The sequence below is a fragment of the Protopterus annectens genome, chromosome 6.part1 (genome assembly GCF_019279795.1).
Source record: "Protopterus annectens isolate FY-2018-M chromosome 6.part1, PAN1.0, whole genome shotgun sequence".
In the NCBI taxonomy this organism is placed as follows: Eukaryota; Metazoa; Chordata; order Ceratodontiformes; family Protopteridae; genus Protopterus; species Protopterus annectens.
Genome location: NC_056738.1, coordinates 16,196,308 through 16,268,396, shown reverse-complemented (window position 1 = coordinate 16,268,396; position 72,089 = coordinate 16,196,308). Strand labels below are relative to the sequence as shown.

Here is a 72,089-nt window from a genome sequence, read left to right as displayed (position 1 = left end):
AAAACGACAAAGGATTCAGTTCCCAATAAAATGTATTATCTTGTCTTAGCGCCTCGGCCATTACAGCCTTCTAAGAGTACAAATTTTCCAAAAACATTCCCCTCTTTATACATCTAAGTAAAATAAGCAATCCATTAAATAATTAAGCATACATTTTTTAAAATGTTAAAGCAAACTTCTCCAATTAACTTCTCTGTTCAAGCCTCCTGGTGTCAGTGCATCAAACTTCAATATAAATACAGTTTCAAGTAAAACATTCTTGATTAATCTTTCATCCCCTTTCTTAATACTTCTACCAAAACAGTAGCTTGCAATAAATTAGCATCACCACTGTTTTTCCTTAAAATAGGATGCAAAAAGACTTTCCAATCTCCCCTTATGTCTCTAGTGTGTTCCTGCAACCTAAATTTCCTTTGTTTCCCCAATATAAACAAGGTTGCAGGGACACGAGACAGTAGATTACACCCACTGTATCACATGTAAAATAACTGTGGTTTAAACATTTTTCCATTAACCTTAGGATAGCTTAGTTTAATAAGAGAACATACACCACAATTATTGCATGGTATAGTGTCATGAGATAATAATGAAATAATAAAGTCCTTTACAAGTTTGTCCTCTAAATATTCTATCTCTCTTATAAGCCACATATAGTGAATCAGAAACAATTCTATGTAGCAGTAGATATTTATGTAAAACTTTCCAACAGTGCTTCATTAATTCCCAAATCTTAATACTTAGTCTTATACGTCATTACAAAAATTTTATTTTTTTTAACTTTAACCATAGAATTAACACTTAAATCTATTTTTATTAATCTCATGTTCATTCAAATTATGCTGCATTAATTTATCAATTGACTCAAATTCTCATTATATCCTCTCTGTAAAAACAGATGATTAATTACAAAGCCTAGACAATCTATGATTATATGATCCCCCCCATATATTGCCTAACACTTGCAGGTACTATGATCCCTGGAACAAGACAAACACCCTTCACCAGACAGAGGTCTTAATATACTGATATTAGATACTCAACAACAACTGGTGGGACCCACCACAAGGCTGTCAAAAATCCACTAACCCAAATAAACTCAACAGAAAATATTCCAAATACTATTAGTTCACAGCATCCCAGACAGCCATGTAAATAGCTGCATGAAGGCTGCCGCAGAGCCACAGATCCCTGGGGTGAATTTCCTATTTCCAATCAAGACTTTCTAGAGTGCTAATGAGAACCTTTGTTGGACATAGGTAGCTAATCTATCCCCCAGCATGTTCAGTTTACTGTGGTGACAAGGTTTAGATTGGATTTAAGTGGAGCATGTCCAACAGCTCTGGGTTTGACACCATTTAAGTAGAAACTTATGAACCTCCAATGAGTGCAGGCAGAGTATTCCCTTGCTTGAATAATAATTTACTGGGAAAGGGTTTCAAAAAGGACTGGTTAAAGAAAAGTCTGAACCCACCTTGGGGAGAAAGGATGGATTAGTAACGGCATTTGTCCCTAGTCTTTTTTGGTGATGGGTTTATAGAAGGCCAGGATAATATCACTGACTAATGAGGAATGGGTTTCCTGCCTGGCAACTAACAAGTGAAGAAACCAAGCAGTCAGTCAACCCCTGTGGGTGAGATAGGACTGTGTCTAGGATCCAATCCAAGGAGAGGTTAACAGAGATGAAGAAGGGGAAACACAAGGCCAGAACTGGGCAATGGGGATCACTTTGCTTCCCAACTGAATAGCTTGGATGCATCTGCTCATTCTCCGTCCGCAAACCATGGCTTGCTCCCCGATAGATAAGGCAGCATCATGCGGTTGTTGGAACTACTGCCCAACGCCAGATTCTCATGGCTTCGTAGGATTTGGTCCTTCCCTGTTTATGTACCAGACAACAGACATGTCATCCGAATGGATAGCAATTGTTCCTGCTAGGTGTTGATTAGAATCCAGAGCCTGTCAGGAAAGACTGGATATCCAGAGCCACTGTAGCAGTCTCATGTAATCTGGCTAGGGAAACAATAGGGATGGCTGCGACCATAAATCCCAGAGCTTGAAGAGCTTCCCTTGCAGACACCTTTGACAGAGGCCACCCACCAGGACTCGAGCACGCAAGGCCCAGGAAATCCCTGTTCAGGGTATTTTCTTTTCAGTCTTCGGATGCTCCCATCAAAGAACCCCATGGGGCATGTGATAAAAGTTGCTTCCTAACTTGCCACCCTAAAGCCCATTTCCAATTGATCCGTTGCTGTCTCAGACACTGTCGGCGCAGAGATAAGGGGTCACTCTTGCAAATTTGGGAAATATGAGCCTCTGAACCAAGGGAGGAGAATACATAGGGGTCACTGGGGTAATAGACTCAAAGCTCGGAGTGGGATGGGCTCTAGGAAAATTTGTAATTCCCCTGGCGGTCAGCAGCTGATCCAAAGAGGCGCACCACATCCAATTCTGATAGGCTCCTAGTGGACCATACCGATACCCCTGAGGGGGGAATCAGACCGGTCCAAAAAGGGGCTGAAGGCTCGTCTGGCAAAAGGATCCTCTGACGGGGAGTACTGGATCTGTGGTGTATTTAAAAACAGCAAATAATTCCAAATTTGGAAACCGGCAACAGGGGAACAATTGGAGCAGAGAACGGGCTCGGAGCAGAGGTCTCTGGGGTGGAGGTAAATAACAGCTCCAAAGCTGTCGGACAGACATCGGAACAGAGATGGGGGATGTCCGTACACAGGTAAAGACAAGCAAACTGGTTGGAACCGAAGTTGTAGTGGGTGCCCAGACAGGCGATGTGACCTCTGTATGAAGCACTGGAGCCAAACTCTTGAGCCAATGAGCCAAGGTGGTCAGAACCAAGGAGGCAATATGGTGCTTGGTAGAAGTCTTGTGCTTATGACTTTTGCCCCCATCACTGGCTGAAAAGGGGTTTGAACAAGGACATTTCTTGGCCACAGGAGGGGATGAGATTTCAGATGCGGAAATAGCCTCCAAAAAAGGCGAAGGAAGCAGGCCCTTAAGGATTAACTTTAGTCTTTCTTTCAGCGTCTGCTGACTGAAGCTGGCACAAATATCACAAGGTTTTGCCGATAAGTGCAGAACCCCCAAATACACATTATTCATGTAAATCACTATTCGGGAGTTTACCACCACAAGAGCAGCAGTGTTTAAATCCCATAGTCCCTTTCTTTTCCGACATAACAGAAGCACAAGCTAAAGTAGAAGTTAGAGGAAATGCAAACAATTGTATTGGTATTGATCTCTTGTGGTATTCCCAACAATGGTACGAAAATACCTGTGGGTAAAGCAGTGTGTGAAATTAGAGAAATTATATACTGATAAAATTTGAAAAAATATGTCATTTAGCTGGAGAGCTCGGTGAAACGCTGCTATATGGCTGTGCGGCAAACGAGATCTGAAGTAACTGAGTGACGGGCACTGTGGGTAACAGCTTAGCTCGAGAGTTTTTGGTGCACGCAAGCTTGGTATAAGGCCGACTCAGTTCTGAGGGTTCGGAACAAAAATCAGTGATGAATAGAAAGATTAAGTGCAGCTGTGTACACTTACCATAAATGTAGATGTTTGAAGGTGTTCACTGTTGCAGTCATTACATTTGGGTAATCTGCTGTTGCAGTCATTACATTTGGGTAATCTGCTGGCAGGTTGCCCTCTGATAAAGTCTTGGGTCCTGCGTTGGTTGCTGTCCATTCTTCCATGACATCAGGGGTATACAACACGCAGCAGACGCCATTACATCAGTTTTTCTTGCACCAGATGTCAGGTGCCCCCCAAATGGGGAGCAAAATAAAATTAAAAACAGAAATATACCTCCAACCAAAAGCAAATACACCAAAAAGGCTTTTAAGCATAGTAAAAGAAAGGAGAGATATAGTAAGAGAAAAACAGGGGGCTGGAGGGAGGGTAACCAGGACTGCAACAGTGAACACTAACATCTACATTTATGGTAAGTGTATACAACTGCACTAAGTTCATGTTTCACTGTTGCAGTCAATACATTTGGGTAGATCCCAAAGCTATGGTAGGGAGGATGGATTTATACAGCATTAGAACCAGCTATAAGGTCCTGCAAAAACAGCAGGGGCAAAGCCAGCTCTGGATTTAGAGAAAATTGGTTAAGTGATAATGCTTGAAAGTGTATCAACTCCAGGTAGCAGCTTCTAGAATATCCCTGGTAGGAACACCTCTGAGAAAGGCTGCAGAAGTAGATGCAGCCCTAGTGTAATGAGATCTGATCCCCTGGGGGATAGGACTACCATGGTGCTTATAGCAGAAATTAATGCAATGACTTATCCATTTAGAAACGGTTTGTTTTGAAATAGCCTTCCCCTCTGCCCTTGCAGCAAATGCAACCAGCAGTTGAGATTTTCGAGATTTAGTCCTGTCCAAGTAAAATCTAAGCTGTTTGTGCACATCCAATGAATGCAGAATCCGCTCTCCCTTGTCCTGTGGATTGGGAAAGAAAGTTTGCAAATGAATGAACTGATTAAGAGCCACACATACCACCTTGGTCATGAATGATGGATTGGTCCTGAGTCCCTGTCCACACGAATAATGATGAAAAGCTCCACTGCCATAAGTGCCTGTAATTCAGATATCCTTCTAGCGGAAGTGATTGCTAAAAGGAAGGCTGTTTTCCAAGAATTAAATTATGTCTGCAGTAGTAGCTGGCTCGAAAGGAGGTAGAGTGAGTTTCTCAAATACAAAGTTAAGGTCCGAGGCAGGGTTTGGAGCTCTCCTGGGTGGTCAAGTGTTTGGCCCCTCGGAGGTACTGCTTGAGCAGAGATGAGAGCTGAAATGGCTGAGACGTGGATTTTAAATGGAGAAAAAAAAAGACAGGCCCTTGTGAAGCATCTCAAGTTAAGTATTGCAAAATCTGAGTTAAATTGGGTGGTGCTGTGCTCATCTGCTCATCCCTTGAGATGACTCCAGGCACACAAACTTTTCCATTTGTCAGCATAAGATTTTCTAGTACTAGGTCTTCTAGTCTCCAAAATGACATCCATCACAGGTTTGCTGAGGGATGCTAAGGGGGAATTAAGTGATTAACCAAGCTGCAAGTTTCAATGTTGGGAGCTGAGGGTGCAGAATTTGGTTCTCCTGCTAAGACAGTAAGGCAGTTGCCATGGAGAAATTTGTGACACTGCGCAGGAGTGGGTACCAGTGTTGGCGTGGCCATTTTTGGTTTGTCCGGTTTGACTTTTAGCAGAACTTTGGAGAAAAGAGGCAGAGGGGGAAAGGCGTAGACTGATAGGGCATCCACTTTCCAGGCTTTTTTGAGGAGTTCTTGTGCAAATTTTGTCCAACTGGTAGTTCTGCGGGGAGGCAAATAGATCTATGCCTGGGCTTCCCCATCTGCTTGTCAACATGTTGAAAATCTGTGGTTCCAAGTTTCCATTCGTGTGGTTCCATGAGATTTCTGCTTAGTTCGGCTGCCAGAATACTCAGTTTTCCTGGCAGGAATTGAGCTTGTAGTTGCACTTGGTAGCTCAAGGCCGTGTTCCACCATGTCATGGCTAGTCTGCACAGGGGATAGGAATGTGTACCCCCCTGCTTGTTTATGTACCACATAACCGTGGTGGTGTCGTCTTTACCATTAGTTGTCCAAGATGAATGTAGTCCTTGAAGCCTGTCCGAGCATTCTGTACAGCTAACATTTCTTTGATATGTAGGTGCATTTGATTTGGGCTCCATTTGCCCTGAATGCACTTCCCTGTCAGATGAGCCCCCATGCATAGTCTGATGCATCTGTAGTTAGGGTTTGGGCAGCAGGGGTAGTGTGAATGGCAGTCCCTTGTTTTGGTGGCAGGCCTCTGCCAACCATAGGAACTCTAAACGCAGACAAGGTATGACAGGAATCATTGTTTCCAGGTTGACAATGTTGACTCCATAAAGTACCACTGAAGTTTCCTCATATGCAGGAGGCTATGAACCCCAAGGCTTGCAGTATTTGTCTTGCAGAGAGCAGGTTTTTGTGGCCACCTGTTTGAAGTAAGTTACCAAATGAATTTGCTTTCCTGGCGTGAGGAAAGCCATCTGGGAAGTTGTATTCAAGCTTGCACCCAGGAATGTAATTTGAGGGTACCAGTTGCGATTTCCTTTCGCTTATGGTTTACCCTAGACAAGTTAGAACCCTTTTTACAAACGCCAGATGTTTTACAAGTATGGCTTGGTTTTCTGCCTGAATTAGGCAACATATTTGAATATTTTTTTGCCTCCAAAATGCAATTACTGGAGCCATGCACTTTGCGAATACCCTGGGTGCAGCAGACAAGCCAACGGGCAGTGCAGAGGACTGATGATGCAAGTAGGCCTGCTTTGAAGCGCAGGTATCTTCTGTAAGACTCCATGATTGGGATATGCAGGTAAGCTTTTAAATAGAGTTGCCAACCAGGCATCCTTGCCTAGCCTAGTACAGGAAGTAACTGAAGTCAGCATCTTGAATTATGGAATGTCCAGAAAGGTGATTAGAGTAGACAGGTCCAGAATTGGATGCCATGATTTGTCTTTGCTGGGTACCAGGAAAAGTCTGGAATACAAACATGGTCCCTTTTCCTCTTCTGGCACCGGTTGAATAGTCCCCATGTTTAAGAGGGAAAGTGTTTCTGATCCTCTGCCCACTGACTTGGGGGCAGGTCTGGCTACCCATTTGGCGTTGGCAACGTGTGGAAATGAAACCTGTATCCCTGGGACACTATTTAAAACCCATCTGTCCTGGGTAATGAGTTGCCAGTTTTTTGCATGAAGAGCAATCTTTCCCTCCAAAGGGGCAGCTGAAAGTGCTTGGCAATTTTAGAGAAAAGTCATAGAGAGACTGTTTACCCTAGAGGGTTGATTTATTTCCCCGATTTGGAAGTGGAAGCACCCCATTGCTTAGTTTCGAGAGTCACTTGGGACTGAAACCTGGTGCTTTTGGTGTCTGGATTTGGCTTGAGTGGATCCGGAAGGAGTTGGAAAGGACCAATTCTTAGTAGGCCAGTGCCTACTGAACCTTGGAGGTTGCACTTGTAAGAAATCTTTCACAGTTTGCATAAATTTAGCTTTATCTTCCATCTTTTTAGAACTTCAGCCTTATTGCCAAACAGGCGGTCCTGATTTAAAGGAGCATTCAACAAATTTGCTTCAACATGATCAGGTAGAGATTGCTCCTTAAGCCAAGCATGCCTTCTGAGCACAGGCCCAGTAACAGCAGCCCTGCAAGAGGCCTCAAAACTGCATTGCAAAGTAGGTTTTCCAACTTTTCAGCTGAATGCAATAAATCCTGTAAATCTTTATTTTCCACAGTCAGAAATCATTTTCTGTTTAAGCAGTCCCATGATATGCTATTGATATTTTAGCATATGAAATTGACAGTTTAAAGCCCTGACTGCCAAGGCTGGATAAACCTTTTTACCACATCTATCCAGCACCCTGGAGTCCATCACAGAATGGGGTAGGATAAGCCTTAATGTCTTGGGCCCCTGAGAAATGGTTTCTGGGTCTGCAACAGGATTTTTGAAAGGGAACTTGCTCCAGAACCCTATAGCATGTCAGGTTTACTAGGAGCCGAAGGCAGGGAATCAGGGGCCATAGTGGATTCTGAAAACACATCAATGTTTAGTACAGGAGGCAGAGCCAAAGGCCTATGCTGAGGAAGGAAATCCCTAAGCCTCTTTTTGGATTCAGAAAATTCCTGACTTTCCCCAGTGGAAATGCTCCCTTAAGGTACGTCAAGTTTCCCCAAAAGAAAAGTCCTCAGGGGGGAAGCAGAGGGAATATAATCCTCCGCATCAGAATCCTCATAAGTAGGTATGGACAAATCAAGGTCATTTGAAGAGTCAGAAGAAAAAATCCTGATCAGAAGATTCAGTCAATCTCAGCCCTAGGCCTCTTAGAAGGGGGGGGGGGGTGACTACCTCTGATTACAGTAATTAGATCTGCAGCCATTTTGATAATTTGTTTTTTAGGCATAGGGGAGTGAACATGTGGCCTGGGCGTCGTCTTTTTTTAGACAGACCAAGGATTTAGGCCTTAGTACTGAAGGTGGAGTGTTTAATATGCAAGTCTGTATGCCTGAATACACCCTCAGAAGCCAGTGCCTGCACAGCAGCTCCAGACCCATCCAAGGTAGACATCTGCAGGTTCCATAGGTGAAGCATCTCGTGGCATACCGGAGTCAGAATGGGTTTCAGCAGAGGCCTGCGAATCTGTAGTAGCTTGTGGTCAGGGCCTAAACAGGTGATGTAGTAAGAATGAAAATCTGAGGTATCTTTCCCCACAGGCAAGACAATTTTTCTGACATGGCTAGAGCTAGAAAAAAAGGATCGCCAACAGGGTACTTATTTTTTGAAGACTTCAGGTCCGATTTCAGGAGTCTGCCAAGTGGCACTTGCAAACTGCTTCGGACACCGCACGGCAATAAAAAAACTGATGTAATGGTGTCAGGCTGGCTGAGGGCTACCTGCAGGCAGATAACCCAAACGTGATAACTGCAACAGTGAAGCACGAAGAACATCTAAAAGTTTTTAAACACCTGTTCAGCAGAAGGCCCCAAAAAGCAGCCCCTTTCACATGCCCACAGAAGTGCAGGCCCCACTGCCAGGTAAGTCTTCTGATCACTGAACCCCTTACCTGTAGTGAATGATACAACAGCACAAGTTTCACTATGGAACTAGAGCATTCTGGGAAATTACTGCTGTCTGATTACCATAAATACAGATGTTGAATATTCACTGTTACAGTAACATGGCATTTTCCTGCAGAAACTCTAGGTTGGCCCAAACACTAGAGACTTTTGTGGATGCTTGACATCAGGAATTCTGGCACTGTTTTCATGCCTTTCCTGCCCCCATCTCCTGTTCCAAATACAAGCACTCGAGTGTCCTCTACCACCCATGCCAGCCAAAGTAATACTCTGCAAGACCTCAAGACTGCTCAAACAAATGGCACAACCACAAAAAACCACAAAAATGCAAACTGCAAACACTACAAAAGATGGGCACTAGCAACCAAGCCTGCAAACACAGAAGTTAATCTTAATCCCATCAAGCAGCCTAGATACTTCACTCATCATGGCAGCATAACGGTACTCGCCTACAAACTGAAAAGGGAAGTCAGCCCAATTTACTCCACCACTGCTGTCAGTACCTGAACTAGTAAAACAATATATTAACACTAACTTAAGATGGGTTGCCAACTGGCTCACGGACAGAACCCACACAGTAAAGGTAGCAGACTCCAAATCAGACTACTGGGCAGTTACAAGTGGAATCACACAGGGATTATGTCATGGGTCCTCTCCTGTTTGGTATCTACTTCTCTGAAGTTCAGGCCAACACCAAGGGACTCTGGTTAACCAAATTTGCGGAGGACTGTAAACTGGGAGGTACTGATTCTCCAGCTGATGTAGACATCCTACAAAGGCCTCAGACAGACTGGTTCCAGAACCATGGTCTTAAGCTCAATGCTAAAAAGTGCATAGTCATCCACTTCGGGAAAAACACTGCCCACGAACTACCACAACGGTAACCCACTCAACTCCCAAGGACTGGGAATATTCTTGGGCTAGGCTTGTATTGGCCAGAGGGCCATTAGCCCACTACTAACTTATGAATTTTTTATAAATTTGGGACAATCAAACCTACATATGTAAAGCTCAGATGAAAGCTCTGAACATTCGTGATGAAACCGTTGTCAAAAATCCTTTCTAGCCTCTGAGAGAGAAAGGGAGAAAAATTCACTGATAATCTGTTGCCTACCACCACATTAGAGAGCTCAAGCGCATGTGGAAACACCTCTGGCTCTCCTTCAAGACAAGCACTAACACTGCACTGACATACAACCAAAACCCTACTGAAACACACCCTCAACTCATTGTAGCAGTGCGCTCCTACAGGCGTTTCTGCAGTTGCCTCCTACTGCACACCTCTAGGCATCAAAATACTTTTTCATATTTGCATTAATACCATACTACATACAAGGTATCAGAATATTTTATTTTGAAGCATACATGCTGGCAAACACAGATGCATTAATATTTGACCTCTGTCTGTACTTGTTAGAACGGTAAGGTGATTGCTTCAGTTTTTTAAAGGCTCAACCCACACCCACTGGGAGATAAAGGTACACACTCAAAGGAGCTGTGCTGGAGGGAATGAGTTCACCTAACCGGTACCATTTTGCAACCAGAGTCCGTGCAGTGTCACAAACCATGCACACCTTGGTTTCTTCCTGTGTAATTATCTTTTACCCCATGGGTCTTTAAGAGTCGCCAGAAGGCCCAGTTGACATCAAGGTATATGTCTTTTGCCCTAGCACAAAGCTTTTTATACTCCTGTCTTTCAAACTGGTGACTGATCTGTGACCTTATCTGAAAACCTCTCCAGAGCTTTCAGGCCACTGTACGACTGCTGAAATTCCATGGCATCATTCACATGCGTCTCAGCTTTCAAAACTAGTTGCATATGTTTTTCCATCTTGAGGTGACATTACTTCATACGCCCTACTGCCATAGAAAAGGGGCTGTGGAGGCTGCCCTCCCAAGGGAGGAAGCTTTTGGTGCTCCAAAAGGCCTCTTTCTATTCTTGGTCTTCAAATCAGCAGCACTCTGCAAATGGAAACTGGTGTGATACCCAAATACTGTAGCAGTGATCCCTATGAGCACATGATGCAACTGAAATGACTAGCAAGGACGGCATGCACAGTCAAAACCATCTGCATACAACCATAACGACCAGCAAAATACGATGGTAAGCACAAAAAGTTCAAACTCCTTTATTGGTTATAAAACATGTTCCAAAATAATAACCAGACCGGTTTCGGCCTCACAGCCTATATCAATAGTTAAGCAAAAAAAAAAAAAAAATTCAGTGTCGCACAATGACTAACATCTAGATCTCTCAGAACATGCATGACAGAACACAAGTGATATTAGGAACAAGAGGGATACCAATCAATGCCCTGTATAGACCACCATGAAACATTCTAAATGCACAATTTAGGTTCATAGTCAGACAAAATTGTGGGGGATCGTAGCCATCAACAGGATTGGCATTCCATTTTGAAAAAGGAACAATATTGTATTACCAACCTTGGGGCATTATTTCCGCCAAGCCTGAATGATCTATAAAATGTTTCTGGTTTGGATTTTGATCCATGTACCTCTCCATATTAGGACATTATTCAGGTTGAGAGAACATATTTTTTGTAGATTTAAATGTCATTGATGTTTAAATTGTTTACAAAAATATATTTTTTTCATAATTTGTTTTTTTTTTCACAATTTATAACTTTGTCTTTTGGTTTTGGTGATTAAGTTTACATAGGTGTTGTATTACAACTGGCCAATATTGACCTTTGATTAACTTTATTCATTAATTTTGCTAGTGCTACATACAATTACTGTGTTTGTGTCCGTTTTTTTGAATTTTTTTGAATTAGCCCAAAATGATCGGATCAGCCTACTAAAATTGTTTAATATGTTTGGTGAACATATAATACTTATATATTTCATTTTTTTATAATAGGCTATATTTGTACTATTGATTATATATTAACTAAATTTTGTTAACCATTCATTATTCAGATTTTAATTTCAAACATGTTATTTATATGATTATACTATTATATTATCAATTTATGCAGGGTCTATTTTGTTTTTGGTATCTTCATTCTGGCCACCAGGTTGGGCTATACCATTACTTCTTAGTTAAGGAGGAACTACTATAAATATAGCAAACCTGTGAGACACTGAAATTTTTTTTTTGCTTAACCATTGATAAAAGTTGTGAGGCCGAAACCGGTCTGGTTATTATTTTGGAACATGTTTTATAACCAATAAAGGATTGTGAACCTTTTGTGCTTACCATTGTACTTTGCTGGTCGTTATGGTTGTATCCCTATGAGCACACCATAAATAGCAGTGATTACATACCAAGTCAAGCCCATTTACACATGTAGGAATTACTAATGAAAAATAAATGGAGCCAATGAAACAAACGTATGCATCGCTAGGAAAATGCTAGAATAGTGCCCCTATTGCATTTATGTACAGCTGTATTTTACCTTACTGTGGCCTTTCAGGCTTACATTCTGATCAATGGAGTGCAGTGTTTAAGGGAAACATGCTACAAATCTCTTCAGAAACATGAAAGCTAAAGTTCAAACTAAAAACTTACCTGAGGGAAGGCTTTAATGGAAGTTTTCCAGGTCCTGCATACGCAACAGGTCTCTTCAATCTGAAAAAAGAAGCAACTATTCATACATTTCTAAAAAAGACAAACATCTCTCCTTTTTAATTCTTGAAAAATTGAAAAACCAACCTTACCTATGCTTAATGCCCTTCCTTTCAGGTCTGAATTCTAGACTTATCGAATGCTGTGCCTGCGCTACCTGAAGTAGCTACCACTCAAAAGCGCTCCAAAAGGTGATGAACTCTTCCTAGACTTTCTTCGATACTTCAGTTTTCATAGGCAGCTATAACTAAGTCTTGGGTTGGTAACTGACTACCAGGACATGCTTCCTCCCTTGTATGGATGCTGTAGCTGCTGCCTGGTCTGTCCATCATACTGAACAAGCTGAAGAGTCTAAGTTCACCTTGATTTGATCCACATTTTCTAATGAAGTGCAACTGTAACACTGTCCTTGTAAGCTCACACTCACAGATATGTACATTAAACTTTCTCCAAGATGCATTACAAATACTCACCCTGAAAAATATTCTGCATTACACTATAAAAAATAAATCCAATCTATTATCTAAGTCATCTACTATTCCTTCCAGAGAATCCTTGGTTTTGCCGAAGTGTAAACTTGGCAGATTTGCAAGTTTCCAGTTTTGCCATATAACCAAGTAAAATGGAAATTTAGTTTAAGTGATAAAGTTTGATATGCAGCAACAATGATATAAACAATCCCAACCTGCCACAATTTGGGTACTAGGCTTTAAGAAAACTTGCTAGTGTAAAAAAGTACAGATTCATGAGTAATGTGCTGAAAGAACTGTGGCTTTTAACAAAGCCACATGAAACTCGCACTAAATAGATACACACTAGAAAGCAAACAAATTCAAAAATTACAATTCTGCAACAGTACAAAAACAACTTTGCACAGCAACATACAATGTTGCATTTTAAAGTGCTGCATTTTCATTTAGCAGCTTTGCAAATCCAAAAAATGTACAGGTATGCCCAAAGATAACAGGTGATAGTTTACCAAGCATTCTGCTATAAGTTGAAGGCATGGCACCATGAATATCTTGGGCTACCGCATGCTTACACCAGAGGTTCCTAGTGATCCTGAACTGTCAAGTGGTAAACCACAAAAACTTCTCTAGTACCTCATATGGGTGTAAATCAATTCAATTTATAAAAGCTAGCAGCTCCCATAATATGAGAAGCTAATAGCTATAACACTCGTTTGTACAAACATCAAGTTACCTAAATGGGTAGTAAAATTTAGTTTTTCACGGTTCTAGCATACCAGCTGAATACAGAATCAGTATTTCATTAGCAGTTGATTTAAAGTACAAGAATCGTGACAACAGTACAAGGAACCGTATTGACTAGTGCAGTAATGAACTTTGGGATTTCCTACCTTTGAAGGAAGGAGGCTGACAATAGAGACCTTCAGCACAGCGGACACCACCCCATCCAAAATCGGCACATTACTTCCTTGCCCTTAGGCTGAAGTCACTCCTTACTGCCTGTGAGGAGCACAACCTGTCCAGCACTATCACTTGACAGCGAGCAAGGGGGACACAGCTGGGTCAGGGAAGGGACCCAAAAGGGAGGCAAAGGGTATACACCCTAACCACAGAAACCATGGAGGAACTGCAAGAATGAGGACATCTACATCTATGGTTAACTGGATATACAACTGTACTATGCTAGTGACAAAAGTGCAGTAATGACCTTTGTGAAGATTTCCAGAGCTACATGGAAAGGATGGCTGGACAGATAGAAGACTGCAGGAGAAGAGTGTGCAAAATTGCAGAGGTAGAATTCTACCGTGGCCCTAGAAACTACAGCCAGATTGCAATGGTAAAAAAAAGAGAAAGGTGCACAGAGGTAGGTGGCTGCCTTTTTGAGAGAGGCACCTCAAGTAGCTGCTGTTCTGCCCTAAAGCTGTAACACATGGTTCACATGCTGTACCAAAAAATGTTATTTGAAATCTACATCAAAAGTGTTCGCCAATGGTTTTTCTTTCTTATTCTGTGTAAATATCACATCTGTTCAAATTTGGTTTATGCCAATTTCCTAAGTACACCCAGTGAAGGGCATCCTCCTCTGTTCTGAGGGTTAGGAAATAAGAAAAGGTCTGAATTTGGCAGTCTAGGAAATGGACACTATCCTGAAAAAACTATTACTGGAGACGCAGTAAAAGCTCTGCAGCAACGGCAAAGCAAAAGTTCAAAATGAGCATGAATTGGTCAACATATGCAAGATTATTTTCAGGGTCAGAGGAAATCGGCTAAGGGAAAGATCCCCTTTCCATCTGCAGGCAATTCCTGGAGCAGGATGTTGGGACACAGGTCTGTACTCATTCCCTGGAGATTTTCAACTACCTTAAAATGATGCGGAATGCTGGTGGGTACAAATACCAAGTGGTTGGTACAAATACCAAGTGGTTGGTACAAGTTGACTGCAATCTTAGGTTTTGTCTGGAGCCAAATCTTTGGTGTCAGTAATGGAGTCTCTGGCAGGTCGATGCAACAGTAATCCAGTCTCCTGGGATCGCCACATGACCAGTAATGAATACTGCCCCCTTGAAAACATATGCCTGCCAGTGTGGCACTGCAGTCATCCAAATGGGCACTCAGCCCAAGCAGACTGCAGATGACAACATGCCCCAGAGTGTCACTGGATGCTTAAGCAGCATGTACAGTCTGAGGAACCTCTTCTCTAGAAGATCAAGCCTATCAGATTCTAGTCTCAGGTCTCAAACTACCTTCACTTTTGGATGCTTCCTCAGACCGCTACTCGAGCCAAATACATGACATGGTGTGAAGACCAAAGTTAGTTTCTGAAGAACTGGGGACAGTAGGGCACAGTATGTTCTGGGCTTAAGCAAAGTAGAGATGGGAGGATTTACTTTCCTCTCTACTCACATTCAAATTAAGCAAGACCACAGGAAAGTTCCTATGAGTTGCCTAAACTTTTGTTGCTCTGCCTTTGGCATTTAGACCAACGAGAATGCTGACACTGTTTTGACTCAAACAGCAAGAATAAATTGAGCACCAGCTTTGAGAACCTTAATTTCTGAGGACAGATGGGAGGCCATCCACTAGGCCAGGAGAAAAAGTGTCCCAAGTCTCTGGTATTCAGGCTGGTCTCAGGCTTTCAAAAGGCAGGAAATCTTGACTGCAACAGTGAAGCATGATCAATACTGTGCTATACTAATGCAGAATCATTCTGCAACTTGTACCCAAAAATGTCCATCATGCAGCCTTCCATTCTGGAATAATTTCAGTAACTGTCTTTCCACAACCAAGTGCAAGTTAAATCTGATCCTAGACTTCAGAATGCTTTCAACTGCAGTCTCTCACTGGCTTCTTGCACTCTAGAATCTGCTGACTAACCCCACTTTGGATTAAGCAAATCCCAATCTGTAGTTCTTGCCACACCTTCCCCGCAGCAGTACGGCATATTTTACAGTAGACTTTCATACCGTCAGATTCTGAATTTAACACTCGTCTGACATACTGATACTCTCACGAGCCTTTCACAAAGATAAATCCTACACTATTCTCTGGAAAATGCTTCTTCAGCTGTTTATACAGGTACCTGCCTCCAGGAATCTCAGGAGTGACAGCTAACAAAAACTACAGAAAACCAAGTCTTGGCATGCTGACTGCAGACAGTGTCAGAAAGGAAGCTCAGGCAAAAAAGATCAGATACAAATATCAAATGAAATAGGATACACAGATGTAATTTAAATTCTGTAAACCCACTCTGGGTATCATACTTGCAAGTTGGCTTCTACAAAGCAGAACAAGTGAACAGATTTTGGTCAGGAACTAGTCAATTCTTTTGATAGAACATTTTTGCCCAGGGCTGAAACTTCCGCTTACTAAGAAGATATTCCTTTGAAATATAAATCCAGAAAAAAATTGGTTCTCCCAAAACTGCCACGTAGATGCACTAATGGGTTGCCAACATGCTGATCTGCACCAGCAGAAAATATGTAGGAAACCACTTGAAATTAAGGGCAAAATTTCCTCATTGCCTGAGCATTAAAGTACATCTTCCAAAGTTCCCTGCTGAAAAGCTTGAGGGAAGAGCTTGTTCCCATTTAACTTCCGTAGAAACTTACCTCCACCTTCTGGACTCCAAATCCAGAACTTCTACATATCCCATTGCTAGCCTGCACAGGGAATATAATACACATGCTGTCCAGTACATTGTAGAGGACTGTAGCGCTATTAGCACTTTTGAAGTACTAACAGTGTACTCCCATAATGTCTGAATGACTTATTGGCCAACACAAGACTAGAATACCAAAATCAGCATTACTTTACACTGCGGTTGCCCGCAACTGGGGTGCTTACTGGTCTGGGTTTTGAGCCATGTCTAAAGCATGTCTGCAGTCACAAAGGGCATCCCTAAGCTGGCTGACAGCATAGCTCCAAAATTTCCATCTCCAAAATGAGGAACACTGCCTCTCAATGTGGAACAAATAGGCAAAACACTTGTTTATGGCTTACTAAAATGTGATTTTTATAGGTCTTTGAATGAAATATGATTTAGTTCTATTTACTATTGATATCAGTTAAAATACTGCCAACACCGAGACCCTTTTAATGTTGAACTTCAAAGAACATGAACTTCTTAAGACCCTAAATGAAGAACTTCCATCAAAATAAGGTACACTTCAGAGGTACTGGCTGAGTGAATAACCAAAAGAATTCCCTCTAGAGAGAACAGTTGTCAGGCCACTGTTATGTGCATAGTCTTACCCATTTAGCCGAAGTGCAAAATCTAGAACAGTTTACTACAATAGCCTTCATGCCAGAACACAACTTTTAATACTAAAGGAAACTCCAGGGGTGTTGAATATGACAACCAAGGCAGCTACAACTCAAATTAGTGGTCCTGAAAAGGGTGAACACTGCACGTAGAACAAGTAACCGGTAGTGTTTCAGCCCATGGAACCTTAATTTTAAGGCACAAGATGACCACATCAGTAATCTGTACACCAATCTGGCAGTGTGTTTGGCCTGCTCTGAGTTGCTGCTAAGTCTTCGCTGATGTGCAGATCCTTCAGGCTCAATGAATTTAATTTCTGTATGAGGATTTCCAAAGTAGGCTTTGAAGGGCCCAAAATCCTAGTTGCCTTCCACACAGTCTAAAACATGGCACTCCCAACTACAGCCACAAAACAGGTCACGTGCCAAGTGAATGGAGGGTGTAAGTCATACCTCATTGTAGGGGTGGACAATCAGACCCCAGAACTAGAGACGCATCGTGCAAAGCAATGGAAATAAAGAATGACAACCTAGACACCGAACTCATCCCAGTCTGGTTTTAAGGGAAGTCTTGTCTACTCATCCTGATAGACTGGGTCAACCAAGGTTATGATGGGAAAATGGGGCATACTGCCTACCTTGACCTGGCGAAAATTACCCAATTTCAATTAAACTCAGAGCTAAAATCCCTACATAAATTGCTGGACCAACTCACAGGATTTAGTCCGGATCAGGGAGACCACCTCCAAATGGTCACCAGAGCCCCCCCTAGGGCTCCGTGATGGGTCTGCTCCTGTCTGGCATCTTACATCACAGAAGTAAAAGCCAATGTCAAAAGGCCTCTAGCTTACAAACTTTGCAAAGGACTAAACTGGGGACTTAAGAGATTCTACAAGACTACCCAACAGAATGACTGCTGCCAAAGCAGAAGATTAAAATTCAACGCATAAGAATGAGTTAAAATGCCCTTTGTGAAAAAATTCACCCAAACCAATTAATAACACCCTTAGAATAATTAGTTGGGCATCACGGAACATGTGCAGACAGTAACCTGTGTTTGACCCAACATGTAGCCAACAGTAAGAAAATCATTCTATGTTGCCAATGCATAAGGGTATGGCATCCAGGTTCTAGTACCACTCTTAGCATGGCAGTGCCCCTTTTAGCATGTACCTAACCAGGCTCTGATGGCTCTTACCTGCAAAATGAACAGCATCAGAAATACTGAACCCAAGGAAATGAAATTAAGCTGTGACCAACGAACATGCTGAAGACACTCAAAGGATCCCAGCTTTCCAACTGAACCTTCAAAAGTTGTGACCTAAAGCATCAGCCTTGCAAGACAGGAACTGTGGGTTCAAGCCCCATCCTGGGTGATGTAATCTTGATTCACAGAAATGTTGGCATTATTAGTGCAAGTGTTTACCTCTGATGCAAGGTGCAGGCTTGATTCACATCTGGAGAAAACGGCTTAAGCTTCAACTGGCCCACAAAGGCAGCTAGCCTTGTACTTGCCTATGAACCTGTAGACTAGACCATATCAGAGCAGACAATCTTTAGGCCAGTGAGGGACCAGCATCTCCCTAATCTTAGCACAACTCTATCCTGAAGTTTATATATAAAGTGGAGGCATGTCTACCTGCCATCCTTGAATTAGCTAAACAGGTCTGTTCTAAACGGTCTTGAAATAAAAAATACTGTGGAACGGTTACTCTTACTACATTGAAATGGACTGCATCTACTCAATTTGTCAAAGCCATCCTTTTAAGCCCCCATGGTTGGTGCCAGAGTGCACAATTTGACCAGCTGCTTTAAAAGTAGCAAGTTGTCTGGCACATCCCACTTGTGGGCAAGTCCAATATACCTGCCTTATTTGGGAGGATCAGACTTCTGCTTAATGGACTGCCAAGATGATTGGGGTAATAACTCCAGAATCAGGAAACATGACAAATGCCCATCTGCACAGGATGTACAAGCTTATCCTGCTCTTGATAATCTGTTGTGCTAACTGGATATTGAGTTCCTGGCTACCAGGCCTGTCAACGAGATACTGCCATTCATGCTTTTTACTCGTTTTGATCGCTTGAATCAGAATTCCCGAATGGCCTTGTATAAATCTACATCGCATTTACGGCTTTTTTTTGTTAAGGTAGGCTATATGCATGGCCTACTTCTTTGCACCAAGGGTTTCATCTCATTCCTCCCACAACCAATTTGGTTTCTGGGAATGCAGAGGCTGGAACTACCTCCAAGGCAGCCATATGGAAAGCATCCACCTCAGCCTCCAACTTGGAATACCATAATCTACTTTCTACAGCAAAGAGTAGATTCTATTGGCGCCCCCTTCTGTGATTAATGTTAGTACCCTGGGGTACCACCACAGACTGCCCCCAAACCTAATCTTGGATATCCTGTTTTCATCCATGCACGCTTTTATTTTCTGCACTCTAAATTACATACCTTTATACTACAAAATATAAAGTGTGCTACTCTGCAACATCCAAGGAAACCACAGCACGATGCACTCACAGCATTTGTACAATACACCAGACCCTGCAAAAATATGCACTTGCATCAGGTAGCAGACAATGTGCAGTTTTGCAAAACCTTTCCAAAGGGCCTCTGAAGCTTGAAAAGCATCTCTGCATAAAGCTAAACATATGGTCAGCAAGAGACAGAATTTGGTGACCCAGCCATGCTCAAGTTTAAGATCCCTATAACGTACACATTCTTACAAGTATATTAGAAATTTTGTGGCGAGTACAAAATAGGGTTTTGAATAGATAATGGTATTTTAGGCCAAGGCAGTAGAAACCTCTGTATGGCAGGCCCCGTTAGAATCATACAATCATTGTGGCAAGTGCTAGACGCATTTATAACTCAGAATACAAGCATGAAAATCCTTTTCTAACCCCTCAGGCTTTAAGCCCCTCATTACAAAATGAAAGACCAGTACCCCCATCACACAGTAGGCATTCCACAAACCAGTGTGCCCATGTCTGGCCTAGGCATTCCACAAACCAGTGTGCCCATGTCTGGCCTAAAATGGGATGACCACATTTTTTCCAGATTGTGATAAGGAATATACAGGCACACTTGTATCCTCTTAACAAAGACTCCAAGAACAGTAGCTATACATTTTAAAATCTCTAGTTGACATTCAACTTAAGTGCTGCAGTATATGGTACAGACAATGAATATATGGCTGATTTCTTCAGTCAAACCATGCTACCTACAATCACATTAAGCATAGCCAACTTTTCAGAAAAATACAGGCCCGATGTCGACGGCAAAGCTTCCCCTACTGATGCCCATTCAGCATCTAATCAGATCGCAGATGACAAATTGCCATCTTATGAAGAGACCATCGAAATTACTTTTAACATTCCGAATGTCCAACTGGGCAAAGGAACCAATACCTCAAGCCCTAATTCACACATACATCACCTGTAAACTATACCACCAGGGCCACCGCTAGCAGAAATTGCAATACCAAATACCCTTTCAAGTTTTGGAAATGTTTGCAATCTTATCTTTGGAATAAAAGGCCTATTAAAACACAAGGAATAGGGAACACTGACACTTTACATAATGTAAAACTGAAAAAGATTGCTTTAAGCATTCATGTCACTACCCAACTTTTGGGTAAAAGGGTGGCAAATGAATGGACTTTAAGGCTGTGCCAATACACCTTTGGTGTAATAGGTCCTTGGACTAGTACCCATGGCTCACAAGGGGATGAAATGCTCAAGCTACTGTGGCGGCTACTGTGGAAGCTACCAAGGGGATGAAATGCTCAAGCTACTGTGGCGGCTACCAAGGGGATGAAATGCTCAAGCTACCGTGGTGGCTACTGTGGAAGCCACCAAGAATATTTCACTGAACAGGAATCAGAGTGGTGTTAAATCATATTTCAATGGGGCCAGTATCAGTTACTGCAGTAGAGCCAGGTGAAACCAGTTTACATCTACAAAACCACCTTCAACTCTTGCTCTAGAGTTGGAGAGCGCCTTTAACACAGTCAGTTAAACTAGTACAGATACAAGGCATGCCTTAAAAAAGGCTGTAGAGTAAGTCAGGCCTAGCCATCAAGTAACTCCCACCACCTCCATGTACATTTTTCTGGTGCTTGGTTTCCCAACTTCCTGCAAACAGCTAAATCCCAGAACTCTGTAGGATAGCTTCAACAAAATGACCACATACACTTTGGATAAGTATGGCAAGGCACATCTTGATTTCAGTGGTATAAATACCAAATGAGCATAGTTGCTTTATGCCCTGTAACATTCATGGCTTAAGTTTGGGACAGAAATCTGAAGCAGAAAACTCTAAAGTTCGCAGCTCATACTCTGACTGGAATCACTGAATGGACTCATTTCTCTTAATGCCACAAAACCACATTCCCTCAATTTCTCCTAGTGCCACGAAACCACATTCCATCAGAAGTTCACATAAGAGTAACTTTAGTCCAAGGGAATTGGCATGAATATAGACTAGTATATGGCACTTTCCCCATCCCATACATTTATAACATGCACAGCTAATAGATTCACAGCCCATCAGGGGGAGGAACAGGCGATTAAGCACTTGGTACTTCTGGCGCCAAACTGTTCCACAATAAACCTCAAGTGGTTTACATACATGAATCGATATGCCAACCAAATATCTACAGGTTAAAACATCAGGGTGCAACCAGGATTCACTCCTGCAGATCTGGGCAACCTCAACTGCTCCATGCTTAAACTGCAACCCCTTATGATCCTCAGGAAACATTGAACTTTAGCCAGCTGTTAACAGGTCAGCCAGAAATTCAAGTAGAACCAGTCTACCTCCCATAAAATGCAGATAGAGGACTGGTCCTGGCATGCTGACCCACCTTATGTCTTGCCTACTTTTCAAAGGCCTCTTTCAAAGTAAACAGACCAGCAATAAAGTTAATGTGCTCACAGCATACTTGAGTCACAGCTCAGGGCAAGCATGGAAAACTATGGACTTTAGGAACCCACTGCCTGACCAGCCAAACCTACCCACTTAAAAAGGGAAGTCTTCCACCACTAATCGGTCCCAATGTGGTAGCCAAGGTGACTCCCAAGCTAGCTGTGCGGGCAACATAGTTCCAGGCATTAGACCTCCAGTTATGAAGGGTGAGGGGTTAAATGCCTGACCATGCAGTCTCCCATGCTTAAAAGCCTCCGTCTTGAATGGAGAACCCGTTCTCATCTCAGTACCATACAGACCATTAGACAAATCACTTCTGCCCCAAAGCTGGGCATAAAGTCCCAAAAAGAACAGCAGAGGCCGAGTCCAAATAAATAACACCATCACCACAAACGGTACAAATGAACACATGCATGTTGCTGCAATCGGATCAAACCTGGACAGGTGAAACTACTTTGGGCCACATGCAACAGTCCACCACAGACTTGCTTCATTCACAGTTAAGGGAATGCAGCTCCTTCAGAACAGCAGGATGGTGAACAGTGCCATCTTTTATCAAACCACAAGGTAAACATTTTTTGGCAAAGAAACGAACGAATAAAGCTGTGCAATTTAATCCTTCCAGACACTATACAAGCAAGAGTTACAGTTGTCAGCACCACAAATTTAAAAGATGCAGACACATTAATGATAGAGACCAGTCTGCACTGGACCAAACAAGCACATCTTACAGATCTTCCAATGCCAAGGATGTGTCATGCAACCCCATCAGAAGCCTACAGAAAACTGGAATACTTGCAGTGTTACTGGCCACAAACTGCTGAACTTGCTGGAAGCCAGCAAAAACACTGAAGTTTTCATGAAATTCCATGCACTGTTAAAAACTTAAGGAAAACAATTTACACTTGGGCTGTTTTTATCCATCAGCTCTGGAATCACCATCAGAAAGTGGTACAGGTAACTCCAGCAAGTGGTACAGGTAACTCCAGGAATAAGGAGTCACTATCAAGGGTTCAAACACAATTTACTCAACATGGGGCACAGTCAGTTCAGGCTTATAATCTGCCTAGTAAAAAAAGAAAACAGGGAACCACCACCAAATCCACTATTGATGGTAAGGAAGCTCTCTGGCATGTCATTCACTTTCAGAAAAGCTTGCAGAAGATGGTTGCTCAAAACTACTTTTAAAACATCAACTCCACTATAATTGCAAAGTTAGATTAGCCCAGACAATTTTAATTCTGTAGAACATACTACCAGGATAACTCAACTCTTCAATTTCCAATTCAGTGGCTGTAACTGGCTTGTGCGCAATGCACAGAGATTAACACTGTTAAATTAAGACTTCATGGCAACACCAGTACAAGATATTAAAACAGCCAATCTTGCATAAATCTGCTTGAACTCCAATACGATAAAGCAGAATATACAACATGCTACTGATTTCCATACTAAACCAAATAATTTCAACTGCATGCTCAGGTTTTACCCATTCTTCTGAATTGAACCAGTTTAAACAAAACCCCACGTTTCAACCTAATGAAGCACATCCTGGAAACAGATTGTCACCTTAACCTGACCGCCTTCAATCAAGTACAGCCTTCTGACAAAAACAAGTCACATCAGGCAAAAAACTGGAACAGAATGACCTTAACCTCAGTAATTCTTCCCCACATCTCTTCACTATCACTGGCAAGCATGATTACAAACTTATTACTTGCACTTGAACTCATCTTACCTAAGTTTGCAAGACTGATTGGAACCTGTCCAATGCCTCTGGGCGGCCATGACTAGTACACGTCAGCACTCTGCAGAGCATTCAAACAATGCCACCTATCCATGAGGTAGAGTGACAAGTTAAGGAAACTACTGCCTATACAGCACAGTATAAACACCAGAAATACAAGCTCTTACAAGTAATGAATGCTTATACTCAGAGCTAAACATAGAAGCCCATCAGTAAAGTGAAAACTGCATAGGAAGTACACCTCTGATTTTTAAAAAGCTTTTAAAAGGTACACTGCCACCTTGTAGTCAAATCCTAGTTTAACTAGAGTTCTGCCCACAACTCAGTCTCAACCTTGGGTTGTTCCACCAACAGTAATTTTCTGCAGGTCCCACCTCTGCCCAACAAAATACAAAACTTCCAACTAGCTAGGCAAGCTTGAGGGATGGCATTTTATGGGGTGGGCTCAAACCCCGGAAGTCTTAAGACTATCCAGGGCATCGCAAAGATGGACAAAATTGCCAACCTTGTGGTGGTGCGACACCACAGTTATTCACAAAGCATATCGCTGGGCAACCAGCACGCTAGACAGATGCAGACAGCACCACAAATGATCACACAGTTGCACCTTGCCAGAACATAGTTGAGATTTTAACCAGCAAAGAGCACCTGTGGGGAAATTAACCATCAGTAATACTCGCTGCATGAAAAACGACTCCACAGTGTTAAAGACTCCACAGATATTAAAAAGTTAAAAAGTTCTTCGTTTTTATTCCTGGTACCACTACCACAAAATTTACATGGGCATTATACCTGATGCAATGAAAAAATAAAGACATAACTATAACAGATAAGACGTCAGGAATGTACATCTAACAGACACTATTTGCATTAAATAGCTGCACTTTTTGCATCTGTAGCTAGAGGAAAACAGTCCTGAACAAGAAAGATCTCCTGTTTAAGCTGCAGTTATTTTTCTGACTATGGTCATCGTTCCTCCTGTGGCAGATAAAACAGTTCCTCTAATGCATTTGGACGACTGTCTCAAAGTAACCTGCAGCTTTCCTGACAACTCCTCGCTCATTCTCTCCTGCTAAGAACTGTAGCCTGTTGAATATAGGATAAGACAATTATTACACTCTGGTGATGGTTTAGAATATTATGCAGCATCATGAAGTGCTAAGTTAGCTACCTACCTTTTCCAACACTAAAACCTTCGGTTTCCAGATCCAAAACCACCGCCACTACCTCCTCCACCACCACCTCCGCCTCCTCCACTGCCACCTAAAGCAAAAAATGCAATGAACGACATTTTACAAAGAATAACACACCTAAACAGCCATGAATGGTCTTATAAAGAGCTGTAATGGCAATCTAATATAATGCTGTATATAATTTTCCGAGAAACTAAGCAGCAATTTGAGAATATGAATGTCTAAAATTTCGTGTCAGCACACACCATGCATTTTTACACATACAACCACCAGACTGATGCAGAACAGAACCCCAAATATTGGCCACTGAAGTTTCAAATATGCTTACCAAGACTTCCTTCAATAAAGCTAGACCTGACATTACTCACATGAAAGTCACACGTTTCAAGTTAAAAAGGCCTCAAAAACAATTCAGATACAGGGACTTAACTGCCCCTTCCGCTAACGCACAAACGACTCTGATAAAACTACTAAGTGTACCCATCTCCCACTAAAAACTTTAAACCAGAAAGGACATTTTAAGATCATTCAGCCTTCTTGCTTAAGTGCCAACTTTCCTATCAAACTTGAATACCACTAGGAGGCCCGCAACTGACCTTTCTGGCACAGTTCTGGGAAGGTGGCACAACGGATCCCTTCAACAGAAGCCCAAATCTCTCATAGCTAAGTTCACTTGCTATGACTAAACAGTGCAGCAATAGGTTGCATACCCTATGCAAAGGGAATTAGAGTTCACTCACAAAGCAGCAACTGCAGCAAATTTAGATACACCAAGCCCTGATCTAGATTAGGTTGGATACCAAGACATGTGCCAGTGACTAGTTTGAAAATTTAAGCCCTCTAACATTCAGATTATCCAAAAAAGTAGTGTGCACTATACTTTTAACCAGAGTAGAAATGTTTACTAATAAAAAAATTAAGACTTACCATAGGGGCTAACAGACGTCCTACCACTGTAGCTGCCACCTTTCATAGGACCATAATTTGACTGTTGCTGTCCACTGTAGTTTCCAAAGTCATTGTAACTGCCTCCACCGCCACCTCCACTGCTGCCATAGTTGCCTTCAAAGAAAAGCCAATATTAGTGACTAGTACAAACAAATTTAAGATACCCAAACACTGACAAGCTAGCAAATCAAAAAAATCAGACCCAATACTAAACCTACAACTGCACTGTGGTACACTGCAGTACAACTTTTTGAAATAGCAAAAAACAGAAACAGGAGCAACTACGGTGTTTCTGCATGCCTAGATGGCATGGAAAATTTAGCACTACCTGAACCACATTCAGCAGTACAGATGACTAGCTGTCAATTTCCAAATGTCAACATCCTACAAAAGGGTCTTAAAAATGATTAAGGCCATGACTGGCACCAAAGTCAATGCAAAAAATGCATTATCCTGCCTTTCTGTAACAGCAATGCCCCTACCACATCAATAGCATCACCAAAGTACAGTGATGAGAGACTGGCACAGATGTTGACAGCAACCTTACCTTTGATCATGTCTCCAAAGTGGTAAGGGCATTATATACTGCATTATATACTGCTCATATAATTAAAGGACACTGCCTTCAGAAAATGAATGAATGGGTAAACCATAAATTCATCCCAGGGGTTCCACCTGTGTCCTTGGACAGGAGCAACAGGTACTGATCATGGAAATAAGGGTAGAACTTGGCTAGTCTTGTAAGGGCCCTAGGACCATTAGCCTAGTAACTTCATATAATCCTAAACTGCCATTTGTATGCATGTGTGGTGCTCAGGCTAGACATGACCAAGGAATGTTAGTCACAGTTCTGAAAGAAAGCATGACATGTTCAAACCCTCCAGTTCCAGAGGAGATGCCCTGCACAGAAACAGGGCCAAACAACTATCAGTGTGGCAAACCCAATGGTTTAAGTACACTACCAGTTTGAAATCTGGCACAAACCACATATAGATTAGCAGCCCCAACAGACCACCCGGGCAAAGCAGACTTAGAAAGGGGTGATCTCATGCTGAAAAACAAAAGTTAACTGATAAAACCTTATAAGTGCAACACCCAATGCATCCATGCAGTGTCAGGCACAGTACCACATGCAGTACATATGAAAAAAGTTTGTTTAAAAATATTAGAAGCGTGTAACTGGAATTTTAGCCCGAGCGGTTTTGTTTTAGTGCGTTTTTGGAAGTTCAGTAGTACAGTACCACACGCATCAAACCTGGAGTCGTGCTAAGCTCAAGACACTGCTCAATTTTCATTTAGCATTTACCCAAACTCTAGTCCTTGTGAACAGACTACACCAAGCAATATGTATAAGGAAATTAACTCTGGCCAGGAAAGCCAGTCCACATGGTTACGGAGTGGGGATAATTCAACAGTTGCATATAAACAGGGAAAGCGGCTGCGATACAATTAAATGGCAAGTCATATGCACTAGATTCAACTCTGTCCTAGTTAATAGCATACTCCACTATATGCCCCCACCCCCAAGCATGGTTACTTGATGCCTTGCCACATTGACTAACTGGTTGCAAAGTCAGAAAGTTAAAATACTAGCAATTACAAACTTACCACCACCATAGCCGCCACCACCACTGCCTTCACTGTAGCCTTCATAGCCGCCACCTTGGCCACCAGATCCTCCTCCATAGCCGCCTCCAGAGCTGCCACCTCCATAGCCGCCGCCTCCAGAGCTGCCACCTCCATAGCCGCCGCCTCCAGAGCTGCCACCTCCATAGCCGCCACCGCCTCCAGAGCTGCCGCCTCCATAGCCGCCGCCGCCTCCAGAGCTGCCACCTCCATAGCCACCGCCTCCAGAGCTGCCACCTCCATAGCCGCCGCCGCCTCCAGAGCTGCCACCTCCATAGCCACCACTGGAGCTGCCACCTCCATAGCCACCGCCACTGCCGGAGCTGCCACCTCCATAGCCGCTGCCTCCAGAGTTGCCACCTCCATAGCCGCCACCAGAGCTGCCACCATAACCTCCAGAGCCTCCGCCGTAGGGACCTCCAGACCCACCTCCACCATAGCCACCAGAGCCTCTGCCATAGCCGCCAGAGCCTCCGCCATAGCCACCACCAGAGCCGCCTCCATAGCCACGACTACCAAAACCACCTCCTAAAAGGGAAATCACAGTTATATACATCCTCATCTAAAATGCCCGCTGCACACAATACTTCTTACTATAATACACTTACTATACAACTGAAAAAGTGTGAATATATTGCAGAGTACACAATTTTAACCAATTACAACTATGTATTGACTAAAAGGCCAGTTTACAGCTATAAACCTGCTGAGCAAAGACCATGCTTCTAGCACTCCTACTTTATAGCATACAGTACCCAAAACAGCACATACATTTGCGATTGAATATGAAACATGACTAAATCATGTAAAACCCTAACTACATTAGAATCAGTCTTGTTTTACATTATCAACGTTCTATAAACCAAGACGGATACATGTTCATAGGTTCATACTAGGCTATCTGCCCAAGGGCATTTATAAGCCTAGCCCATAGTTATGTGGCTTTCGCCACCCCTTTAGTTTGAATAAAAACTATGCCTATCATTTTTCTGTGCCTCTGTCAAGCAGTGACACTGAAGTAATCCCTGGGGTATATCTGCGATCTCCCATCCATTGGTCAAGATTCCTCTTGAACAAGGCCAGCGAGGTGCTCTGCCTCACATGTACCGGGATTTTGTTCCACAGCATAGGGAGTCTCTGGGTGATGAATCTGTCCCTCCAGCACGTTCTATTTATAACCGTGTCAAGGTTTAAGTCTCCCGCCCTTGTGGTTCTGAGGGATCTAAATTTTTTGAGGTGAAGCATATTCATCAAATCTGGGTTTGACATGGCCTTATATGTCAGGCACAGGTCACCTCTGAGCAAGCGGTATGAGACTGAATAAAGCTGGAGTGCTTTCAGTCGGGCAGCATAAGACATATTTTTGAGACCCTTTATCCTTTTGGTGAGGAACTTTTGGGGCCTTTCAAGCTGCATCAGGTGTCTGGTCAGATACATTGCGAACGGGGCATTGTACTCAATCATAGGTCTAATGAGTGATGAGTACAAGGGGACGATGACCTCCCTTGATCTAGATGTGAATCCCTTCATGATCAGGTGGGCGATATAGAAGGTTTTCCTAACTACTTTAGCAACATGAGTGTCAAACGCAAGACTACTGTCAACTTGGGTCCCCAGATCCCTGATGACTTTTTCTGTGCTCAGTGGATTGTCACCTATATGGTAGCTAGGGGTAACCTTGTTTTTCCCGAAGGGTATGACTATGCATTTTTGGCGTTTAACTTCAGGCCATGGCTCTGGCACCAGTTATCCGTTTCTGTGAGCCCGGTCTGGAGGATCTGTGTGTCAGATGTGTTCTCCACTCTGGCACCCAGTATGCAGCCATCTCCAAACTCTGTCAGCCATAACCCTCCTGTGTTTGCTTGTACTTCAGAAAAGTAGATGCCAAACAAGAGTGGACCAGGACTGAGCCCTGTGGGACACCACTTGTGACAGGCTTTGAGTCTGACATGGCTCCAGCAACTCTGACCCTGTGGGTTCTGTCGCTAGCCAGTTTGCAACCCATCTTGTGATGTATGGGTTTACATTCAAGCTGATGAGTTTTTCGATGATACCTGAGTGGGGTATTGTGTGAAGGCCTTTGCCAGGTCGAGGTAGGCTGTATGGACAGCCTTTCCTCATCAATGGCCTTGGTGACGGTCTCGAAAAAGTCAACCAAGTTTAAGAGGCAGGATCTGCCTTTGACAAAGCCAAACTGGGTTGGATCCAAAGTCTGTAAGTTCCCTATGTCTTTATTTATGAGTTCCATTATGATCCTCTCCATGGCTTTGCAGATAAGGCTTGTCAAGCTAATGGGGCGGTAATTTCCAGGGTCTGTGGAGGCACCGCCCTTATGAAGTGGGACCACAGTATCCTGAGGTGAGGCTAAGATTAAAACAGCTGTCCTAACTGTGGGGTTAATTCCTCGTTGAGTTCATGAAGCACACAGCCGGGGACACCATCCGGTCCCATGGATGCTCCGTCTTTTGCCCTAGGGAGGGCACTTCTCACCTGGGCGTTGGCTATGTTTGGGGGGCTACAATCCTCTGGAATAGATATCTCTCCTTTTGGGGTGGGGGAGAAGTTTGCACTGAACCTGTCAGCCAGTATGTTAGCAATGTGTGTAGGTTCAGTAATTTTCACATCATTTTGAACTAATTCTGAGCATATCTGGGAGTTTCCTCCTAGGTTTCTAACATAGCTAAAGAAGGCCTTATGATTGTCTTTAGAGTCCTTGGCGATTTTTCTCTCAAAATTTGCCTTGGATGATTTTATGAGAGCTCTTATTTTACTTATAATGATCAAAGGTGTCTTACCTTTCAAGGATTTTGCTCTATCTTGTAGTAGCTTCCTCCTTTTGTTGTAGAGCTTGTTTATGGCTGGGGTCCACCAGACTGGACGCTTGCCTTTGGTACAGAGAGTCTTAGTTTTGTTTGGGATTGCCTGATCCATGCAGTCCTGTAGGTGCTGGTAGAAGGCATTTGTAAGTGATTCAGCGGTTTGAGTAATGTTTACCACTGGCTCAGGGGCCTTAAAGGAGACCACACTAGTTTTAGAAGTGTGAAATGAAGTTTTTCACTGTCGTCTTTTTAGTTTCAGGTGGGCGGGATGAGGACCTCCAGCGAGATTAGTTTATGATCTGATCTCACCAGTGAGGGGTATACTTCGGTGTTGAACATTTTGATCCCATGTTCGTGATGATGAGATCAAGTATGTTTTCACCTCTTGTGGGGATGGTGACTAGTTGTTCCATGGCATTTGAGTTTATGAACTCCAGGAATCTTTGGGTTAGAGTGTTCGGGCTTGAGTAGTGTTCCCAGTCTATATTAGGGTAGTTGAAGTCACCTAGTATGATGGTGTTTGAGATGCATTTATCCCTCCAATGTTTTCAGGAAGGCCATGTGAGGTTCCTGAGTTTGAGAGGGTGGCCTGTAACATGCTACAAATTGCAGAGCAGTCTTGCCTATGGTTAATTGCACCTGGATGGACTCAGATGCATCGAACCTTGAGGTGTGGGTGTCCTTTATGAATATGGACACCCCTCCTTTCTTGGTGTTGTCCGGATTTTGGGGCCGGAACGTATGATATGAGGTGAAACCTGTTAGTGCTGGGGTGCTCTCAGGAGCTTTGAACCAGGTTTCTGTCACAGCACAGACATCGATGTTCTCCATATTGAGAAGGGCATCTTGAGATTGAGACTTCTGGCATTGAGCAGCATTACCCTTAGTTTTTTCCTTTTGGTGTTCTAGGGTGGTAGGTTTAGAATTTGAGCCTTGCCTAAAAAGGCACGATGGGGGTGGCAAGAGCCTTTGCCAATATCTGGAAGCCCAGGGTGACAGGTGCAAGCGTCCAGCATGTCATCCCAGGCAGACAGACATTGGATCCTTTGAATGACACCAGAATTTAAGCCAATTATTAAAGCTGATCATCTTATCACTGTATTGTGGCATCATTCTAGGTGAAGGTAGGATACTGCTCAAGGTCAGGGTCATACCTGCCTGGGCTACATAATCAGAGAGCTCCTCGGCGCCCCTTTCATGTAGTCCAAGTCAGGTCGTTGACACCAGCGTGGACAATGATTGAGAGACCTGAGTGCTTGCATTATGTGGCGGATTCTAGCGCCCGACAGGCAGCTTACTGTGACCTTCTCCTTACTCAGTCTGGTGAGCGGACGCCAGTGTGTCTGACTATGGAATCACCAATGACAAGTGTGTCTGGCATTTTGTTTGGCCTTAAGGGCTGTGACTGTTTGACACTCTGACTGTGTGGTCTATGTGTTGCATGTGTTGGGTCGTGAGGTGGTAGTTGTTTGGGTGTCTGCTTTGGTGGCCTCTGCTGTTTTGGTAAATTTTTGACCAGAGCCTCCAGTATGTCTTTGTGTGAGTATGTGTATGATTTGAAGTTGTGATGGTACCATGTGTGACTGGGTATGTATTGTGTGTGGTTGCCTTCTCCTCCTGTCTGGTCTTGCCAGTCCTATGTTGAGAGAGCTCAGCCTCCAGTTATAGTTGCATCTCATGTATTTGTGTTTTGTGGGAGAAGGAGAGGATTGTCTGTGTACATGAGGCAATTGTAACATTGCCTCAATATTCCCAGGTTCACCAGTTGAGCTGGAGAGGACACTAGCAACTGATGCCGCCACATACTAGAAGTAGTAGATAAAGAACTTTCAAAGGACTCCGGGGGAAGTGGGTTTTGGGCTGGTGGGGTACTATCTATAATAAGAGTGCTTTATCAAGGTGCAAGTACTGTAGGAGTAAGTGCTAGGCTTTACAGATAGAGAATAGTCTACTTGGGAATCAAGTAGAGATGAACTTTTCAGTTATAGGATATGCTGGTTAGATCAGCAGTACAGTTTAGCGTGTTTTATAGCAGGGGGCTGAAGGGAGCTAGGAATTGGCCCAAAACGACCAATGGACCACCAGTCTCTGGCTGAAACCCCACCAACAGTGCTTCCCACTGGCAAGCAAAGAAACCTCCCTCCTTCCCAATAAGGCAATGGATCAGTAACAGGAACTAAAAACAAAGCCCAGGGATCAGCAACTCTGAAACTGGACTACTCTAGTTCAGCAAAGTGGGAAAACAAGAGATTTTTTTGTTTTATTACAGAGATAAGGAAAAAAAAACAGACAGTAAATGCTATAAATGCTGTAAATCGCTAGCGACTTTAGTGTGTAGCCTACAGAAACAATTTGCAACAATTAGTAACTTAAAGTGCAATAAACAGTGTAAAATGCAGAAATCACTTAAAGTAGCAGTAAAACAGTCTAAATGCAGTCGCTAGCTTAATAACAGTGGGAAAGCCACAAAAATACTTATATCTGGTAGAAAGTCACTCTTTTAGCTCTCTGCTGCTTGGATCACTCTGCAGGCCACCACGAGGATCTGTGCAGAGTTGGTACAAGCTGGAAAACACGTGTTTAGCGTGTTTTATAGCAGGGGCTGAACTAGGAATTGGCCCAAAACGACCAATAGACTACTAGTTTCTGGCTGAAACTTCACCAATTCGGACAAAAAGGCTGCTCAGTGCTTCCCACTCCCACTGGTAAGCAAAGAAACTTCCCTCCTTCCTAATAAGGCAATGGATCAGTAACAGGAACTAAAAACAAAGCCCAGGGATCAGCAACTCTGATACAACTTGTTTCACATAGCTACATGGCACAAATCAAGCAGGCAGTACACAAACCTTCTAGTATCAATGATACCCCCTCCCCGACACCCGAAGCAGATCATAATGCATCACTAAATGGACAGCTTCTGTTTGAGAGCAATTCATGTTCTGGTTGCACACACAAGACCTCAATGATCTAGCAGGTGGTGCAAAGGCCAAAGCTCTGAGCTGAGATTCCTGTGGTACAAGGTTGGGTTCAGTCAGCCCTAATTTGATACCATGTGACCTTTCACTGCTCAGCCTGCCCTTAAAGGAATTCCACCCTACAACTAAGTTTCCTGATCCATATTTTTAACACCTCAAAAAACACTAGTGCTTTATTTGTAATTTTAGCCTGTTTTCCACAACATGGCTACCAATGATGAAAGGGGTTGATGCATCGTGATCATATTTTCCTCAACTTTCTCTTTCCTGTAATACTCTGTAGGACTCATGCCAGACATAAGGAAATAACGCTGAATTCCCATCCCATTGACTCAATGGGGTATTGTTACTTTTACCTTCTGTAAAAGGACTGCTTCTAATCACCCTCAATGTTTGGCTCAGACCTGGTTTTACACACTATAGAAGTAATCAGACTACAGGCATAACTGCAGGCCTATTTATTCAGTGCTTTTGCAGTAAGAGGAACATCGAGCCACCCCCTCACACTACTGCAACTGTCACTGCACCGAGACCATTGCCAAATAAATTCCTCTTAGACCAAAAAAGAACCTTGAACAAAGGCCTGCAATTTACTTCTCTGGTTGTAGCTGGACAATTTTAGTGTAAAACAAAACAAGGTCCAAGCCAAACAATGGTAGAGACAGAAAACCTGCAGTCCTTTTACAGAAGTTAGTGACCCAAAAATCCCATTACCAATGGCATGGGAATTCAAAGTTATTCCCTTATGTCTGGCATGAGTCATACAAAGCATTATGGGAAAGAAAGGATTTCATGAAAACCATGGTAGTGTCCAGTGACTACTACAGACCCGGTGGTTGGGAGTCAAGAATAGGCAAAGATCGCTCAGCCACACTTGTGTTCTTCCCCACTTGACACCTGGTCTTCCCCACTAGAGCCACTATTCAAGAATGGTCCAGAACACCAAACTCCAGTAAGGCGCATACATGACAGAACAGAAATTTGTCAGACTAAGAGCTTGCAGAACAGCAAGTCAGCCTAAATTTGCTTCCGTCTGTCCACTCCCTCTAGCAGACAAATATTGTAGCTGAAAAACGTGTGCGGATCTCCAACCCCATTTTGTTTTAAATTGATTAAGACTAAAGATAGACAATCCAAAACATGGAATACTTGTAAATGTTTGATGCAATGGTGTGACCAGAAGTGGACTGAGGATCTAATGCCAAGACGAACAAGCAAAACTAAAATCATTTGTCAAACCTTCAAAACTAGGCAAAAGAATGCAAAAGAAAACTATGCAGCAAATCATATGATAACAAGTTGATCCAAACTCTCAGCAAGGACATGCAAGCCAGGTCAAACCTTAGTCCTCAAAGTCCAGTAATACATTCCTCCTGATTTTGTGGCTTGGGAGTAGTACTTGCAAATCTTCCAATATTTCCAAGCTGCATAAAGCAGCCACAGGCTTGGGGGAACTATGGATCAACAGCTGAAGTGAAAGGGCTCAGAAGAGACCACCACACACTTGACAGAAAAGCCCAGTAGATAACTATGGGCTCAGTGCTGCAAATATGCAGGAACCTGTTAAATTATAGCAAGGGCAATGAACAGGTCAAAAAGTCAGGGATGCAAAGTCATGACAATGCTAGTGGTGTCAGCAGCACAAGGAAAGCCCAGCAACAAATCTCACAAAAGTTTCCAATTGTACAGAGTCAAACCCTTTAATCCATTACACAGCTTTAAGTGTCACCCTCATACCTAAACTTTACATAGCAGTGGCAAGTCTCTCAAACCACTACTACTACTTTCGGCTTTTCCCGGTTAGGGGTCGCCACAGCGGATCATCTGTCCGTTCACGATTGGCAGTGGAGTTGCCAGCCCAGCGCCCAACCTTCCACAGAAGGCACGCGCACACACACCTAGGGCCAATTTAGAGTGTCCAATCCACCTACTGCATGTCTTTGGGATGTGGGAGGAAACCGGAGCACCCGGAGGAAACCCATGTGACCACAGGGAGGACATGCAGACTCCGCACAGAAGACACCCCAGCCGAGAATCGAACCGGAGAACCTCTTGCTGTGAGGTGACGATGCTAAAAGCTGCACCACTGTGGCCGCCTGAAAATCTGGAGCAAAAGCCTAAAGTTTAAGTGTGTGCAAGTTTTTCAGTTATCTGTAATGAAACAGCCAGTATGATTAGGCAATACCCAATAAAGGACAAGAAAACAACCATATGTGGATTCAAGTTACCAGACTACAGACCTGGTATACCACCCCCCAATGTTTTCAAACTTGTTTGATTTTATACAAGAATCAAGTACCAACCCCCTTGATGTAGCTACTGCCTTGCCAACCAGGCTCTACAAGGACACAGATGGGGCAGCAATGCAGATGTCAATTTCATACTTTCAGGGTCAATGTTGGCAAAACTGATGTACTAAACAGCTTAGCAATCTGTGCTCATTGCTTCATGTTACCACCAAGTGCCAGAACAAACATTAGCCAAAACTTACCATCACCATATCCATTATATCCGCCATCACTGCCACCATAGTCACCTCTGCTGCCACCATATCCTCCTATAATCGAATCATTTTCTTGTTAATACTGTAACTACTAGTGAAATTTAATTTCAATTTACAAACACTGCTTTTATGTGCCAACTAAAATACCGAAAATAAACCACTACAATATAAAGGGGAAGACATTACCTCTTCCTCCAAAGTTTCCTCCTCCACCACGACCAAAGTTTCCTCCACCACTGCCTCCACTTCCATAACCTCCACCACGCTCCATGGATGCGCCTGAACTGCCACCACGACCTTAATGGGGTAAATTAGATTAGTAGCCATCAAAACATTGTTAGAAAATTATCTAGGTATAAGCAATGCTGAAAAAAAACATTCTTGGGAGACACTACTCATGAAACCTGAAACAGAATGGGGTGTAGTTTTTATTTCATTAGAACTACCCCAAATACTAAAAATATCAGTGCATTTACTTTTCAACTCAGGCTTAAAAGGCAAAATTTACTGATATGGTGCTACACATTAACCCAGAAATTACACAATTTCACTTACCACCTCTTTGTGAAGCAGTCTGCATCTCCTGCTTTGAAAGTGCTTTCTTAACTTCACAATTATGGTCGTTTATGGTGTGATACTTTTGAACTGAAAAAATGTAGATATTAAAAAATTGCTACTGGGCCCCTCATTCCTGAAAAGTATACAAATAAATCTTTTTTTATCCCAAGTCTTGAACCTGGAAAAAAGCTTACAGTCTAAGAACGCAGAGATTAAATCTTAGAATGCTGTCAGATTTAATTATTAAATCTTAAAATGCAGTCACACATTGTAGTACCCCCATTTGTTAAAAGTTGACATTAATTAGGTTATAACTACCTACCAACAATTTTATCAACAGTGTCATGGTCCTCAAAGGTAACAAAGGCAAATCCTCTTTTCTTCCCACTCTGACGATCTTCCATGACTTCAATGGATTCTATCTTGCCAAATTCTTGAAAGTACTCCCTCAAGTGATATTCCTCTGTGTCTTCTTTGATACCACCAACAAATATTTTTTTTACGGTCAGGTGTGCACCAGGCTTTGCAGAATCCTGCAGGATAAGCACACAGTAAACATCTTCATCTTTAACTTTCTCATTTTTTTAAATAGTGGAGCCGTTTGATTACTCACCTCCCTGGAAACCGCCCTTTTTGGTTCAACTACTCTGCCATCAACTTTGTGCGGCCGAGCAGCCATTGCAGCATCTACTTCAGGTACAGTAGAGTAAGTCACAAACCCAAACCCTCTGGATCTTTTTGTATGTGGGTCTCTCATTACCTAAAAGTGAAAATATATCAGAACAAGCAATTTTTAACTTTACAACAATCAAGTTCACCCTCATGGCTAAGTTAGGTTACATACTACACTTTCATTGTGGCAGTAGCTTTGTTGCCTGTAACCTCTACACACGCATGATCCACTAAGTGGACAGCAAAAAAGTTTGGGCAACTAGTTACGCAAAAATATACACACAGACTGACGTACAATAAAATCCTATCCATAGCACAAATACAACTGGTATAACAGAAAAGGTCTACACAAATTTAGTGCATGCACACACCAACTATGCCTTTTTATGAAAAATACACGACTAACTACTTAGACATGCATGAAGCAAAGTCCAGGAGCAGTCTACTGCACAAGAATACACCATTTCGGCAACAAGTAATCACCCACAAATATGCAGCCTTTATCCACACTGACACATGGGGTTGCTTAGGTTCGTGTGGGTGGGGCTGCATATATTCCTCCAACGTGATGTTCCCAAATACTTCACCTGGTCACAACTAAGGCCAGCTGCAAAGTCCTTAATATCCAAGTGTCAGAACTACGCAGACAAATTGTACAGCACCGATTTGGGGATAAAGAGCAGGATTTTGACATGGATGCTCATTTCACCCTGCCTTAAGACAGCTTGCTCTGCTGAAAATGAAATGGGACATAAGCGCAGTCACAAGTCTGCCCCCCCCCCTAAGAATTAACTGCTGTTGCATTGCACGATCACATCTGCGTAGTGTAATTTTGGGTCAATCATAAATATGTAAAATGGAGTCCAACTTAACTTTGTGAAAATGGCTACTACACAAGTAGAAACTAGACACACTGCTACAAAATTTTAAGCTCTTCAGTTTTCTGAAATGCAGTGTGCGCCCATCAATACTGAAATGTAGCTAAAGACATCCAGGGAGCACCAAAATCTGCACATACTTGCTACTGTTACCAAGCTACAGTGCAACAGTTTTACCATTAAGCACAGTTGTACTAACTTTAGTAGCCAAAGGAGTGCTTGACCAAGAACTACAGTCAAAAAGCTGACTTGAAACGTGCGGCAGTGTGGGCCATGAAACCAGTTTTTTAGCAACTAAATTTAGACTTGCCAGAAACCAATGTGTTGGGGGTGGGTAAGCACATAAGGGAACCATAACCTCTGGGTTGGTGAAATGGTTTAAATTTCTCAAATACATGGTACAGTGTGATTCTCACCTTTAAATGGGAAATTTACTAGGCTTAAAACTGCCCACAGGGGCAGCTAGCACAGTACTTAGTTTTTTAGACAAACCAATGTCCACCAGTGAAATTATACTTCAGCCACAACCTCTCCATAACACTAGCATTAGATTACACGTTGACACTACAAGCAATAGGGAGTGACAAAAGTAGCTCCCTTGAGCATAAGGGCGGCCACTTACGCTGGAAAGTTTACAAGTCGATTCCACAAATATTGTATTGGCCCTTGTCTGAGAAAAGCTCGCACTCCATCTTAAATTCTTGGCATAGGCTTGGGTCAAAAAAACAGGAAATTTCCAGTTCACAGTTACAGCTGGGGTTGTACAAAGATGCAGACATGGTAGATACAAAGTATAAAATCTGAAATTATTAAATATACCATGTCACTGGTGAAAAAGGACCAAAGGGGTGTGGATGTGGGTTCTGTTCAGACGACCTATTAGCAGAGAGGTTCCCAACAACATGGTTAATCTCTCCCGACTTCCCCCATGCCCCCCCCAAAGATATCACTAGCCTAAAGCAATCAAATTTTAATCTGTCCATGAGTCTTCAGACTAGCCAAAAATGGGCGGTGTACTGGGTTGGCTTCACCAGGTGCGCAGTAGCAAGCAGTGCCCCAACCCTGCCCCAGCTGGTTGGCATCTTGCAGTACTTCAGAATAACCAAGTGACTTCATCAGCATAAATACTCATTTTGATGAGGCCTATGCATGAGGAATGGAGTCAGAACAGTACAGCAAAGCCTGATGCATTGCAATTAATTGCATTACATCAACTATACAAGTCATCCTGACTATAAATATTTACCTTTTCCCTTTGCAGGGGGCATGCCCCCTACACTCCCTTGTGGTGGCATCCCCCACACTATTTAAAAATACCACTCCAAGAATAGACAAGGGGTGCATGGGGCATCCCCCTGCAAAGGGAAAAAGTAACTATATTCACTGGGATATGGTTAAAAAGGCAGTTTAGAATTCCTTGCAGATTATATTAAGAAAACCCGTGGAAATCACATTTCAAAACAAGGTCTTGATATTACAGGAACATACAGTAGTGAGCTGCTTATCTACATTCATTAAATGCATGGTGTCACGGGCCAATATACATAGCATCCCAATCGTGCTCAATTTCCACACCACTTCCCAGAAATTTGGCTCGTCAATCACCCTGACCACCCCTACTCCTGCGCAAACTGCCAGTGAACCAGCACACTGCAATATCGCCCCAAAATAGACATTTAATCAAAGAAATTGCATACGAACAGTGACACCAATATTTAAATCATATAACAGAAATAAAAGCTTTTGAACTAAACCTAGCAAATTTCCTTGCTGTTAATCGCAAAAGCACAAACAAAACCGCAGCACATTTAGCCTTCATTACTTTATACTTGTATACTACCTACCTCAGAACACTAGTCTCATTACAACACATCGAATATCCATTTGCCTCCATCTTATCCCATCTTGACTTATCTGCCACCCTATAGGCTCACAAGTTACTAGGCTACAAGCCCTCTCTGGCCATTTTAAGTATAACCAAATTTATCAACCTAAAGAACCCCCCCCCCCCCCATCTAGTGCCTATTCAGTTTACCCATTGTGCCACTGCACATTCTGCACGCAAGTTCAGAAAAAAGCCTACACAGCAACACTGAATGTGGTTTTTTTACTATGATAGTCAAGAGTAATATCCATGAGTAGTCTAGGGAGTTCCACAGTATCAAACCGCATACATACAATTAATGGAATACACAGAATACAATACAGCACGAGGAAACTGATTAAAGTGACAACATATTAGAAGCAGACATACCACGCAAAAAAAAGACATCCCACCCCAAGAATAGGATATAAGCTCTTGATGCGCATGGCAAATGCAGGGGATTATGTAGTTTTAGGAGTTAGAAATTGCGTATGAGCTAGTCGATAGTTTTGACATCTTAACACAATGCAGACCAAACATTAGCTCTATACAACAGGTTGGTTTGGTTGTGATTTAGGGGAGATTGCGATGTTAATCAAAATAAACGAGCTACAAAGCAGTCAAGGTAGAACTAATTAAATAGGATAAATTGATGCGGTTTCCTAAAAATGCTGTACCATGCAGTTATATTGTCAAATGGTGAGCCTATACCCAAAGGAACGTGCTAAACCATCTCAGTATTGTCATTACCTCGATGCCTTGCTGACCACTCAGTTTGAGATCCTTGCATTAAACATTACTACTTGTAGCAAGTGATAGGACTGCCAACTCTCAACTAAAAAAATTAAGGACCCATTTCCGTTGATTTAGAGCCATTTGATGCAATGCATTGAAGCCCCTTATCCACCCAGCTTTGAAATTAGCACTCAGAGGTCTGAAAATATGGCCAAATTAAACTAGTGATCCCAAAGGCCTATCCAAAAGGACGCCGTGGCTACCCCAGGTTACAATTTTCCAATAAATACACGGATCACAAAACTAACCCGATCATATATCCACTGTATTGGGAGGGGGCACGTATCAGTACCTGACGCGCACTTGTTGCCTTGAAAACCCTTAAATTATTAAGTCGTCTAGCAACTAGTCAATTATAGCCAACCTGTACCATAGCACAGTAAAACTGAAGCACTAATCAAGACAGCCACCATAGGAAAGTAGCAATACAGAGATTAATTTTTTTTTTACAGCTACATGGATACTACATAACTCATGGAGATTGGCGGTGGAACCACTGATCCGTACAGACTACCTGCTAATCACGGGACTTGGCTCCAGAGAAGAAATGCAGAAATACAAGTAAATAACCATGTAAAAACGTGTGCATTACCACTGTCGCTTCTTGGGCGGCAGCAAAATTACTGATCAGACTTTGAATTTGTCTGCTAGAAAACACAGAGAACCGTGTTTAGCGTTTTACTAGGGACCGCTATGTGTACGGGCCACACGCCGTAAAACGACTATTGTACTTAAACCTTGGAATATTTTACACAATTCATCTGAACATGTTCTCCAAGCCACATTTAGACGTATATCTTAAACAACTGAAGGGCCTTTTGCCACGTGGTGCGCAAGACTACACCTAGCAGCGTAAAGTACAGAAAAAACTAGGGCAAATATAACAAGCAAAATGAAAAACACTTACCACGCAGTCGGTTAATTTCCCCCATTGCTCAAAATGCTCCCTCAACGTGTCGTCTGTGGTTTCAAACGAGAGCCCGCCAATAAACAGCTTCCGCAACTGCTCTGGTTCTTTGGAGTCGTTCTGAAAAACGTTAAGCAAATAAAAACTCATGCCATTTTCCATAATCGAATAGTCATTTCAAAAACAGCACACAATGGCGTACCAAAGTCTTTCAAGGCACCGGGCTAATACAATCGCAAAAACTCCACAAACCGTGAAGTACACCCTACCACATACACAAAAAGTAATCAAACGGACTCTAATTGATAGAGACACAAAATGCCAAAAAAAGAAATTACCGAAGAGGTCTCCGAGCGCCATTTTAGAACAAAGATTAAAAGCAAGCCTCCATGTTGGGAGCGTGCCTGCTACTTTCGCTATTAGCGCATTAGACCAGGCAAAGTCAAGAATTAGTTTACAGTGTAACCATTAATATTAGACAAATCTCTACCAAGGGATTCCAACAATTCAATACGTATTCTAAAATATGTAACTTAGTATAACCAGTTTTTTTATGCGCATATTTTTAAACAAATACCCAACTAAACTACAGGAGACTATAATTAGGTTAGCCAAAGAAATATCGGAAAAACAGTACGAATATTACTAAATATGCATCACATTCACGTTATAACTTCAAGACAAAAGACTTACGTCCATTGTGCTCGGGATCTCCTACTCAATGTTCAGGAAGAAAGGCAAAGGGGCTTCTGTAGGCCACGTGACCCTTATAATAGGGCCTGTAGGCGCTTCCTTCCTTCCAAAAATGTATACGTAGTAAGGAAGGATGGGCAACGAGCGGAAGTGGGTATTGTTTAAGTTAGCGTTTAATTTTTTTCTATTATTCGTTATATCATGTTACTTGTGTTTTTTTAAGTATGTGTGTTGTGACAGTAAAGATGTGAAGTATTTATTATTCATAAAAGTTCACTTGTTTTTGTCAGTTGTTATGTCTCTAATTTTTACCTCATGTTTATACGTCACCCCTTCTTTTTGTGTGTGTAGTTAGATGTACACACGCTCTCTGGTAAAGCAAAAAGGATTATCGTCAGTGATACGGGACGTTAGTTAGCTATTGTATTTTACTTATTGTTGCTGTTTTATCAGAAAACTCTGATTGTGTGAACATCTCATTTCAGTATTAGCTCAAGGAGATAAAGTTTATTTATTTTAATTTTGTTTACCGGGATGGTCCGACTTGACGAGGTCCGTTTACAGCGGAGGCCCGGGGAGAAAAGCTCCAGTTACATTAGAACAACACATTACAGAAATAAACATATAATACAATGCGTAGGAAGTAATATCTTTTAAACTTGTAGTTTCTAGAAAGAAGTCATAAAGAAATTAAAAACGGTAGACAATTGTAAAAAATATTTACATATGTACATTTAGTTTGCAAAGAGCAACAGTCAGATTTTAACCGGTACATATTTTCCATGGATAATATTTTGAGGAAACATATTTATTGGGGCATGAAAAGAGAGACAGGAGATGGTTGTAGAGTGGTGGTAGCTGCAGAAATCACAGATGGGGGGAGATCATTCGAAGTTTTAGCTATAGTGTGTGAAAAGTTCCAGGGGAAAACAAAACTGCATCCCAACTGCCCAAAATTTAGCAGAACTTTTCTAGATTTTTCTCATTTTTAGTCTGTTCATCATAAAAATGTGTTGGTTTGTGGTAAGTTGTTGAAGAGTGAAGCCTCTACTGACAGACTTGTAGACATATCTCTCAGTGCAAGAAATCTGGGCAAAGAGTGACAAAAGGGGGATAAAGGCCCAAGTATAGGGACATAGGTTCATAGCTAGGTACTAGGCTATCTGCCCTAGGGCCCATACAAGCCTAGAAAAAAACAAAACTATAGAGCCAGCATACTGTGACCTGAAAACCTTTTATTAATAATTACGCATGAAAACAAATAATCAGACCGGTTTCGGACGGATGATATCACAGCCTTCCTCAGTGTACTAGCCTAGCCAAAAAATGTACTCTGGCTTTCGCCACCCAAGAAAATTATTTTCCTGTGCCTCTGTCGAGCAGAGCCATAGAAGTGATCCCCGGGGTGAATTTCCCATCCAATCATCAAGATTTTTCTTGAAGAGTGATAATGAGGAGCTCTGTTTGACATAGATAGGTAGTCTGTTCCAGAGTATGGGAAGTCTTTGGGACAGGAATCTATCCCTCCAGCATGTTCTGTTTATTGTGCTGACAAGGTTTAGGTCCCTAGAGCGTGTAGCTCGGAGGGATTGGGATTTCTTTAAATGGAGCATGTCCAACAGCTCTGGGTTTGACATAGCTTTGTATGTTAGGCATAGATCGCCCCTGACTAGGCGATATGTGATGGAGTAAAGCTGTAGTTTTTTGAGACGGTCTGCATAGGGCATCTGTTTGAGGCCAGTAATCCTCTTTGTGAGATATTTCTGTAGTCTTTCCAGTTGTTGTAGATGTCTTGTGAGGTACGTACCAAAAGGGGCGTTGTACTCTATAATGGGTCTAATGAGTGATGAGTAGAACAAGGACCTCTTTTTTTCTGGATGAGAATCCTTTTGTGAAGAGATGAGCCATGTAGAAGGATTTCCTGACCACTGTGGTGATGTGATTATCAAAGGAGAGACTACTGTCCACCTGTGTCCCAAGGTCTCATCACATTTTCGGCATTAAGTAGACTACCAGCTATGTGGTAGTTCATGGGTACAGAGTTTTTACCAAAGAGGATGACAATACACTTTTTGGCATTGAGCTTCAGGCGATGGCTTTGACACCAGGTATCTGTCTCAGTGAGGCCCTTTTGTAGTTTGTCCACATCGTTAGGCGTTTCGATTATGGCTCCTAGTTTGCAGTCATCTGCAAACTTTGTTAGCCAAAGACCTTCTGTGTTGGCCTGCACTTCAGAGAAGTAGATACCAAACAGGGGAGGACCCAGGACTGAACTCTGTGGTACTCCACTTGTCACTGGTCTGATGCCGGATTTGGAATCCGCTACTTTCACAGTGTGGGTTCTGTCTGTGAGCCAGTTGGCAACCCATCTTGTGACATAGAGATTTATACCTAGCTTAGTGAGCTTATCTATAATTCCATAGTGGGGGATGGTGTTGAAAGCCTTGGCGAGATCTAGATAAGCTGTGTGAACCATTTTACCCTCATCTATGGCTTTGGTGACTGCTTCAAAGAAGTCAGGTTTAGGAGACATGATCTGCCTTTTACAAATCCAAACTGGGTAGGGTCCAGAGTTTGGAGATTACCAATGTCTTTGTTTATGAGTTTCACAATGATTCATTCCATGGCCTTGCAGACCAGGCTCGTCAGGCTCATGGGGTGGTAGTTCCCGGGGTCCGTAGTGGCTCCCCCTTTGTGGAGTGGGATAACCGTAGCAGTGCGCCATTCAGTGGGTACAAAGCCTGAGGTGAGGCTATGATTGAACATGGTACTTGGGTAGGGTGCCAGTTCATTCTGTAGTTCGTGTAGAACGCAGCCTGGGATATTGTCAGGTCCCATGGATGCTGTATTCTCGGCTTTGGAGAGTGTGTTTTTTACCTGTGCAGCCGTGATTATAGGAACTTTGCATTCTTCTGGTATAGAGATGGGCCCTCTAGGGGGTGAGAGGGGGAGTAAAGTTAGCACTGAACCTATCTGCTAGGATGTTTGCAATATCAGTTGGTTCTGTATATTTAGTGCCATTGTGCTGTAACTCAGAGCAGATCTGAGTGTTCCCATTTAGATTCTTGACATAGCTATAGAGTGCTTTGTGGTTGTCTTTAGAGTCAGTGGCAATTTTGTTTTTGTAACTAGCTTTGGAGGATTTTATGAGGGATCTCAGCTTCTTACTGAGGTTGACCAGGGAGTTCCTCCAGTCATTGGGATTTTACTCTTTTTTGCAACAGTTTCTTTCTTCTGTTATAGAGTTTGTTTATGGCAGAGGACCACCAGATTGGCTTCCTTTTTTTGGAGGATAACATCTTGGTTCTATTAGGGATAGCATGATCCATGCACTCGTGTAAGTGCTTATAAAGTGCATTTATGTAGGATTTGGCAGTCATACCTCTATTGTCCGTCTGCATGGGTGTCATGAAGTTTGCCACTTCTGTCTTAAGAAGTGTGAAGTTGGCTTTGGAGAAGTATTTTTACGATGGTTTCCCTAATTGGGGCAGGGAGTGGGATGTGGATGTCTAGGCTGATTAGCTTGTGGTCGGATCTGACCAACGAGGAATTGACCTCTGGTGTGGAACACCAGTTTCCCATGTTGGTAATGACCAGGTCTAGGATATTGCTGCCACTTGTGGAGGTGTGAATAAGTTGATCCAAGGCATTGGAATTTATGAATTCTAGAAAACGTTGTGCAAAAGAGTTGGTACATGCGTAGTTTTCCCAGTTAATGGTGGGGTAGTTGAAATCGCCCATTATTAGGGTGTTGGGTTGTACCCTAATACTTTCCAGAGTATCAAGAAATGAAGAGTGTGAATCCTGGGGCATGGTGGGGGGTCTGTAGCAAGCAACAATTTGGATTGCGGTCTTGCCCAGAGTTAGTTGCACTTGGATAATCTCGGATGCATTATGCTGTGCAACTAACCTGGAGGTGTGGATATCCTTAATGAATATGGACACGCCTCCGCCTTTAGTGCTTCTTTCTGGGTTAGGTGGCCGAAAGGTGTGATATGAATTGAAGCCTGGTAATGCAGGGGTGCTCTCTGGAGCTTTGAACCAGGTCTCTGTTACTGCACAGATGTCAGTGTTCAGTGCCTCGAGTTACATATTTTAAATATTACTCTTATAAGTATAGAAAGTTGCTAGAGTAACAGGATTTGTTTTAACATATGTTTTCTGAATGATTTGAAGTCTGAAACTCAAACGTATGTTGTTATTTAGTGACTTTAATTCTCGGATGATCCCAGTAATTTGTCAAACACACCAAACATGTGAGCCAAATGGGTTTCTTGCATTTCCCAGTTATCTCCTATTTACTGCATATTCCTTTTACAATGCATTACTAGCATAATTTTCAACTTCATTCTTAACATCTCTTCTGAAATGCATTTTAGGCCATCCCTTTATATTTTGACCTATTTGCTAAAACTACTTTATTTGAATTAGAGACAGTTTTTTTCTTTCTAATGTGGTGCATGTGATCACTTAGATCATAAACATACTAGATTAAAATATAAAGCTATGAAAATAAATGTACCTGATAATCCATGACCCAATCATTTAAAGGTAACTAAATATCTTAAATGGATAAATGAAAAGATATGAACATAATAGCACAAGTCACTTGCACTCTGCCAAGTGGGAAACTGAACTGCCCTTAATACTCTGCACATGAATTAATCAATAATGAGGTCACTACAGCTCAGAGAAGAAATAGTCTCCACAATAGCAACCTCAAAAAGAAAGAGATGTCCAACTTAGCACCATCAAAAATAAAGAGCTGTTCAATGCAACAATCTCAAAAAAAAGAGCTGTTCTGCTCTTCTCTGAGAAAAACATTACCATAATATAACAAGTGCAACTTGATCAAATGAAATTCTGAAATGACTACATTTGATCCACTTGGATCAAACACAAATCATATGAAAACTGTGGATTCACATATCTGTCCTGCTACCCTTAACTTTCCTTACCTGAATTCAAAATATATACAGCTTCATAATCTAAAAATTTTCTTGCAGCACTGTTTCCTTAAACTGAATACATTTGCATCTGTAGTGTCTATTGTGCCAATCTGAGGTATTACCAGCTATGCTAGCAGAAGTAGGGTAGTGGATGTGTAACATATGCCAGCATAGCTAGATGGAATTTTGTAAAGAATTATATGTTATTTGTATCTCAAACTGATTTGTGCAGATATCTGTGCTGAAAATGTATTTGTGAAGCTTGCTTGTGTTGAAAATGTATCAACAGTTGGTCCTGCTGGACAGAAAAGAAATATACATGCATGTAGTAACTTATTAAATGTATGCATTGTAACAGCTGAAATGAATATGTTGTAATAGAGGATAATGGAACAGAAGAGGTTAATCACAGTAAAGCTGCAGCTAACATTGAAAAATGTTCAGAAATTAAATTACCTGGCTTGGGCCATAAAGATTGCATCTTTCCATTCTCAATACAGCCAGAAAAAAAAGTCTGTACTAAGAAGCTTTCTGTGTAGTGTTTGGCATCAACTAATTGCTACTCTGGAAAGGTGGAGGTTTGAAATTGTTTTATAACTTCCAGAAGCTGCAACAGATCTTAGCAAGCTCTAAATGTGTGTATTATTGACAAGTGTGTGTTAAATCCTGACAGCTTCTAGCCAAGGAGGTAGCATGGGAACCAGGAGTCACATGACCAGATGTATGTGATGTCATTCTGTAATCCATCATGAAAAAATATGTGTTAATACCAGCTGAGACTGAAATGTCAAGGCAGTCTGTTTTTGTAACCTGATAAAGAAGGATCTCTCACCTACTTCATCTTGTCTTTCTCTAGTAAGTAAACCAGAGAATAGTAATTCTTTAGATTAGTCAGGAAAATATAGTGAGATTAGTTAAGTAGTGTTTTTCTATATCTGTGTGAATCTATTCATCTGTGTTAGTTTAATATTTCCGGTTATTGAAATACTGTTGTTTATTGTAAATAGATATTTAGTATTTTCATTTTTTTATTATCTATTTATTATTAAATATATTTAAACTTTTCATGTGGCTGGTCTTTTATAGAATATTTTAATCTCTGAGAATACTTATATATATATTTGCTGACAGCTCTCTAGCCACTCCTGAAAGTTTTACTGCATTGGCCAAACACTATAATTTATATTAACATTAGTTTCACTCAGTATAATTGGGTACCCTTGCAAGAGCCTTAGAGTAGCTGGCTTTGGAGTGTCTGGTGGCAGTGTAACTACCTTATGCACCTTATGAGCAGAAGGAGGCATAGCTAGTAAATCTGTGTAGCCTTTCCCAAGTGTGTGTGTGTGAAAATCAAATCTCCAAGACTCTGTGTGTGTGTGTGTGTGTGTGTGTGTGTGTGTGTGTGTGTGTGTGTGTGTGTGTGTGTGTGTGTGTGTGTGTTTTGGAGGATTTGGCTTGGACACTCAGCTAAGGCCTTAACTCTTAAACTGTGCCAGTGGGGAGTCTTATCGGGGATCTGGAGAAAGAGCAAAAACCAGCTTCCAGACTGAGTGTGTTCTCTGTGTGCTCTTAAGAGAAATTATGCTTGATACAGAGAGCTGCATCTGGAATTATGGGGTATATCCCTTTTTTTTCCAAGTGAACATACATTCCCGTGCCAATGGTGAGGATTCAGGCTCCTTGATTACTGGGGCAGAGTGGGGATGTCACATTCATTATGAAAAATTTCTCATTCCATTTTTTCAATTGACTTTTAGTAATACTAGCAAACCAAGCGACAAAATGCATGGTCAAAATATAAATCGTACTTGCTACACTTCATTATGCCATGCTTACTTTATGTCTTCATCATCTTATTCAACTGAAAGGGAAGCTAAAATTTTAAGAGTTGTGTACTCATTCTTTGTTAGTAACCTTTCTTGTAAAATTCTTGAGGTAAAAAAAATCAAAAGCTCAAGCCTGAGTCTGGAAAAAAGTACATAACCACATTTCAAGAAAGGTTGACAGACTTATAATTCCACTGATATGAATGATTTCTAAAAATAAAAAAAGATTGCATACATGCTTTTTTTGCAGCTATTTTCCTTGTCTCACTCTGTGATATTTTTTATTTTCTTCAGGTGTGTGACACTGCCAGCCCAGCTATCTGGAATTTTGTAAATAATAATTTGTCATTTGAGAATATTAATATGATTCATATGCTTGTCTTACAAATGTTAGAGAACTGTATGTTATGTACAGAACATTAAGAATGTAACCACAGTGTACCCTACTGGAAAAGATCAGAAATATGTATAACCTATATATATCTGTGCAAATGTATGTTTTAATAGTAGAAGCTGGAACATAGAGAGTTGACTTGCAAAACTTCAAGAAAATATGTTGAAAAATAACATGCTTTATGATTGTGTATTCTCTCAGTAAGCAGACACAATGTCTAGTGCTAGAGGTTTTCCTATTGTCTTGAAACAGAAATAATTACTAGGTTTCAAATTTAAAAGTGTTCAATTGTTTTATGACTTCCAGTTCTGAGCAAACATCCGAGATGTATATTTTTCACACATAAATGTTAAATTTTAAGTTTCTGTTAGCCTAGGAACTGAAGGGAGGTGGCAAAGACTGATGTCATCCAGGCTAACCCAGCAGTAATATGTTATATTAATTTAAGAACTCTCTCAGAGACAGAGTGGGCATTTTGTAGCTTGTCTTGGACGTAGAAACATCCATTCCGCACTTCTGCATCTGCCTTGCCCTGTAAGTAAGTCTAGGGTACAGTAGTTTCTCTTATATAGAAATAGGAATATAGTAAAGATTAGTTTAGATGTTTTCTCTATTTATTTGAGACTGTCCTGCAATGTTGTTTTAAGATATTTTCTGTGATTCTGAACTCTGTAGTCACTGTGTTGATTTATTGAGTGTTATCTTGTTCTTTTATTATGTATTATTAAATATATTTAAGACTATCTTTGTAGCTGATATTTGTGAGACATATTTAAACTCTTAGAGTACTTGCATATGTGTTTGGTGACACTGTACAGGCCACTTCTAAATAGCCTTAGTCTTGGTCACACTTACCATTTGGATAATAGTAACATTACACAGTAGAATTGGTCACCCTTTGTAAGGGCCTTTAAGTTGCTGATAAGTAGGGGTTGGTGGCAATGATACCTTATAGTCTGGGCAGAAAGGGCATGGCTAGTAAACCTGTGCCAGCCTTCCCCAGGCGTGCATGTGTGTTTGTATAGAAATCAAATCTCAAAGTGTGTGTGTGTGTGTGTGTGTGTGTGTGTGTGTGTGTGTGTGTGTGTGTGTGTGTCAGCTACGTGGGCGGGGACATGAAGCACTGGTTGGGCAGAGAGGGTGCTGGAGGTCTTGGCTTGACCCCTCAGCTGAGATCTTAACCCTATATCTGTGCCAGTTGGGATTCGTATTGGGTATCTGGAGAAAGAGGGAGAAACAAAATTCCTAACTACATTAGGCAGAGCCCCTCACTAATACTCTTCAAGAGAAGCCTTGACGAGTGGATGGGTAACAGAAAATACACCCCTGAGATCACTTCATTGGCTCCGCTTGACAGAGGCTCAGTTAATTAATCAATGGGGTGATGAAAGCCGACACACTCTGGCTAGGCTTAAAAATGCCCTTGGGCAGATAGCCTGGTACCTACCTATGAACCTACCTAAATCTGGCCATTCTATAAAAAACTGTATAGTTGAGAGGTATGTTAACATTCAGACCTGATACCATCCAGAAAATGTACATTAACAGTTGTGTACACTTACCATAAATTAAAATGTTCAAGTGTATTCACTGTTGCAATCCTGACAAATGGGATATCTGGCTCCCAGTAGCCCTCAGTCGGCCAGCATACCAAAGATTAGTAAAAGTTACGTTGGTTGTAAAGGATGTCAGGGCCTCCGATACAAAAGGAGGCAGCTGATGTCACTTCCTCAGTCTTTCTTGCCATAACAGTCAGGAGCCCCCAGAAAATAAGGCTTAAATCAAAAAACAGTTTGACAAAAACACAAATTAAACCTGTACCGCAGGAAAAGAGAATAGGAGAGGACCCCAAAAAGGGGGAAGGAGGGAGGGAAACCAGGATTGCAACAGTGAATACACTCGAACATCTACATTTATGGTAAGTGTACACAACTGTACTATGTTCATCGTGTTTCACTGTTGCAGTCCTAACAAATGGGTTGATTACCAAAGCCCAGAGAAAAAAGGGGGGAGGAACCAACAGCATCAAGGGTTGGACATAATGCCCTGCAACACTGCAGTGGCAAACCCTGCCCTGGCTCTGGAAAACAGAGGCAAATTATAATGCTTTGTGAAAGTGTGAACAGAAGACCATGTGGCAGCCTACAAAATGTCTTTAGTAGGGACACCCCTTAGAAAGGCTGCAGAAGTGGAAGCCACTTTAGTAAAGTGGGTCCTAACCCCTTGAGAGCTTTAGCATGAAAGGAATAACAAAAAGTAATGCAATGTGCAATCCATTTAGAAATGGTCTGTTTAGAAAGAGCCTTGCCTTGGGCTCCAGGGGCAAAACTAACCAATAACTGTGCTGATTTCCGAAGGTCCTTAGTCCTGTCCAGGTAAAACCTGAGCTGTCTGTGCACATCAAGAGAATGTAGGGTCAGTTCACCTCTGTTGCGAGGATTAGGAAAGAAGGTAGGAAGGTGTATGGACTGATTAAGAGTCAGGCTGGAAACCACCTTAGGCATAAAGGAGGGATTAGTCCTCAGAGAGACTCTTATCTGCATGGAAAAATAAGAAAAGGCTCCACGGTCATCAAAGCTTGCAGCTCCGAAACCCTCCTTGCTGAAGTTATAACCACAAGGAAGACGGTCTTCCAAGAGAGAGAGACTTTAAATCTGTAGAGGCAGCTGGCTCAAAAGGAGGAAGAGTGAGTTTCTCCAGAACAAAATTAAGATCCCAGGCTGGAGTAGGTGCTCTTCTGGGAGGTTTTAGATTGCAAGCACCTCTGAAAAACATTTTCATCGGGATGAGAGAAAATGGGCTGTTCAAGAGAACAATGAGCAGAGATGGCTGAAGCGTGGATCCTGATCGAGGAAAAGGAAAGATCACTGTGAAGCAATTCAGCCAGGTATTCTAGGATCAGAGGAAGGGTAGGTTGAGAAGCAGACTCTCCTCTAGCCTGCATCCATTGAGAGAAACTTTCCCATTTGCCAGCATAGGATTTCCTAGTGCTAGGCCTCCTGGCCTCCCTCAGTACATCAACCACCTTTTGGGAAAGGGAGGAAAAAAGGGAAGGAGTCATACAATGAGCCATGCTGCCAAATGAAAAGACTGAAGATGAGGATGTAGAATGTTTCCCCTTTCCTGAACCAAAAGATCTGGCTTCAGAGGAAGATGGGAGAGACTGCGAAGCACTGGATACTAATGCTGTCTGGGCCAGTCCAGAACTATGAGAATAGTCCTTGGACGTTCATCCCTGATCTTCACTAATACTCTGGGAAGAAGAGGAAGAGGAGGGAAGGCGTACACTGATATCAACGTTCAAGAGAAGGATAGAGCATCCACTTTCCAGGCTCTGCTGTGCTGCTGTCTGGTGCAAAAGAGAGGTAGCAGATGCTTGTCCGGGGAGGAGAAAAAATCCACCTGAGGAGTGCCTCAACATTAAATGATGCTGTAAAAGACTGCTCTGTTCAGCTGCCACTCGTGAGGAGCCAGGGTTTGCCTGCTTAACTGGTCTGTCAAAACATTGAGCCTTCCTGGAAGAAACTGAGCTAGAAGATACAGGTCCAGGGATGCTGCCATGGACCAAAGATTCATGCTTTGCCTGCACAGGGGGTAAGAGTGAGTCCCTCCCTGCTTGTTGATGTACCACATGACCGTAGTGTTGTCTGTCATGACAAGCAGGGTCTCTGGAGAAAGAAGATGCTTGAAAGCCAGTAAGGCCTGCTGAACTGCAATCGACTCTTTTAGATTTATGTGCAGGTGCATCTGCTCGGTGTTCCAACGTCCCTGTATGCATCAGACATCCAGGTGCGTTCTCCAGGTGTAGTCCAATGCATCTGTAGTCAGAACTTGAGTGGCAAGAGGTGTCCAAAAAGGCATGCCTTTGTTTTGTAGACAGGCTGTTGCCCACCATAGAAACTGTCTGCAGAGATGGAAGCAGAGGAATCATCACATCCAGGTCCTCTGAGTGTTGACACCAAATGTTCTTGAGATACCATTGCAATTTCCTCATATGCAGTCTTGTATATGGAATCATGAGAATACAAGATGCCATGAATCCCAGAGCTTGCAGGTACTTCCTTGCAGGGAGCTGGGACAGGCTTGCCAAGTCCTTGAAGTAAACTGAAAGAGTTGTCTGCTTCTCCTGGGTGAGATATATCATCTGGGCTGCTATGTTCAGACTCACTGCCAGGAATGTTATCTCCTTGGATGGTACCATTTTCGATTTTTCCACATTGAGAGTGTAACCCAGGGAAGAGAGAATCATCTTTACGAATTCCAGATCCTTTAATAGCTGTTCCTGAGAACTTGCCTGAATCAGACAGTCGTCCAAATATGGGTAAATCTGAAATTTCTTCTGCCTGCAAAAAACTATGACTGGGGCCAGGCACTCTGTGAAGACTCTGGGAGCAGTAGATAAGCCAAAGGGCAGCACAAAGAATTGGTAATATTGCTTGCCCACTCTGAAACGAAGGTACTCCCTGCAACGTTCCCTGATAGGAATGTGCAGATAAGCCTCTTTGAGATCCAAGGTTACCAGCCAGGAATCCTTTTCTAGAAGTGGTAGCAACTGATATAGAGTGAGCATTTTGAACTTTGGAATTACAAGAAAGGAGTTCAGAATGGAAAGATCCAGGATAGGATGCCAGGTGCCTTTTTTCTTTGGAACTAGGAAAAGCCTGGAATAAAAGCTGTGGCTTACATGCTGAGCAGGGACTGATTCTTTTGCTCCCAGATGAGACAGAGGCAAAATTTGTTTTTCTAGTTCTGCCTGTTGGTTTGGAGGAATGTCCAGGAATCCCTTGGGAGCTGGAAAGGTGCGGAAAGAAAACTAGTGCCCTAGGGACACCGTTCTGATCACCCATTTGTCGTATGTGATAGTGGCCCAGACATCTGCAAAAAGGGCCAACCTTCCCCCTAAAGAACTCTCCCGGCAAGTAAGAACAGGCAGAAGTTGTAAAAAGTCATTGAGAGTGTTTTGATTGAGATGCAGGCTTGGAGTTTCCCCCTTTTGAAGTGGAAGCCTGCCAACGCCTAGATCTTTGAGAGGTAGCCGCCTTCCCCCTAGAAGATTTGTAACCTCTAGTCCTGGAATGGTTCTGTCTGCTGGTATCAGGAAAGGTCCAACTCTTGGAAGGGTAATTCCTGTTAAAGCGAGGGGGTTGAACTTGCAGAAAATCCTTAACAGTTTGCATGGACCTGGCCTTATCCTCCATCTTTATCAGTACTTCCTCTGCTTTGCTGCCAAAAAGACTGTCTTTATGCAAAGGTACATCCAAAGGCTTAGCCTTGACAGGTTCTGGAAGAGGCTGTTCTCTGAGCCAGGCGTGCCTTCTAATCACAAATCCAGTAGCCGTAGTCCTGCTGGAGTCCTCAAAGATGTCAAAACCACAATGCAAAGAATGCTTATTGACCAGACTGGCTGAAGTCACTAAATCCTGCATGTCTTTACTCTCTGCCAAAAGAGGTACACTTGCTATCCTAGACTTAATAGCCTCCAAGGTGTGCTGCTGGTACTTCAGCATATGAAAAAGACAATTGGTAGCCCTAATAGCTAGGGTGGCATAGGTATAAACCTTCTTGCCCCACCTGTCTAGGTTCCTAGACTCCCTGTCAGAGGGAACAGGATTCCTGGTAACAGTGGCCATAACTCCTTTGGGGCCCTGAGAAATAACCTCTGGATCAGCCAATGGATTCCTGAAAAGAAACATATGCAAATCAGGGACTCTGTAGTACCTGTCAGGTTTCCTGGGAGCAGGAGGAAACACATTTGGAGACAAGGAATTTTCCAGAAAAACAACAGCAACTTCTAACACAGGGGAAATAGCAAGAGGCCTGTGCTGAGCTAAGTCCAGAAACTCCCTAATCCATTTTTTTTGGATTGAGGATAATCCTGACTTTCCCATTTAAAATGTACTCTGAGGGTATTTAAAGTATCACCAAAAGAGAAATCCTCTGGAGGAGAGGCAGAAGGGATGGACTCCTCTGCATCTGAATCCTCAAAAGGAGAAAAAGCCTGAGAAAATTCCTCTTCGTCAGCAGAATTGCTGGAAGAATCCAAATCTGTGCAGGACAAAGCCTCGGGAAACATCCCTACTCATTTTAGAAGGAGGAGGCTGAGAGCCCCTTATAAGAGTCAACAAATCATTAGTCATTTTAACCATTTGGGATTGAGGGGAACGAGAAGTAGCTGGAACCTGCTTTTTCACAGTCTTATGAATGGAAGATTTACCTGCAAGCCTGAAGGATTCGGGAGGCCTGGCAACCGCCAAAGTTGCAGCAGAGATAGAAGGAAGAAGTTTGCTGTCAGAATGCAAAACGGAGGTCTTGGACACCGGAGTCAGTTTAGCGGCTCCGGCTCCAGCAGAAGAGGCGACCGGGGACAGGTTGGAAGGCAAAATGGTAGCTGAAGGCCTGAGGGACTCAGACTCAATCAAGGCCTGTGGTTGTACATCAGTGGACTGCAGGAACTGAAAAGGTGTCTCACTCCCTCATCTGAGGACTTAGCGTTCTGAGGCCTGTCTCGGTCCTTATCCTTGCGTTTCTTTGGAACATCCGAAGCCTGAAGACCGTCGGATGCCATACCAATGAACTTAGGCCAAACTCCAAAATGCCTAGCCAAAATCTTAGCCCGACGATGGATAGTGTGCGGATTAAAGGAGGCACAAAGATCACACTTGGGAATATTGTGGTCAAGGCCTAAACAAATAATGCAATAGGAATGAAAATCTCTGTGTGGAATCTGCTTTCCACGGGTAAGGCAATTATTAACTTTTTCTGACATTTGTTAAGGCAAGAAAAGTGGATCCCCAACGGGGTACTTAGCTGTAGTAGACTTCAGTTCTTGTAGTCGGAAACCAACAAAGGTAAACTGCCGACCGGCACTCATGCATGAAAAGGTTCTGCTTCAGGCTCCACGGCAAGGAAGACTGAGGAAGTGACGTCTGCTGCCTCCTTTTGTGTTGGACACCCTGACGTCCTTTATTACCGATAGCAACCAACGTCATTTTTTACTTACCTTTGGATTATGGCCGACTGAGGGCTACTGGGAGCCAGATAACCCATTTGATAGGACTGCGACAGTGAAACACGATGAAGATCTTGTTATTCTAACAACTTTCCAAGTTTATAGGAGCAAAATTAAAAAAAAAAAAAAAAGAATGCCTCTGATTTTAGATATTTGTCCCCCCCATAGTTTTTGGCTGTGTCCAGAATTCTTGTGCTAAGATGTATTCATATTTATTTATCCTTTGTTGATTGGGTTACTTCCGCTAAAGTAGCCTTTTATCAGGGGAGATCTACGGTGGTATTTTGGTGATGATGGGGAACACTGTACCATGTGTAAGTGGGGGCTATGAATGCACTGTTGGGCTCTCTTATGTCAGTATAAAGGCTAGTCTTCGATGTGTAAGTTTTTTTAGTTTTTAATTCACTTACAAGCTAACAGAGGAATAACAGGTTTTACATCATTATGCATTAACTCTAATCCTCAGCGATGTACCTGAAAATCAAACAACTTTGGACAAGGCAAAAGTATGGCAATTTTCCATCCTATAGCTAAACAGCACAGGTTTAGCATCAACATAGATTTTGAACGATAAGAATTATGATTGGCTCTGACAGTGCCAAAAATCAGAGGTGTTAAAAAGTTTATGAAACAGTTTTGCATCAACATGCCCTTTCTGAAACAAAATCAGCAGTAAGTAGAAAACTATAATGTCTGACATTATTGGTAGACTGCAATTTTCAGTGTTTTCCAGAAAAGCAAATATTTTGTGAAGAACATGGCAAAAGTTTTTTAGTTTGAGCACTCAAATCTGTTTCTTTGAGCTCAGCACTTGTTCAGAACTCATTGTAAGCACTAAATAAGCTACAAATTACTGCAGCATTCAACTTTCCTTACTTGTCTAGAGGAAAACAGTTTTTAATGCTTAATAAATAAACACCTATCCAGGCATGTCTAAGGGTCAACTCCCAGTGTTTTCTCCTGTCTACCTGATGAATCTGGGCATCTTAGGGCAATGCATCAATTGCCTCATGTACACAGACAACCCTCTTCTCCTACCACCCAACACTACAACCTGTGAGAGATGCACTTGTATAGCTAAACTGGAAGAAAAGCTGTCTTCACCCAAGACTTGACTAGACAGTCAAGAGGAGAAGGTAAACACTTGCACCACACCACACTCATCACATAGTCCCTCAAAACCTACATCACCAAAACACACAGATAGAAACACAAAACATACACCTACATTCGCGGAGGCTGTCAATAAAAATCTAACAAAGCGACAGGGACCTCCAAAGCAGAAATGCAAGCAACCTCCACCCCCCAACACAAACCAAATGACACATAGCCCACAAACTCAGTGTGCCACTCAACCACAGCCCATAAGGCATAACATACCCACCACTCTAGTCATAGGTGACTCTAGTCAGGCACATTGATGTTCCACTCACCAGGCTAAACAAGGAGAAAGTTACTGTCAGATGCCTGTTGGGTGCCAGGATCCGCCACATAATGCATGCACTCAGGTCACTACACAACAAGTACAAATATGAGTCTGTCATTGTCCATGTTGGTGTGAATTACCTGAGATGTACCTCCCTGGACTACATGAAAAGAGACATGGAGGAGCTGTCTGATCTTGTAGCCCAGGCAGGTATGACCCTAGCCCTGAGTAGCATCCTGCCATCACCCAGAATGATACCACAGTACAAAGACAAAATGATTGATTTCAACAATTGGCTAAGCTTCTGGTGTCATTCCAAGGAGATCCAGTATCTGTCTGTCTGGGATGACATGATCGACAAACCATGATGCTTTGCCAGAGGTGGCCTGCACCTGTCGCCCTTGGGATTCCAGATACTGGCTAAAGCTCTTGCCACCCCTATAGTGCCTTTTTTTAGGCAAGGTTTAAATGACAAATTCACCACCGTAACAGGTACAAGCAAGCAAAATCTGAGGGTTATGCTACTCAATGCTAGAAGTCTAAACCTTAAAATGCACTCATTCAAGGCACTCCTTAAAATGGAGAACATCGACATATGTGCAGTGCAGAGACCTGGTTCAAGGCACCAGAGAGCACCCCTGCATTACCAGGCTATAATTCATACCACACCTTTCGGCCACCAAACCTGGACAGAAACACCAAAGGTGTCCATATTCATTAAGGATATCCACACCTACAGGCTAGTTGCTCAGCATCATGCATCCAAGATTATCCAAGTGGAACTAACTCTGGGCAAGACCACAATCCAAATTGTAGCTTGCTACAGATCCCCCACCATGACCCAGGATTCCCACTCCTCATTTCTTGATACACTGGAAAATAGGGTACAACCTAACGCTCTAATAATGGGTGATTTCAACTACTCCACCATTAACTGGGAAAACTACTCATGTCCCAACTCTTGTGCTCAACATTTTCTGGAATTCATAAATTCCAATGCCTTGGATCAACTTATCCACAACCCCATCAGGGGCAGCAATATCCTAGACCTGGTCATTACCAACATGGGCAACTGATGTTCCACACCAGAGGTCAATTCCTCGTTGGTCAGATCCGACCACAAGCTAATCACCCTAGACATCCACATCCCACCCCCATTAGGGAAACCACCGTAAAAAAATTCTCCAAAGCCAACTTCACGTTTCTTAAGATAGAAGTGGCAAACTTCACGACACCCATGCTGATTGACAGTAGAGGTACGACTGCTGAATCCTATACAAATGCACTTTATAAGCACTTACACAAGTGCATGGATCGTGCAATCCCTAACAGAAGCAAAATGCTATACAAAAAAAGGAAGCCAATCTGGTGGTCCCCTGCCATAAACAAACTACAACAGGGGAAAGAAATTGTTGCAAAAAAATCCCATGATTGGAGGAACTCCCTGGTCAGTCTCAGTAAGAAGCTGAGATCCCTCATAAAATCCTCCAAAGCTAGTTACGAAAACAAAATTGCCACTGATTCTAAAGACAACCACAAAGCATTCTATAGCTATGTCAAGAATCTCAATGGCAACACTCAGATCTGCTCTGAGGTGCAGCATAATGGCACTAAATATACAGAACCAACTGATATTGCCAACATCCAGGCAGATAGGTTCAGTGCTAACTTTGCCTCCTTTTCATCCCCTAAAGGGCCCATCTCTATACCGGAAGAATGCAAAGTTCCTGTAATCACAGCTGCACAGGTAAAAAGCACACTCTCCAAAGCCAAGAGCACAGCATCCATGGGACCTGACAACATCCCAGGCTGTGTTCTACATGAACTACAGAACAAACTGGCACCCCACCTAAGTAGCATGTTCAATCATAGCCTCACCTTAGGCTTTGTGCCCACTGAATGGCATACAGCAATGGTTATCCCACTCCACAAAGGGGGAGCCACCACGGACCCCGGGAACTACTGCCCCATTAGCTTGACGAGCCTGGTCTGCAAGGCTGTGGAACGTATCATCATGGAACTTGTAAACAGTGACATTGGTAATCTCCAAACTCTGGACCCTACCCAGTTCAGGTTTGTAAAAGGCAGATCATGTCTCCTAAACCTGACAGACTTTGAAGCGGTCACCAAAGCCGTAGATTAAAGTAAGGTGGTTCACACAGCCTATCTAGATCTCGCAAAGGCTTTCGACACCATCCCCCACTCTGGAATTATAGATAAACTCAGTAAACTAAGTATAAATCCCTATGTCACAAGATGGGTTGCCAACTGGCTCACTGACACAACCTACACTGTGAAAGTAGCAGACTCCAAATCCAACTTCAGACCAGTGACAAGTGGAGTACTACAGGGTTCAGTCCTGGGTTCTCTCCTGTTTGGTATCTACTTAACACAGAAGGTCTTTGGTTAACGAAGTTCACAGATGACTGCAAACTAGGAGCCATAATCAAAACTCCTAACGATGTGGACATCCTACAAAAGGGCCTCACTGAGACAGATGCCTGGTGTCAAAGCCATGGCCTCAAGCTCAGTGCCAAAAAAGTGCATTGTCGTCCCTTTTGGTAAAAACTCTATAGCCATGAACTACCACATAGGCGGTAGCCTACTTAACACTGAAAGTATGATAAGAGACCTTGGGAGACAGGTGGGCAGTAGTCTCTCCTTTGAGAATCACATCACCACAGTAGTTAGGAAATCCTTCTACCTCATCACAAAAGGTTTCTCATCCAGGAAAAAAGAAGTCATTGTTCCCCTCTACTCATCAATCATTAGACCCATTATAGAGTACAACGCCCTTTTTGGTATGTACCTCACAAGACATCTACAACAACTGGAAAGGCCGCAGAAATACCTCACAAAGAGGATTACCAACCTCAAACAGATGCCCTACGCAGACCGTCTCAAAAAACTCCAGCTTTACTCTGTCGCATATCGCCTACTCAGAGGTGATCTCTGCCTAACATGCAAAGCTATGTCACACCAAGAGCTGTTGGACATGCTCCACTTAAAGAAATCCCAATCCCTCCGAGTTACACGCTCTAGGGACATAAACCTTGTCACCACAATAAACAGAACATGCTGGAGGGATAGATTCCTGTCCCAGAGACTTCCCATACTCTGGAACAAACTACCTATCTATAGCAAACAAAGCTCCTCATTAGCACTCTTAAAGAAAAATCTTGATGATTGGATGGGAGATAGGAAATTCACCCCATGGATCACTTCTGTGGCTCTGCTCTACAGGGGCACAGGAAAATAATTTTCTTGGGTGGCGAAAGCCAGGGTACCATTTGGCTAGGCTTATAGGCCTTGGGGCCAATAGTCTAGTACCTACCTATGAGCAAGCAGGGGCCTGGGAGATGAACCATTTACAAGTTGCCTGTGTCCATTAGAGACATAGGTGCCAAGCCAGTGATGAATTTCCTGTTTCCCACCCAATTGTGCACTTGAATTGGGTTAGGGAGGAACTGCTTCACATGAATGGAAGCCTGTTCCATAGATCAGGTAGTCTGTGGGATACATACATGTCTCTCCAGCAGGACCTATTTATATCACAGGGATAGTGTAAGTCTTTAGAATGGACAATTCTGGTTCTGTTTGTTTTGTGGATATGCAGGAGGTCCATCAGAGTGGGCTCTGACAATGCCCTGTATGCTAGGCATAGATCTCCCTTCAAAAGCCTGTAGGAGACAGAATACAGGGATAACGTCTTGAGGCTGTCTGCATGTAACATTTTACTTTATTCCTTGTATTCTTTTAGTGAGGAACCTCTGTGGATGTTCCATTTGTTGGATATGCTTGGTTAGGTACATACCAAAGGGGGCATTGTACACAATATGTCTCATGAATGCCGAATACAGTGGATCAATGACTTCCTTGGACAGTTCTGATTCAGATAAGGATGTAGCACAACTGCATAATGTTTGCAGTTAGATAGTTGAGAAGAAGCTGGAGATGAGGAAAGAGTCCAACTAAGTATTTGTAGACGTGGAGAAAGCATATGACAAGGTCCAAAGAAAGCTGATTTAGGCAGTCCTGCTGTAGTTCAAAGTCCCAGAAACATTGATAGGATTAGTGCAAGCTATGTACAAGGATCCAATGACTCAAGTACAAACAGTGTTTGTCTCACAGAAGGGCTTCCATATGAGTGGGTCTGCCTCAGGGTTCAGCTCTGAGCCCATTGCTGTTCTTGCTGGTGATGAGCTACATTAGCAAACAGGTTAGAGGGGACAGATCAACAAAGTTGCTATATGTAGATGATGTGGCACTACAGGCAGACTCTGAGCAAGAACTTCAGCAAAACTGAAGGCATGTGGAGTGAAACTGAGTACAGATAAGACAGCTGCAATGGCAGCAAGTGGGAGAATCAGAAAAAGCTGAGAACTGAGATAGAAGGGAAAAGAGTGGGACATGTTAACAGCTTCAGTTATCTGGGAGGGGTGGTTGAGGAGAAGGAAAGTCTGAATGAGGAGGTAAAAGCCAGTATCAGAGGGGCTGCAGCCTAGTGGCACAGAGTGTCATGTGTGGTATATGACAGAAGAATGTCAAAGAAGCTGAAAAGTAAGGTGTACAAAATAGTGTGCAATCAGTACTACTGTATGGCACAGAAACCTGGGCAGTAAAGACGCAGCAGTTGAAGAAGCTAGAGGTGATGGTGATGAAGTCCCTGAGATGGGTGGTAGGATGTACACTGTGAGGCAAATGAAGAAATGAGGACATAAGAGCAGAATCCAAAGTAGCTCCAATTGCAGAAAAGGTCAAAGAGAACAGATTACAGTGGTTCAGACACTTGTGCAGAAAAGCAGAAGATGATCTGGTGAAGATTTGTAACAGAGAGAAAGAAGGCAAGAGGAAATGAGGACATCCATTAAAGAGGTGGATGGATTCTGTGAGAGAAGACTTGCGACAGTCAGGCATGAGTGTCGAAGAAGCCATGAGAGTGGCAATGAATAGAGAGCGATAGCAATTGATACTACACCTTGAGCCCATGCAGAAAATAGAATAAAGGAGGTTGATGATGACTTAACATTTGATCATCACATCCAATATGTTGTTCAGAAGACCAGTCAGAAACTTGAACTGTTATACAAGGATGTTAAGTTGTCAATATCGCCTTCATTCTTGCTGGATGGGTTCGGAGCCGATCCTCGGCTCTGACTCGGCACTTACTAAGCTCGAGAGCTAATTTTACCAGCTCGAGGCAACCCTATATCCCATGATGCAAGGTGGAGACTACCCAGATCTCGTTTGCCGCTTCACTTACGAGGTGCCTCTTTTACCAGCTCTAGGTAAGTTTTCTTCAATTTAAGACATTTAGTCTCATCCCTTTTAAATTTAATAACCTTAGTTGTTTTGTGAAACTTAACGTTTATTTTCACCGTATTCCCATTAGTGTTCCCTTTTTTTCGGGTTATTTATCCCCTTCCCTAGGTTAGGCCTTAGACCTTCCCCTTTCCTAATTTTTCCTGTCAGGGATTGTGTGTGTGTTTGAGTGTGTTGTATCCCCGTTTAGTTTTAGATTATTGGATTGGGTGTTATTTGTGTGTGTCTGTGTTTCCTTGTTACTTGTGTTTCCTCGACACAGCTATGTCGAAGGACACAAAGGTCTCAGGCTTCAAGAAGTGTGACTCGTGCTGTCAGAAGATGTCTCTGACAGACGGTCACACTTCTTGTGTTTACTGCCTGGGACCTCTGCACATGCAGGATTCTTGTGCTATCTGTCATGCCATCAGCCCAAGAGTCCTGCAGGAGTGCAGAAATAAATTAATATTGAGGGGCTTATTAAAGCCTGAGAGCTCCCTGACTAAGTCGGCTCTGGGGAAGCCCTCGAAACCAGTCAAGCCTTCGGCTTTAAGTCTCAAGCCATCGGCTACTGGTTCTGCTTCTTCTGTGTTGAGATCGGCTCCGGCCGGAGCCGATCCTTCCCTTTTAGAAGTCACAGCATCGGCTCCATCCGGCGCCGATAGTGCCAGACACTCAGTGTCGGCTCCGGCTGGAGCCGACGTATCCTCGGCTCCTTCGGCTCCACCTATCTCTAAAAAGAGATCACAATCCCCCTCATTGGAATCGATACGTTCGGCTCCGAGATCACCCCCGCTCTCGTAGAGGAGCCATCGGAGCCGTTCTTCTCTGTCGTCCAGGCTGTCTGATCACGACCTCGAGAGAGGGGTGAGTAGACTATTAAAGTCTCAGGCATTGGCCCAAATGCTCCATAGCCTGTCTCAACAGACGGTAGCTATCTCACATCCACCTCACATTCCTCCTTCGACTCTCTTACAGAGCTCGGAGCCGGAGCTCCTTGGAGCCGTGACTGTTGTAACTTCGGAGCCGATACCACCCCCCCCTTTCGACTCCGTCGTCCTCCGCTCTGATTTCCTCCTTGAGGCCTTCATTGGAGGGATCCGGGCATCTGGTCTCTCTCGTCGGCTCCGAGGGGGCGAGTGGCATCGGACCCTTGTCCGACCCCATTCTCCCTCTCGGGGCTTCGCAGTGAGCTCAGCCCTGACATCTGCCTCGGAGCCTTCCCTCTCGGTGAGGCCTGGAGTTCCTATCTCTTCGGAGCGGGAACCTTCTGGCCTCTCTGACAGGGGAGCCTTCGAGGTGATGAGGAGTGTACTAGCCCCTGGGCATAGTCAATGGTCAGTTCCATCAGCTCCTCCCACTACAGTGCCTGCTGACATCTCTTCCCACTCTCTTGCTCCCGGACCCAGAGATCCAACGCCTCAGGTTTCCCCATTGGGAATATCTTCCTCTTCCGAGGCTTCTCCTGATCCATCAGGTGAACCTCCGCGTAAGAGGACATGTAAGAGGAAACATCTAGACTCCCCCAAGTCTATTACATCTGATACTGACTTGGATGAGTCAGAGGGATCCCCAATGTCCTCCTCTGAGGATGTCTCTTTCTCAGACATCCTTGAACTCCTTAAGCAGAGGGGGATCTGGCCCTCCCTTAATCCTTCCAGGGACGAGTCAGTATACCTGGAGGCGTTCGGATCTTGACCCTCCACCTCCTGGGTGTCTCCGCCTTTCGACCCTCTTATGGACGTGGTGGCTCGGAAGGCATGGATGGCCCCGGATTCGGTGGAACCTATTCCTCGGAGGCCTTCTAAATTCATTACGGCCCCACCTGATAGGCAATATTTGACAAAAGGTGTCCCGGTTGATGCCATGGTGGTGGCTGCAGCCACCAAAAAGGAACTAGCTGATCCTTCAGTACCTGTCCATCCTCCTAACAAGGATTCTAGGACTATGGACAGGTACGGCAAGCAGATTTTTTCTTCAGCGACCTTTGCCATGCGATCGCTGAACTACTTGTGTCACTTGACCCGCCTTCAAAGAGATGTTCTTAAAGAGTTGGGAGAAGTTTTACAGGATCCGTCAGCTGCTGGGTCTCAGGATAAGATTAGCTCACAGCTAGGAATCCTAAACTCCATTGTTAACTCCTCCATGCGGCTCATTTCTTATGCAGCTGATGGAGCGAGTAGGGCTGCAGGCACAGGAGTGGCTTTAAGGCGTCAATCCTGGATGCGGCTTTGTAATTTTGCAGACCCCTTCAAGGCATCCTTCACAAACTCCCCTTTTGATGGTTCGACCTTGTTCGGACCTCAAGTGAAAGACACCTTGACGAGATGCGAACAAGATGGCAAGACTCTTTCTGCCGTAGGAGTCCGTTTCTCCACCCCTTCAAGACCTTACCCAAAAGGTCAGAAGGGAGGGAAAATGTGGTTCCGCAAATCTCAAGGAGTCACGTCTGACACACAAGGTCAGTTTACCCCCAGAGGCAGTGGGGGTGACAACAGACGCCGCCCTAGGGGCAGAGGGGGTCCGCAGAATCAGGGTAGCAGAGAGCCTCTTTCTGACAAACCCTTCCAGCATCCCTGAGATGTTGCCCGATTGTCCACCTTTGGAGGCAGTCGGGGGAAGATTATCACTGTACCCAATAGCCTGGCTTTCCCTTTCTCAAGACAAATGGGTACAGTTGATTATATCCGAGGGTTACAAAATTCCCTTTATTCAAACCCCAATTCAGCAAAAGGGAACCCTTCCAGACGTTCCACCCGGTCTAAGGGAACTAGCAGTACCAGAGATATCAAAACTGCTAGCAAAAAGAGCCATCCAGCTAGTCCCAGCAGACCAAATAGGATCCAGAATCTACTCAAGGTTCTTTTTAGTACCAAAAAAGACAGGGGACTGGAGACCAATATTAGATCTCAGCAAACTAAACAAGTTTGTAAAGAAAACAAGACTCCGGATGGTCACGCTTCAGTCCATTTTACCCTTTCTGGGCAAGGACAATTGGATGTGCTCGGTAGATCTTCAGGATGCGTACTATCACATAAAAATTCACAGGCGCTCCAGAAGGTTTCTCCGCTTTCGGCCGGTGACCAGTCACTTCCAATTCAGGGCCCTGCCTTTTGGACTCACTACAGCCCCCAGAGTGTTCACCAAATGTATGGCAGTGGTTACGGCTCACCTGAGACGTCAAGGATTCCAGGTGTTTCCATATCTAGATGACTGGCTCCTCACTGCCACCACCAGGCATCAACTTCTCCAAGCCAGAGATTACACCATTCTCATTTGCAGAGGGCTAGGGATTTCTATAAATTTTGAAAAATCTGCCTTGTCGCCTTGTCAATCTATTACTTTTATAGGCGCAAAACTGGACACCGTACAACTTTCAGCAAAGTTAACAGACCAAAGGATTTTGGACATTCAAAGTCACGTCCAGGTGATTCTTCAAAGCAAAAAAATTCAGGCCAGACTTGCTCTGAAAGTATTGGGTCTTATGGCGGCCGCCATAACACTTCTTCCCTTTGCCCGCTTTTATATGCGTCTTCTACAATGGATGCTATTCGCCCAGTGGTCCTTTCAACAACTTCCCATGCATCACAGGATCATAATAACTCCAACTTGCAAAAGGCATCTGACCTGGTGGATATCGTCCCCTCAAGTCCATCAGGGCAGACCCTTTGTTCCTCCTGCCCCAGTCGCCACGGTTACATCGGATGCCTCCCTGATCGGGTGGGGGGGGCATTATCAGGGCAGGATGGTCCATGGCGCTTGGCAACCTTTCAAATACCACCTGCACATAAATGTCCTAGAGATGAGAGCAGTGCTTTTAACGTTGCAAGCCCTCAACGACTCTCTTCCCCTGGGAACTATTGCAGTCCAAATGGACAATATGTCCGTAGTGTGGTATATCAACAAACAAGGCGGAACCAAGTCCTATCCACTGTGTCGAGAGGCTCTCAGACTTTGGCAGTGGGCAATCTCTTCTCAGCGGTTTCTGATAGCAATGCATATCCCCGGGAAATCCAACATCATAGCAGACAGGTTGAGCAGAGCTATTCTCATGCCTCACGAGTGGTCTCTCAAACAATCAGTGACGGAAGAGATTTTTCAGGAGTGGGGCCTTCCTTGCTGTGACCTTTTTGCTACACCTCAAAACAGCAAATGCCTAGACTTCTTCTCTCTCTTCCCCCTTCCAGGCCATCCCCCCAGAGACGCTCTAACCCAAGATTGGCCCCAGGGACTTCTTTATGCTTTTCCCCCCTTTCCTCTTATACCTCAAGTAATTCAGAAAGCAACCTCCTTGACAGTCAAGTTGATTCTCATTGCCCCTTATTGGCCTCGACAGATATGGTTTCCGTTCCTACATCGTTATCTTTTGGTACAGCCATGGCATCTGGACCCGGTTCCAGATCTTCTGACCCACCAGTCGGGGCAGCTGCACCAATCCATACCTTCTCTCAACCTCACTGCTTGGTTGCTCCACTTCCATCCTTAGCCAGGCTTCCTATGATTTCTAATCCCGTCCGGGATATCATAGTAGCTTCCCTTAAATCTTCCACCAGAAGGATTTACACTAGTAAATGGCAACATTTCTCCTTCTGGGCAAAAGCTAGGAATATAGACCCCTATACTGCTCCGATTCATTCGGTCTTGGACTTCCTTGCTGAGATTTTTCATTCAGGATCTTCTTCCTCCACAGTAAAAGTTCAGCTGGCAGTCATTTCGAATTTTCATATAGGCTTTTTGGACCACAACATTATGTCACATAAACTTTGCAAGGCATTCCTTAGAGGTATCTTTTTACTTAAACCTCCGATTAGAGACCCCCCCCCCACCACAGTGAGATCTAAATTTAATTTTAACATCCTTGATTCTTCCCCCTTTCGTACCTGCGGCTGCCTGCTCATTGAAATTTCTTTCTTGGAAGACACTCTTTCTAGTCGCCATTACTTCTGCCAGGAGAGTATCTGAGCTTCATGCTCTCTGCATTCGTCCTCCCTACTTAATCTTCCACAAAGGCAGGGTATCTCTAAGGACTAATACATCTTTCTTACCCAAAGTGGCATTGCAGACTAACTTAAATCAATCCATTGATCTTCCAGTTTTTTTCCCAAATTATTCTGATAGAGCGGAACAAAAACTACATTGTCTTGATGTTCACCGCCAACTCAGATATTATCTGGACAAAACTAAACATTTTAGGAAATCTGATCAACTGTTTCTATCCTATGCAGAGAACAGGAAAGGCCTTCCAGTCTCCAAGGTGACTTTATCTAGATGGCTGTCTTCTGTGATTACTTACATTTATCAGCTCAGAGGCAAAGAGTTGATTTCTAGACCAAAAGCCCATTCTACCAGTGCTCTAGCTACATCTACAGCTTTTCAGGCTAGACTTCCAATAGACACTATTTGTGCAGCAGCCACATGGGCCTCTCCTCATACCTTTGTTTCACATTACAAATTAGACTTGGCCTCCAGAGACAGAGCGAATTTTGGTTCCACCGTTCTCAAGAGTCTGTTCCATTGAGCCACCCAGGATAGAGGTGCTAGGGAGGCGGTCCCATCCAGCAAGAATGAAGGCGAGATTGACAACTTAACATTAAGAAGTTATGTACCTACCATAACGTTCCATGTTAGTTGTCTTCTCTCACCTTCTTTCTTGCTTCCTGCCCTCCTGCCCTCCATCCCCCTAGCCTGGTCAGTCCGAGAAGATTATGCCTCTTCTCTTAAGAGGTTTTATCCTTTTTTCTAGCTAATCAGCTTCTAGTGTCACTAGATTAGGTTGATCCCTTTCAGAGGATTATGATGATTATGATTGTCATTTTTAGTATTGTTACTTTTTCTTCCTCCTCTCCAGTTGGAAGAATATATTGCATAATTTCCTTAGCTACCAAATGAGATCTGGGTAGTCTCCGCCTTGCATCATGGGATATAGGGTTGCCTCGAGCTGGTAAAATTAGCTCTTGAGCTTAGTAAGTGCCAAGTCAGAGCCGAGGATCGTCTCCGAACCCATCCAGCAAGAAAGAAGGCGAGAGAAGACAACTAACATGGAACGTTATGGTAGGTACATAACTTCTTATTAAATCCCACCTTATTAATCAAAATAGAATAGCCACTGCAACCTCCTTTCTACTACCTGGTCTACTGTATGCTTCCTCAGTCTTCACAGATCTATGGTCTTGGCAGCTATCCAAACCAGATTAAAGCTGTAACAAAAGTACCATTTTGCTGTTGATTAAAACTCCAAAATGCATCACTGTATTGCTTTAAAAAAGAATCTAGCTAGAACTCATTATTTTCATTACCTATGCACAACTAAAATGACATTCAAACAGTTGTATCAACCAGCAAGGTTCCAGGCATTACCAAAATATTCCAATGCTATACCCCTGATAGACATCTAAGATCAAAGGATCAGTAGTAAACCCCAACTCACAAAGTTTATAATAGCCATAATAAAACCCTTTTCTCTTTAAGTATAACAAAGCATCGGAATGCTAGCCCAGCTGCAGTAAAACAAATTTTAATTTAATACATTTCTGAAGTTTTATTTCCATTTTAGAATTTGTAGCTGGAATCTGTAATTGATAAGACATGCTGGCAAGACAAGATGTGTCTGGGAGTGAGGACAGCAATTAAGCTTGTAAGCTGTTATTGCTGTGAAGCTGCACACATTTTATATGAAGTGCACAGATCTCACACACAGACACACATACATTTGTATCTCTATTCATTTATGTGTGTATACATGTATCTATATATCTCTCTTTCTTTCGATATATATATATATATATATATATATATATATATATATATATAGATACACACACACACACACACACACACACACACACACACACACACACACACACACATACTCTTGTTGACATACTTTGGTGAATAAAATAGATGGTTGACAGGTGTGTAAGACGACTGCACAATCCCCAGGGTTGGGCAATATGCCCCTTTCCCGAGGACTGTGCGATCTTAGAGTTAGTATACATAATTAACAAGGGCTGTGGAGGATGCAGGGCAGGGTGCTTGTCACCCTGCAAACACACTGTTCGTGAAGTTTGTAAATTCCAAGTTGTAACCTTGGTGCTTGGGCAGAATCATGTCACTGTCTCTCTTTCGATGTTACTGTGTTGACGTTAACCATGTTGATGTAGCATTAATTTGACAACTGCTGTAGATATTTGATGGATGCTTTTATACAGACACACACACATGCACACACACACATATATATATATATATATATATATATATATATATATATATATATATATATATATATATATATATATATACACATATATATGCATACATATCACGTTGACCAGGTTTGGGTTGCGACTGAAAAGAGCCATCAGACCAGTGACCAGTTCACCCACTCAGTTATCAAAAGAATGAATGAATGAATGAATGAATGAATGAATGAATAAAATACCCCTCTCTTAAATTGTCATGGCTGGGTATATGACATGCAGGCTGTATTAATTCATAGCCATTTTATCTTTTGTTTTCACAAGATTAAGGATAAAATGGGTAGGACAACTACTGGTAACTGAATTAATTTGTTCTTTGATGATGCAGGGTTTTACCTCTTTAACATAGCTGAAAGCAGGAGCTTATTTAACAATCTGTTGATCTTATCTTCTTTCAGTGCTTTAGGTGGTTTACTGTGATTAACAGTTTGTTAAGCGCTACAGTTGCCTGTCAGTTTTTAGGAGTTGTTACTTCTCAGTCATTAAGTAGGTGTTCTGCCTTGGTGAGACTGGAATGCTGTTTAATGACTGAGGCCCAGCATTCTGAACTTTCCTTTAGCCAATGATGTTTATTTCACATTAATAGTTTTGTTTATTTCACAATAAAATGGTCTCATTTAACACACTCTCATGGCAAGCCTGATTATGACAACATAAAATAAATGTTATATGCAATAATATGCATTATCAAATATGACAACTGAGTAAGCAAAATAAAAGAAGATATGAAGCATCAGCGTATGCAACCTAGATCGAGAGACAATACACTATATTATAATGCTCATCTAATGTACATACAGAAATCAATGAATGCAGCATTAAAGTCAATATTCTGCATTGAGAATTTTATTATTTATTTATTTGACATTTGTTGACCAGGTATGTCCGACTGAGCAAGAGACCATTTTCACTGGAGGCTGGGGAGAAAAGCTCCACACAGAATACAGAATGATGCATTGTAGTACACAAATCTAGATAAATGTTATAATTACAATATGTAGTACTTAGTAAATAGGTAACAGTTGATACCTAAAATCAACTAAAATTGTGACACATACATTTTAAGGTGTTGTAGGTAGTTAGGTACTTGATACATGAAGCCAGTGGAGGTTGTTAAGGTCATAAGTTGAGAAATAAGCTTAATTCTGATAGCTTATGTATAGGCAGTTTGGTATACAAAAAGTGGGGTAGACTCTCATCAAAATACCTTGTTTACTAACGTACACTGCATATCTGTCTTTAAAATTTCACAGACAAAAAAAAATTGCCAAGCCATGCATGATGGCTGGCCTGTAGTTTGTGGTGGGTATTTTTTGTCTTGGCTCACTGTAACTCCCCCATCCCAATCCCAAAGTCTTTCAAAAATGCCTTTTTTATTTCCTTATAAATACTGCATTAGTGGTTTAGGTAATATTCTTTACTCTAGAACAAATTCTGAAGTAGCTGTCTGTAAATCCATTTTGAGGTCATTGGTAATTGTAAGTGTATCTCAGCTTTTCCTATTGTGGGATATATGCTCTTGTGTTATACACAGTCACATAAACATGTAAACATACACGTGCACGCATGCTCATTCACACACACACACACACACACACACACACACACACACACACACACACACACACACACACACAGGGTTATACACTTGTGTGCTGTGTAATATTAAATTCTAGAAGATCACTGTTTTTTTCAGCACCTATATATATATATATATATATATATATATATATATATATATATATATATATATATATATATATTACTAGGAGGAGGATGAGAGAATAAATGACCACATACCTCTGTGTTGGGGCCAATGACATAAATGGAGAGCCAGTGGAGGTAATACAGGAAA

General features: G+C 42.7%; 1 protein-coding gene across 5 annotated transcripts; it reads right to left on the bottom strand.

Moving 5' to 3' along the window:
- Positions 1-24,361: 24,361 nt before the first annotated feature.
- LOC122805358 (heterogeneous nuclear ribonucleoprotein A3-like) lies at positions 24,362-42,203 on the bottom strand. 5 transcript variants are annotated; one of them, XM_044075448.1, is made up of 12 exons: positions 42,071-42,203; positions 41,378-41,497; positions 36,875-37,021; positions 36,584-36,794; positions 36,259-36,348; positions 35,890-36,000; positions 35,692-35,757; positions 27,629-27,934; positions 27,389-27,502; positions 25,760-25,894; positions 24,815-24,902; positions 24,362-24,725 (listed from the first exon to the last, which is right to left on the bottom strand). In XM_044075448.1, exons 1-11 carry the CDS (start codon positions 42,074-42,076, stop codon positions 24,826-24,828), a joined length of 1,383 nt encoding a protein of 460 aa, XP_043931383.1. In that variant the 5' UTR covers positions 42,077-42,203; the 3' UTR covers positions 24,362-24,725; positions 24,815-24,825. The 5 variants fall into 5 exon arrangements, with proteins under 5 accessions (XP_043931383.1, XP_043931384.1, XP_043931382.1 ...); XM_044075449.1 differs by having other exon boundaries at positions 27,389-27,547; positions 27,677-27,934; XM_044075447.1 differs by having other exon boundaries at positions 27,389-27,676; positions 27,737-27,934.
- Positions 42,204-72,089: the final 29,886 nt, after the last annotated feature.

What these genes read in the sequence shown, in the direction of transcription:
- LOC122805358 (XM_044075446.1), bottom strand. An exon ending in GACTGCTTCACAAAGAGGTG is followed by an intron (nt 36,001 to 36,258) that starts GTAAGTGAAATT and finishes TACCCCATTAAG; the next exon opens with GTCGTGGTGGCAGTTCAGGC. An exon ending in TGGTGGCGGCTATGGTGGTG is followed by an intron (nt 25,895 to 27,388) that starts GTAAGTTTGTAA and finishes TTTTCTTTGAAG; the next exon opens with GCAACTATGGCAGCAGTGGA.